This window comes from Xenopus laevis, chromosome 3L (genome assembly GCF_017654675.1).
Source record: "Xenopus laevis strain J_2021 chromosome 3L, Xenopus_laevis_v10.1, whole genome shotgun sequence".
Classification (NCBI taxonomy): Eukaryota; Metazoa; Chordata; class Amphibia; order Anura; family Pipidae; genus Xenopus; species Xenopus laevis.
The window spans coordinates 56,330,973-56,403,061 of record NC_054375.1 but is presented as its reverse complement, the minus strand read 5'-3'; the positions used below and the strand labels follow the sequence as shown (position 1 = coordinate 56,403,061).

The window sequence follows — 72,089 nt, the reverse complement described above, 5'->3', positions numbered from 1 at the left end:
TTTTACTCCTATAGTGTATTCATTGGTGTAATGCAGTGTGTGTAATAGCAGTCACGGACACTGGTGCTTATGCGCAGGGCCCCTGTCCTCTTCACTGACCCGCTGCTGTGCCAAATATATTCTCTTCGATTCCTCGCTAGTACTCTGCTTGTCACTAGCTGACTTTTCATAGTACTTTCTGCTGTTATTTTTGCCATAAATCCGCGGCTCTTTGAAAATTTGAAAATTTGAATTTAAAAATTCAAATTTTCAAATTTGAGCAGAAAAAAAAGGTTTAATAAATAGGCCCCAGAGATAGACTATTCCATATAGGTGGCAAAACAAACAATCCTATTGGGTTTATTGAATGTTTGAGTGTGTTTTTAGTAGATAAGATTACAGAAACCCTTGTATATCAGATCCCATATGTTTACTTATAGAATATTGACTTGTGATTGAGGTTTACAGTTCTACTTCATTGTCCAGCTTGTGAATTCAATCTTAAAGAACAGAAACTCTTATGAACTTTCATCACATTTTTCTGTTAATTTGCTGTTTCAGTATATGGCAAGTTTTAGGATAAAATAGTGGCACAAAAAATTGATTTAGTAAAATAAGCAAGAGCTGTGACTGAATGAAGGGTTAATGATTGAAATGCAGCCGGGAGGGGGAGCATGGTGACACTTTAGCTCCGCTGTACTATACACTGAGTTTCCAGAGAGCAGCAGTGAAACAGTTAATTAGCTGCAGTTGCAGCTCTCCCCTACCTGCTTAGGAGCTACAAACGAAGTGGGAAACATATCTGGCACTGAGGGGGTTGTGTCCGTAAAGGAAGCTCTTTGTTTGGGTCACATGACTGAAGAAAAAGCGCATGATACAGTCACGGAACTGCTAGAGTGATTTTTATTAGAGAGCGAGAGATTGACTGTGCCGCTCTGGCTTCGCTACTATTCTCTATGGTGCGGAAGGAGTCATCACATGACAGGGGAATGCACAACACAAAGTAGTGCGGTGAACAAGTGGAGCAAGGCTGATGGATGAGGACGGGCTGCCTATAGTGGGCTCTGGGATTGACCTCACCAAGGTTTGTGCTTTGTGGGTGCGGTGGAATGGGCATGCGAATAAAAGTGTGTTACTGTAAACCAAGTTCAGTGTTTTTCCAGTGTCAGCTCGCCGCTATAGCCTGTAGTCAGTCAGCTTTTACTCCTATAGTGTATTCATTGGTGTAATGCAGTGTGTGTAATAGCAGTCACGGACACTGGTGCTTATGCGCAGGGCCCCTGTCCTCTTCACTGACCCGCTGCTGTGCCAAATATATTCTCTTCGATTCCTCGCTAGTACTCTGCTTGTCACTAGCTGACTTTTCATAGTACTTTCTGCTGTTATTTTTGCCATAAATCCGCGGCTCTTTGAAAATTTGAAAATTTGAAAATTTGAATTTAAAAATTCAAATTTTCAAATTTGAGCAGAAAAAAAAGGTTTAATAAATAGGCCCCAGAGATAGACTATTCCATACAGGTGGCAAAACAAACAATCCTATTGGGTTTATTGAATGTTTGAGTGTGTTTTTAGTAGATAAGATTACAGAAACCCTTGTATATCAGATCCCATATGTTTACTTATAGAATATTGACTTGTGATTGAGGTTTACAGTTCTACTTCATTGTCCAGCTTGTGAATTCAATCTTAAAGAACAGAAACTCTTATGAACTTTCATCACATTTTTCTGTTAATTTGCTGTTTCAGTATATGGCAAGTTTTAGGATAAAATAGTGGCACAAAAAATTGATTTAGTAAAATAAGCAAGAGCTGTGACTGAATGAAGGGTTAATGATTGAAATGCAGCCGGGAGGGGGAGCATGGTGACACTTTAGCTCCGCTGTACTATACACTGAGTTTCCAGAGAGCAGCAGTGAAACAGTTAATTAGCTGCAGTTGCAGCTCTCCCCTACCTGCTTAGGAGCTACAAACGAAGTGGGAAACATATCTGGCACTGAGGGGGTTGTGTCCGTAAAGGAAGCTCTTTGTTTGGGTCACATGACTGAAGAAAAAGCGCATGATACAGTCACGGAACTGCTAGAGTGATTTTTATTAGAGAGCGAGAGATTGACTGTGCCGCTCTGGCTTCGCTACTATTCTCTATGGTGCGGAAGGAGTCATCACATGACAGGGGAATGCACAACACAAAGTAGTGCGGTGAACAAGTGGAGCAAGGCTGATGGATGAGGACGGGCTGCCTATAGTGGGCTCTGGGATTGACCTCACCAAGGTTTGTGCTTTGTGGGTGCGGTGGAATGGGCATGCGAATAAAAGTGTGTTACTGTAAACCAAGTTCAGTGTTTTTCCAGTGTCAGCTCGCCGCTATAGCCTGTAGTCAGTCAGCTTTTACTCCTATAGTGTATTCATTGGTGTAATGCAGTGTGTGTAATAGCAGTCACGGACACTGGTGCTTATGCGCAGGGCCCCTGTCCTCTTCACTGACCCGCTGCTGTGCCAAATATATTCTCTTCGATTCCTCGCTAGTACTCTGCTTGTCACTAGCTGACTTTTCATAGTACTTTCTGCTGTTATTTTTGCCATAAATCCGCGGCTCTTTGAAAATTTGAAAATTTGAATTTAAAAATTCAAATTTTCAAATTTGAGCAGAAAAAAAGGTTTAATAAATAGGCCCCAGAGATAGACTATTCCATATAGGTGGCAAAACAAACAATCCTATTGGGTTTATTGAATGTTTGAGTGTGTTTTTAGTAGATAAGATTACAGAAACCCTTGTATATCAGATCCCATATGTTTACTTATAGAATATTGACTTGTGATTGAGGTTTACAGTTCTACTTCATTGTCCAGCTTGTGAATTCAATCTTAAAGAACAGAAACTCTTATGAACTTTCATCACATTTTTCTGTTAATTTGCTGTTTCAGTATATGGCAAGTTTTAGGATAAAATAGTGGCACAAAAAATTGATTTAGTAAAATAAGCAAGAGCTGTGACTGAATGAAGGGTTAATGATTGAAATGCAGCCGGGAGGGGGAGCATGGTGACACTTTAGCTCCGCTGTACTATACACTGAGTTTCCAGAGAGCAGCAGTGAAACAGTTAATTAGCTGCAGTTGCAGCTCTCCCCTACCTGCTTAGGAGCTACAAACGAAGTGGGAAACATATCTGGCACTGAGGGGGTTGTGTCCGTAAAGGAAGCTCTTTGTTTGGGTCACATGACTGAAGAAAAAGCGCATGATACAGTCACGGAACTGCTAGAGTGATTTTTATTAGAGAGCGAGAGATTGACTGTGCCGCTCTGGCTTCGCTACTATTCTCTATGGTGCGGAAGGAGTCATCACATGACAGGGGAATGCACAACACAAAGTAGTGCGGTGAACAAGTGGAGCAAGGCTGATGGATGAGGACGGGCTGCCTATAGTGGGCTCTGGGATTGACCTCACCAAGGTTTGTGCTTTGTGGGTGCGGTGGAATGGGCATGCGAATAAAAGTGTGTTACTGTAAACCAAGTTCAGTGTTTTTCCAGTGTCAGCTCGCCGCTATAGCCTGTAGTCAGTCAGCTTTTACTCCTATAGTGTATTCATTGGTGTAATGCAGTGTGTGTAATAGCAGTCACGGACACTGGTGCTTATGCGCAGGGCCCCTGTCCTCTTCACTGACCCGCTGCTGTGCCAAATATATTCTCTTCGATTCCTCGCTAGTACTCTGCTTGTCACTAGCTGACTTTTCATAGTACTTTCTGCTGTTATTTTTGCCATAAATCCGCGGCTCTGTTATTCGGTTGAGGCTATGCTGTTGTTGAACTGCACACGCGTCATTCCCAGACATGCAGTGTCTCATGTACACAGAGCAGCCATACATTCATTAGGATAACAGACTGGATTTGTGTATAGGAGAGGCCTGAACTGAAAGTTGAGTGATAAAAAGTAAGTAGCAATAAAAATACATTTGTAGCCTTACATAATATTTTGTTTTTAGATGGGGTCAGTGACCCCCATTTGAAAGCACTGCAACCATTTTGAGCACAACTGCATAGTCCTGAAGCAGCAGTCATCACTTTTACACAGTACCGTATCTCTTCAGTTCAGCTCAAAACAAGAAGCGTATTTCTCTAAAGGCTTCCCATTTCATAGTACTGCTAAATAATCCCACAGATACAGCATCCCTATTCCTTATTACAGTGAGGGCATCTCCCCTACCCTTTGTACTCACTACTGGTTTATTCTCTGAGGGCCCTAATGCTTCGGTACCTTTTTCCAGATGGCAGGAGTGTGAACAGTGAGTGTGAGGGGTGTGTTGGATCAGCCACAATGCCGGTGGCTTTACGGATGCAGCGAGTGGTGTAAATGTCTGTGATGGAAGGAAGAGAGACACCTATGATCTTCTCTGTTGTCTTCACCAGGCCCGGACTGGCAACCTGTGAACTCGGGCAATTGCCCGTGGGGCCGCTCTATTTCCTGTTCAAGTGGGCCGCTCTTGAACAGAGAGATAAGTTGTGTTTTTCCCCCTCCGTTGCCTTGAATGAAGGCAAGAGTAAAAAAAACGGCAGACCAATAGGGCAGGATAGAGTTAAATGCGGCCCAGCTTGAACCGCTCGGTTGCCTGTATAATTAGGAGAGAGAGAGACTCTGCTGCTCTGCTCTGTGACAGCACGCCCCCCTCCCCCTGGACTGTGTGCTTGGCTGGACTGTGTGCTTGAATAGGAGCGTCACAGCTCGTCATGTGACTCGTCGCCTCTCTGCATTGTAATCCGTCGGCATGTGAGCTCCTGGGAAGAGGTACTGTTCAGTAGGGGAGGTTAAAGCTACAGACAGGGGAAGGGAGCCTGGGAGAGGGATCACTGACTTTATTGCTAAAAATATTTTGTGCTGCGCAGGTACTAGCCACAATCTGATACAATCTTGACTGTTGGGGGGGGGGGTTTGAGGAGTTCTAGTTCAACAAGTGCTTTGTTTTTCAGTTTAACTGTTTATTGCTAATAATGTTTCGTGCAGCGCAGGTACCAGCCACAATCTGGACTGTTGGGGGGGGGGGGAACTTGGTGAGTTCTAGTTCAGCGAGTGCTTTCTTTTTTGGTTTAATAATCATTAAACCAAAAAACAAAGCACTCGTTGAACTAGAACTCCCGAACCCCCCCCCCCCCTCAACAGTCCAGATTGTGGCTGGTACCTGCGCTGCACGAAACATTATTAGCAATAAACAGTTAAACTGAAAAACAAAGCACTTGTTGAACTAGAACTCCCCAAACCCCCCCCCTCAACAGTCCAGATTGTATCACTTGCATATCACGTATCACTTGCATATTATAAGAAGTAATATACCCCATACTATAATGGTGAACTATTGAATCCTTGTAATTTTTAAATAAAATGTTTAAGGCTTATAATAAATGGCAAATCAACAAAGTGGTTAATATAGACACACTAGATTTATGTGGTGCCTTAAATAATGTTTTACTGTACTATAATGTAATAATAATAATTAATTACGGTAATATTTGACATTAATTACAGTTAAGCGAGAAAGGCAGCCCTTTATGCACATCACCTATAACCATTTTTGCAGTTTTACCCCAATATACTGTATGTGTGGATGAGTACAAAACATAGTGTTTTTACATGTGGGCTGCTTTGATTATTTTGCCCGGGCTGCTTTTTACTCCCAGTCCGGCCCTGGTCTTCACTATCCTCTGTAGGGTCTTGTGCTCCATGACAGTGCAGTTCCCAGCCCAGACAGTGATACAGCTGCTCAGCATGCTCTCATCTATAGAAGGTTTTGAGTATGGATGGTGGGAGATGGGATTTCCTCAGCTTGCACAGGAAGTAGAGGCGCTGTTGGGCTTTCTTGGCTAAGTAGCTGGTGTTGTGGGACCAGGCGAGGTTCTCCGCCAGAACCTCACACTTGTAGTTTAGCTACCCTAGCAATAATACTGTTCTTTAAACCAGGGGGCCCCAACCTTTTTTTTACCAATGAGCAACATTCAAATGTGAAAAGAGTTGTGGAGCAGCACACACATGAAAAAGTCCATTGGGTGACAAATAAGGGCTGTAATTGGCTATTTGGTAGCCCCTATGTGGACTGGCAGCCTATAGGAAGCTCTATTTGGCACTATACTTAGTTTATTTGCAATTAAAACTTTCTTCCAAGCCTGGAATTCAAAAATAAGCACCTGCTTTGAAGACACTGGGAGCAACATCCAAGGGATTGGGGGGCAACATGTTGCTCACGAGGTACTGGTTGGGGATCACTGCTTTAAACTACATTATCATTCAGTTCAAGGCGCTTCACCGTCATGTGCATTTAGTAACTGCCCCATTACTTTGGAATGTCTTACCACTGCTTATTAGCCAGCCTCTTCCCATCTCAGTCACAAGACCCCATTCTCAAATGTATTTATTTGTTCATTATATCACCCTCCTCCCTTCCCATCTCTATGCATCCAATTCAGAAACACTTACTGGTGTAAGAGCTATTTTTTTTTCATAAATACAACAGTTGATATTATTTTCAAATCGTTTTTCTCTTTAAAGGGGTGGTTCACGTTTAAGTTAACTTTTAGTATGTTATAGAATGTCCTGTCTCTAGCAACTTTGCAAGTTTTTTCCATAGCTTTTAAATTATTTGCCTCCCTCACCTACATGTTTTCATCTTGCTCTGTGAGGCTACAATTTTAATTCTTTAATTTTCTTTCTATTCATATTCCAGTCTCTCATTCAAGCTGCTGCCTGGTTGCTAAGGTAAGACCTTAGCAACCAGATAGCTACTGAAATTCCATACTTGAGAGCTGCTAAATAATTGAAAAACCATATAAAATTAAAGCAAATTGTCTTAGAATATCAATGTCTGTTACACACTGAAAGTTAATTTAAAGGCAGACAACCCCTTTAAAGTGCTGGTATATTTGTGGCTTTATATAATTGATATGTTATAACTGATATTTATTGGTATCGGTGATTCTGTCGCTCACACTGCCCATTCAGGCAACTATAACACAGAGCTGCAAGTGTCTCTGCTGTCCATCTTGTGCCAGGCCTCATATAGTTCTTCTGATCAGAATTTTGGAAACCTTGCCCCACTCAAAAAAGCTTGTCAATGTGTCACTAGTCTTTCAGGCTAGTACTGCACACGATATCTAGTTAACACAAAAGAGAGTAACCCTTACTTGGCAGGATAGTTTAATTTGGTTTATTGGTTCTGTTTATGCCACTATTGTAAATTCTATAACCGTTTTTACACAGCAGGTACAAGTATAGGATCTGTTATCTGGAAAGGCGTTATCCAGAAAGCTCTGAATTACAGAAAGGCCATCTCTTCGTAGACTCCATTTTATACAAATAATCCTTACAAGCCAAAATTTTAAAAAATATCCTTTTTTCTCTGTAAAAATAATAAAACAGTAGCTTGTACTTGATCCAAACTAATATATAATTAATCCTTATTGGAAGCAAAACCAGGTTATTGGGTTTATTTCATGTTTAAATAATTTTCTAGTAGACTTAAGGTATGAAGATCCAAATTACGGAAATGTCCATTATCTGGAAAACCCCAAGTCCCAAACATTCTGGAGAAAAGGTCCTATACCTGTATAATAGGAAGGTTCTGTATAACTTTATAGTGTTTTTTTAGTGGAGTAGTTAAGCTTGTGGACATTTGAACACAATCAAATAAAATGCAGTTTTTAATTGTACCGTAATTCATGTTCACTCTTTTTTTTTTTTTTTAAGCAGTTTAAACATTAATTTCACCCCATCAGGTTAGGTCAGTGACTCTGATACATATATGAGCACCAACATGTTATAGGGGTAAGGAGAAATGATCTTTGGCAGTAGCTGCAGCGAGTGCTGTCACAAACTTGGCTGCCTTCCTAAGGGGCTCTGTAGGGATGAGCGAAATATTTTGTACATCCATAAACTATAAAGGATAGTTAAAAAAATGTTGTGTGGTTTAAAAAATGTTGCACAGTTTGACATTTTTTACACATGAAAAAACACCCATTGACTTCAATGCGTTTAATTTTTTTGTGGTTTTGTGAATGTATGTTAGCGAAATGGGTCAGGTTCGCCGATCTCAAATGGGACATTACTGTTTGCTTTTGAATCTGACCTACATGCGAAGGATCAATTGCAAACTCACTGAACAGTTATGTCCCATGTGGCTCCCCTTCAAGTCACTGACTAACTTAAGAGTTATAGAGCTGAAAAGCAGGAAGTAGTGTTCTGTTATGTTAGACATCCAGTCACTCCAGCTTTTATACATTACATTTTTGGGTAACTGTACTAGAAACATTTTTTATTTTGCACAGCCTATCTATTTTCCCAGTTTTTATTTTTATACAGAACTGTTCCTTTAAGAAATGTACATCTAGTCTGTTTGAGAAAATACAGCATTGGGCATAGAGCACTAAGTTTGTACAGTGACAAAAGGATAATAGCTTGGGGTAGCTAGGGCTCAATGTGCATGTACAAGTATGGGATCTGTTATCCAGAAACCAGTTATCAAGAAAGCTCTGAATTACGGAAAGGCCATCTCCCATAGACTCCATTTTATCCAAATAATCCAATTTTTTTAAAATGATTTCCTTTTTCTCTTTAATAATAAAACAATAGCTGTACTTGATGCAAACTAAGAAATAATTATTCCTTTTTGGAAGCAAAACCAGCCTTTTGGGTTTATTTAATGTTTACATGTTTTTTTTTTTAGTAGACTTAAGGTATGAATATCCAAATTACGGAAAGTTACATTATCCGGAAATCCCCAGGTCCGAGCATTCTGGATAACAGGTCCCTGTACCAGTGTCCATTTTCTGTCCAGCAAGGCAGCCTGGTTTGTGACTTTCATAGTAATGACTGAGGTTATTGCAGAATACAGTTTTCCATTGCTTCTAGGACTTGTACCTATTTCAAATGGATAAACAGTATCTACTAGTGATGAGGCTAAAACAACTGGACTTGCTGAATATCCCTGAAAACATTTCACCACTCACTGGAGGAGCCTCCAACTCAGCTATGTGCTATTTATTGTGGTCTGGATGAATGAACCCTTTATATATAATATTCAAACTTGTACATTTATCTTGTAATGTGTTCTATACCTTTTGCATATACAGTATACTGACTTTTTTTCTTTTTTCAATTCCTAGGTCCCACCTATTCAGCAGAAAAGAACAGTGGCATTTTTGAACCAGTTTGTTGTTCACTCTGTTCAGTTCCTTAACCGGTTTGCTACAGTTTGTGAAGAGGTATAGTCTTCATGGAATGTGATACCTCTCCCTCATTTCTACACCGTGAATTTGGAAGCAGGGGCATTGCATGTTTATGGTTATCTCTGCATCAGTAATACCTACTAAACCGTAAACAAAAGCGCTACTTAGTTGTTTGCGACTTGTCCTGTTGGGAAAATAATTATTTGAATTCCTAAAGGCCTTGAATGTTATTATTAATAACAATAATGATATTTTTGAAAAATGTAATTTTTTTAATATAATGTGACCCGTTGACATGACATATCTGGCATAAACAGCCCACTGTTCAAGTCGCATATGGCAACAGAGAAATCAGGAACCTGTATAGTGTAGTATATTAAATCACAACACCCTGTGTTGCAGCTGGAGGTATTTAAATTGTGTACTTCCCCTTTAAAATAGATATAAATATCTTGTTTGTGTAAAAAAGAGAGAAATTGATGTATATCCAAGGAGCCTTCACCAATTATCAGAAATTTCTTCTCTCCGACCCATCATTATGATTACTGCAACAATCTTTGTCCTCTTTCCTCCCTTCCAGTGTCTCAGATGCTCCAAATAGGAATTAAAAATAAATAGCCCACTGGGGACAACATACAGTAACTGCAAAGTGCAGCAATCGGATCACAATATTTATTCTGTGTTTTTATCCTATACCTTTTCTCAGAAAGGCTTATCAAGTTTATCAGGATAAAAGCACAATAAATATTGTGATCTGATTGCTGCACTTTGCACTTACTGTATGTTGTCTTTTTTCTCTCCCCCTGTCAGTGGGCTGTTTATTCCAGATATGCCATATCAACAGGTCACATTATAGTAAAATTATTTATTTTTTTTGCAATATGAAGTCCGGTTTGTTTGTTCACTATATATTAATATGTTGACCAGCACCCAGGCATTGTTACAAGTGCACATGTTAAGCAGTGTGAAAAAAAAAAAAGTGTGTGTATGCACTGCTGTGATGTCCCCTGTTACTGCATATTTGTCACAGTTACTACTTTCTGATCTTTAAACAGAATGCAATATATGATATAGGGAACCTCAGTTAACACACAAAATAGTATAAATTAGGGATGCACCGAATCCAGGATTCGGTTCGGGATTCGGCCTTTTTCAGCAGGATTCGGATTCGGCCGAATCCTTCTGCCCGGCCGAACCGAATCCTAATTTGCATATGCAAATTAGGGGCAGGGAGGGAAATTGAGTGACTTTTTGTCAGAAACAAGGAAGTAAAAATGTTTTCCCACCCCTAATTTGCATATGCAAATTAGGGTTCAGATTCGGTTCGGTATTCGGCCGAATCCTTTGTGAAGGATTCGGGGTTCGGCCGAATCCAAAAAAGTGGATTCGCTGCATCCCTAGTATCAATTATTACTGTATTTATTTAAGGAACAAACTTACTCAACACGCTATATTGCTTGTGAAAAACAAACTGGCCCCCATAGTTAGTCCTCAAACAATTGGCCACATTGAATTGATAATTAGATTTATCTGATCTGAATTTACTATAGAGGAGACCTTATCATGAGAATGAAATAGTCCCAATCGGCACCCAAATCCCAGGTGTGGCCCAGACAGAATTACTCCAAGGATACACTGACTCATCCAAGGAGTTATTAATCATTGCAGAAGAACATTCAAATAACTAAAGGCATCCCAAGCCTCCACAAAGGCCAGTGTTCTTGACTCTACTATAAAAAAGAGATTGAGCAAAATGGTGTTCATGGGGGATTGGAAAGGCAGGTAAACTGCTATCAGTTCTCACACATTTGCAAAAAAAGCATTTTGATTATCTCCTTTTGGGGTTCACATGTTTGCCCCCCCCCCAGTGACTTCATTGCCGGTGCGAAAACATTTCAAGGAGATTAATTGCAGGCAACTAAAAACCCCTCGTCTGTCAGCAGCCTTAGCTGTACGGTCTACATTCATGAACTAGGTGTCCATTATTTATCGTTTCCATTGTTATACTTTTTTCTCGTTGATTTAGAAACTGTCTGCCTTGTCCCTGCGAATTCAACAGATTGAGACAACCCTTAATATTTTGGAAGCAAAGGTATGTACCTGAGTGTGGTATGTTTCAATGTAGTGCATGTCTCACAGTATAGGACAATTCAGCAAATAAAGCATATACTCAGAGTTTCAAGGCAAAGTATCAGCACTTTGTGAGTGGGGTTAAGTACAGCTGTCCAAACAGGAGCCACATACACAGATGAAATACTATAGTATATTAAGGGGATAAACACAATTATTTTACTAGATTTACATTAATAACTACAAAAGTATTTTTAGGCTGCAGTTTTAAACAAATTTACATACATCCACTCTCTTTCCCAAAAAATATTACTAGAACATGTAACTTGTATAAAAAAAAAAAAAAAAAAAAAAGATCCCAAGAAATAATAAGCACAGGACAGTGTACAAGTCTGGGATGGTAAGTATGAGTAAGCTTCAGTGGCTGCAGTAAGGAGAGGGACTGCTAATTATTTGGCCATTTTGTCCGATGTGTTTGCTACCCACCCTACTGCCTTTTATTGCCTGTGAAGCAAATTGATTGAAAGCATGCCAGATTTTCTTTTTTTTTTCTAAGGGAGACTGCAAAGTCTGGTTTAGCAAGTTTAAAGATCTGACATCTAAGGTATGCATTTGAAGCTGTTCTTTACCTTGTTGTTCACCTTTGAGTTAACTTTTAGTATGACGGTGAGATAAATATTCTGAGAGAATTTGCAATTGGTTTTTATTATATGTGGTTTTTGAGTTAGTTAGCTTTTTATTCAGAAGCTCTCCAGTTTGCAGTTTTGCTAGTGTCCAAATGACCCTAGCAACCATGCATTGATTTGAATAAGAGACTGGAATATCAGTAGGGGAGGGCCTGAATAGAAAGACAAGTAATAAAAAGTAGCAATATCAATAAATTAATATACATACAGAGCATTTATTTGTGCCCCCCCATTTGAAAGCTGGAAAGGCACTAAAAAAAATTATATAATGAAGACCAATTAAAAAAGTTACTTGGAATTGGGCATTCTGTAACATACTAAACGTTAAGTTAAAGGTGAAGCACCACTTTAAAGGCTTATACCCAAAAGCTGTTTCCTCAAGCAGTTGCCGTGTGTCCCAGTGCATTCCATAGTACATTGCTGGATGTGTTCATTAGTCTCCTGGCCGTTTGAACCAATGAGAATGGAGACAATATCAATAAACATAGGCCTTGATCCTTATTGTGCTCCACACTGGTCAGCAGCACATTGGAAAAAGAATGTGGGCAAATGCCCTAAAACATATTGATAACAGAATTGCACTAAACACAAATGAAAACTTTTTCTAAAACAGATATATATAAAGTATATGATGGTAATAACTACACATAGTTTCTACTTTTAATATGAACCAGTAATATTGAAGACAGAGAAGATGACATTAGTTCCTCTTATGCAAAAATGACTTTGTTACAGCTCTCCTCCATTCCTGGCCTAGAAGATGTTAAAGTTGAAGCACAACATATTTCTGAGAGTAACATTTCCAATGGTCATCTGCCAAGTCAGCCTGATGCACAGTCCGTTGTCGTGTCTCCTCAGTCTGATGTAAGTTCACATTCTGTTGTCACTTTTAGAGAGTGCTTAGAAAAAAATGCATTTATTAGTAACACAGCAGATCCCAGCAGAAGTGACCAGTGCTCTACAAACTCTGATTTCTCTGGGACGGGACTTCCAACTTGTCGGCTGCTAAAAATTAATGCTGTGACAAAAATGATCTGGACACCCATTATAATTATTGGAACTGGCTTTATAAGCTATACCCATCATTGTCATCCTATATCCTTCCACATCATACAATGACGTTATTGATAATTCAATTACTCCTACTTTGTGGTGACCGTTTGGAGAAGACAAGAATTCCCTACACTGTTCACAAATCCCAACACCTAGCAGATGCCTTTAAAGAATATCATATAATAAAGGCTGTCCTTGCAGTGAAGAGAGTCAACTTCAGATTAACACCCTTCATTTGGCATTTAAATGTTGGACAGACAGACAGTCTTGGCTATACAGTGTACTGTAATTGGGGGGTAAAAAAACGTTGTGTGCATTTTATGTAAACCACTACAGACTGATATATTTTAATAATTAATACATCTGCTAATTTTTGGACACTTAGAACAATTCCATGAATGATGGCATCCTTCAAAAGGAGGAAGCGAAATCAGAAAATATCACAACTGTTTCAAAAGACCCTAGATATGCCCGATATTTAAAGATGGTCCAAGTGGTAAGTCATTCTAATAAATGTTTTGCTTTTTTTAACCACTTATTCTGTAGATCAGTGTAGTTTAAAAAAATATTGTTGCATTGGCAAAATATAGAATATAATAATGGCCTCTAAATATTAAGGTTATTAAAGGGCATTGATAGGTTCTGTGACTAAAATAGTTTGTAAATTTCATAATAAATCAGCCTATTATATCAGACTTCCTAGCTGATGCCTAATTCGATTTAATTTCCAGCTGGTATATAATGTAATAAATACTATCATTCACCAGGATCATTTGATGGCTAGATATCAATGTCTTGTGTCCTTATACATCTTAGTTATGGATTAATACTTCTAACAGGTGAAATATATATTAGGGATGCACCGAATCCAGAATTTGGTTCGGTATTTGGCCTTTTTCAGCAGGATTCCTGTTGTTACTTCTGCCTGCCTGAACCGAATCCTAATTTGCATATGCAAATTAGGGGCGGGAGGGAAATCGTTTGACTTTTTGTTACAAACCAAACCAAATCACTTATATACATTATGCATTTTAAAAATGTTTTCTGTACTCTAAATTCTTATATATGTTTACTTTTAATTACCAGGGTGTCCCAGTGATGGCTATCAAGAATAAAATGATTGCAGAAGGACTAAATCCAGACCTTTTAGAGTAAGTGAAGGATCCATATGTTTATGTGAAATGATTCTAGAGTAAAGACAAGTGATAAATACTGTCTAGTTATAATTCAAATGGCTAAATCACCTGGACTTCCAGTTTTCTTTTAGGTGAGAAGATTCGCTTGCTTGTATTTCTTATTATGGTTCAAAACTAATTTAACATGGGATATTCTATAAAGATACAGATTATTCTTAATAATGTCAGGATATATGCTTGGTTTTACCAAGCACTAACTATGGAACCAGGCATCTCTTTAAAAGAGGAGTATTCTTGTTTTATACACACAACAATTTTAACAATTGGTCTCGGGCAACCATAATAAGCCAGTATAATGTGCCTTTTTAAACGTCAATAAGCAAATATTGCATTCTCTTCTAGTTGGTCTGAAAATAAAAAATGAAACAACTATGAAACAAGAAGTAGGGAACTGGGGTTTTAATAAGCAAAATCAATATGATTTTACATAGAGAGCAATCTTGTGCAGAGAACATATGATATTTAATGCAACAGGAGACAATGACTTACCACTCCATGAATGTGTTTGCAGATGTAACAGAAATGTTAGGTTTAAATAAATAGTTCAGCGTGAAAATAAAAAATGTTTCTAATATAGTTAGTTAGCCAAAAATGTAATGTATAAAGGCTGGAGTGAACAGATGTCTAATAAAACAGCCAGAATCCAACTTCCTGCTTTTCAGCTCTATAACTCTGAGTTAGTCAGCGACTTGAAGGGGGGCCACATGGTACATTTCTGTTCAGTGAGTTTGTAACTGATCCTCAGCATTCAGCTCAGATTCAAAAGCAACAGATATGACCCATGTGCCCCACTCAAGTCTTTTATTGGTTACTGCCTGGTTGCCAGGGTAACCAGTCAGTGTAAACCAAGAGAGCTGAAAAGCAGGAAGTAGTGTTTAGACTGACTTGTTATACATATAATCACTCCAGCCTTTATACATTACATTTTTGGCTAACTAACTATATTAGAAACAGTTTTTATTTTGCACAGCCTATCTATTTACCCAGTTTTTATTTTTACACTGGACAATTCCTTTAAGAGCTCACAACTAATACAATATCTAAAAAACCATCATCAGACATTTCACCTTTAACTTTGTCCTAGTAATGAAACTATAGATTTGTGCAATTTTATTAACAGACACAAGGTGGCAATGTTTATGCAGCACCTTTTTCGTCGGTCAGTTGGAAAGCTCTTGTTTAGTGTAATAAGCACTCATTTGTATTTAAATAGAGAAGAAAATCATTAAATATCTGAATTGCCCAAATATGGCAGCAATCGAATACAATATAAAGTACAGCCAGATAAAAGAGACAATGAAGTCCTCAGTAGTTTCTTTCCAGTACAAATATAACTTGTCTGACCATGAGTATAATCTGCTGGCTCGGTGTCCTGCTCCAAAGGGAACTTTTTATTGTGGCTAATATTATTAGAGCAATACATGAACATGGCTACACTAATATTTTATGTCACTGCCTCCCAAACTCCAGCATTTTAAGCTGTTGTTCTAGGAATGTAGTTAACTAACGCTTAAAGGAATTATGTCATCATTTTTATGGTGTAGTTTTCATTTCTAAATTACATTGTTTACACTGCAAATTCACTCTACCATATAACATGTTATTCCTGAACCAAGAAGTATATATATTTTTTTGTAGTTATAATATTGGTGTGCTGGCAGCCATCTCAGGCCATGTTGCCTGATCCTGAGTTTTCAGAAAGAGCCAGCACTTCATGATGGAACTGCTTTCAGGCAGGCTATTGTTCCTTCTACTCAATGTAACTGGAGGAGTTGCAGTTGGACTTGGATTTTTATTATTGCATTCTATTTTTAGATCTAACAGGGATCTGTTATCTTGTGTCAGGGAGCTGTTAACTGGTCACTTTTCAGTTGTTAGGCTGCTGAGAGGGAGAGGGATGATATCACTCCAACATGCAGTGCAGCAGTAAAAAGTGACTTGAAGTTTATAATAGCACAAGTCACATGACTGGGGATTCATGGGAACCTGACATGTCGCGACCCATTTCAGATTTTTAAATTTAAATATTAAAAAAAATCTTTTGCTCTGTTGAAAACCAGATTTCAGTGCAGAATGCTGCTGGTACAGCACCATTAACTGATGCATTTTGAAAAAAAACATGTTTTCCCGTATCCCTTTAAGAGGCTAATAGCTGCTAATATGAATAACTGGGCCAGTGCCAAATCTGTAAGTTGCAACGAAAATTTGACCTTGAAGGCACTTCTGCACCAGCCAAAGAGAATAAACTTCTGGAATGTTTAATAATGAGTTGTACTTAATAATATGTTTTCTTTATTTTCTCCACCTTCCAAACTATTTAACTGTGTATTTGCATTAACTTGCACTTTAGTCTGTCAGTAGGAATCCTGACTGTTCAGCGATTCTTTTATAGAGATAAGAATATTAATGCAGTTTCTAACCTTTATTTACCCAGAACCCCTGATGCTCCAGTGCCAGACGGAGAACCTGAAGCTGAAGAAAGTTCTGACAGTGAGTCTTCCTTCAGTGACTGAAAGCATTTAGACACTATGTTCTCCTGGGTAGATTTATTCCTGCTTATTGCACTTATCTGATCTGTGCGGATCTCATTACTGCTCACAAATCTCTTTGTTTAAAGATCAATGAAGAAATACACAAATAAACATGCTTGACGTGGTAGTATTTTAGGGGGAAATGTGCCTTAGTGTTAAACCTATTGATGCCACAAATGCAGGCAGCTCATGGCAGAACAATAAGGAATTCTGAAATACAGTTATATAACATATATGTACCCCATCAGGATTAACCCATTTGTATGCTTATCATTCAGGCTTAATGCACAAGTGGTATTAGTTAAGTAAAAATGCCCCTAGTATGGGCACACACTCCCACGATATCTTCGGATTATTGCACGAAACCCAGCGCAAATCAAGATATCCTTGGAACTTGTCCCATTGAGTTATGCAGTTCTGAGATGCCAGATTTTCAGATTCTGACTTTTTCCATCCTTGGGGTATAATAAATCCTGAAAAATTTGGGGGGGTTTCACTTAAAAATTCCGATTTCATAGTAAAAAAAACACACATTTGGAGCTAAATAAATAACCCTCTAGACTGCAGCTGACTCAATTCCCATTTTAAAAATCTGCAAGGTCATTCTTTTTTTCATTCTTTTATGGTGTGATCAGTCATGTGACCCAGCTTAGTTTTACTTTAATGTCAAACAGCCATACCTTAAAGCCAGTTTTCCCAGGTTTCTGTAGCATTTCATGCTTGGCAAGAACATTTTTGCTTCACCTTTACCTCATTGCAGTTTGAGGGGAGCCCACCCATTTCTTTGGGTACAGGCTGGACTTTAAGCCATAAGTGTGTAGCGTCTGGCATCCCTGGCATGCATTCGTCACATTTCTAGCTGAAGTTAGTTAGCCTCTTCATTACAGTTATAATAGAAAATTAATTGAACATGGACATTGATACAGGATAGATTAAAAATCCTTATACAACACGTCATTTTGTTTTCCTTCACTGAGAAGACCAGTTCAACTTACTGCATGTGTCTGAATGTACTAATAAAGGCTGTATAGTATGCTTTATACCAAGATTTCATGTAAATACAATATGGCTACCACAAAACCATGTTTTTTACCTTTTGTCATTGATCCAGTCTTGGAAGGCAAAATATGAATGCAGAAGCAGTTGTGGAACAGGGACATTGATAGTAATCCCAAAATTGGGATAACTGAGTTGTACAGGCCTCGCTGAATGTCCTATCCAATTATCCAGCAAGCTAAACACCTTTGCATAATAACTCTCAAACCACAAAGTGATGTTGAAAGTGTTTACTCCTACAAATGGTGTGAAACTGTAAATACAAATACATTAGAAGATACAAATCAGCATTTGATTTGAAATGACAGCTGTCTTATGAACATGGCTAGCTACTGTATGCAGCATCTCACTAGCTGGATGTGCAATAAACCCTTAAGAACTAACAAAGATAGGGTAGCATTATCAGTCCCTAGACAAGAATTACAGATGTGTAACTACAAAACAACATTACTTACAGGGAATGCCTTCAATGGGGTCATGTAGGAAGCCTCAAGACTGGAAAGGTCTGCAGATTAAGCCCTGATTAATCCCTTAAAAGGTAACTATCGCGAAATTAAAAATTTGCAAAAGAATCATTGCATCAAGTTATTAAAATGTCTAAATATAATGTATTAAAAAATGTAAATTTTTTAAAATACTGACATCATTATAGTGAATACATGCCTAGCAGCTTCTCTTACCTGCCTCTGACCAGCTCTGAGGTCAGGTCGGGTTTCTCTGCATAACAGCACTATCCTCTCTCTCATTGGCTGTCCCTGCTGTCAGTCAGTGCTGTGTAAGCCACATTGGTAGCTCAGGGGCTTCAAAGCTCCTTCGTTGTGTTTCCTTAAAGGAAAACTATACCCCCAAAATGAACACTTAAGCAACAGATAGTTCATATCATATTATGTGGCATATTAAAGAATCTTACCAAACTGGAATATATATTTAAGTAAATCTTGCCCTTTTACATCTCTTGCCTTGAGCCACCATTTCATGATGGTCTGTGTGCTGCCTCAGAGATCACCTGACCAGAAATACTACAACTCTAACTGTAACAGGAAGAAGTGTGGAAGCAAAATACACAACTCTGTCTGTTAATTGGCTCATGTGACCTAACATGTATGGTCTGTTGGTTTGTTTGTGAGTACAGTGAATCCTACGATCCCAGGGGGCGGCCCTTATTTTTTTTAAATGGCAATTTTCTATTTATGATTACCCAATGTCACATACTACTAGAAAAGTATATTATTATGAAAATGGTTTATTTACATGAAGCAGGATTTTACATATGAGCTGTTTTATGCAATATCTTTTTATAGAGACCTACATTGTTTGGGGGGTATAGTTTTCCTTTAATAGATTTGTGAAGAAACGCCTTCTCTCTCCTGAGCCAGTCCCCCCAGGCAGCCAACACCCCCCTTGCAGCCAGCATCGGAGTTTGGTAAGTTTATAAGCTCCGTGCTACGATGCTGGCTGCAGAGGGTGGGTGCTGGCTGCAGAGGGGGTGCCGGCTCCAGGGGAGGGTTTGCTGGCTGCAGAGGGGGGGTATGCTGGCTCTAGGGGGGGTGCTGGCTGCAGAGGGGGGGGTTGCTGGCTCCAAGGGGGATGCTGGCTCAGGGGAGAGAAGGATTTTCTTCATAAAGCTAAGGGAAAGCATCGAAGGAGCTTTGAAGCCACTGAGCAACCGATGCTTAATGGTCTCTCGTCCGTCACCCACAGATCCACCTGGTTGCACCCTACATTGTGCTGTGTAACTGGGGCAATGACACACTGGGCATTTTATAACCTACATCATAATGAACATTTGAACAAGCCCTTTATACCCATATCAGATTCCCATGGTTTAGTTTCCCTTTAATTTTCAATATGCCAGTGACACTGATGGTTCTGCGTGTGTTCTAGTTGTACTGTGTATTCTGTACTCCTGGCCTCCAGATCAGTTTTCCCTCCCATAGCAAAGCTCATAAACTGCTGATTAACCCCTGATCTCTTGGCATCATTAACCATTCACTTGCTGAAAACACTTTCCCTGGAGAGTTGGTCTGTGTGTCCATTGTGCAATTTGACACAAAATTACATTTTTTAATTGGTTAATTTTTATTTCTGCCTCTTCCCTTAACCCTCTGCCTGCCAAGAACGTACACCGTACAGGCAGGCAAGGGCTTTAACTGCCAAGCACGTACCCCGTACATGCTTGCAGTTATAACTGCTGTAGTCTGCATCCGCGGATTTAGCCGCCTCTGCAGAACTTTAGCAGCATTGACAGCCGCCTGGGCAACGACGCTGGGGGGCTGTCATGTCGGTCCTGCGACAGGATTGTCGCAGGCCAGACCTTAAAGAGGCAGACGCATTGGATTGTGTGTTTCGAGTTTTGATTATAAAAATACCCTAGAAAACTTGAATTTTTCGGGTAAAAATCAACTCGACTGTTGATAAATATCACCCTAAATGTTGGAGGGGGTCATGAATTCTTTTCTACTTCCATACTAATAATCTCTCATAAATAAGGATTTATGGATTAAAAAGAAATGTACCCCCTACTTGCTAAAATGCAAGGGTTCCATTCATCTCAGGGTTCTGTGTGATTTTTATTGCCACTTCAAATAGCCTTATAAATTGCAGCAGGGGCTCCATTATCACTCTTGCTGTTTAGTGAACTACATGCATATAGATATATCTGACTCACCCTGTCACCTTTCATGAAGTGAAACAAAGGCTTAATGCAGTGTCTGTTGCGCATTTTTAGTATCAGACTCCACTTTCATGTCTAACAGTTGGTCAGGTCCTACCTTGGCTCATAACAAAGTGATGGTCTATATATAATTAAATTTACTATTTCAGCCATAGAATATAATTAAATAGATAATAATAAATAATTACAATCTTACCACAATTCACATTTAAGTTAATTGTCCAGAGATAAGTAGCTATTAATGTGAAATCTCAGCCTAATTGGCTTTCAGTCTGGACCCGCCCACTGTCCTGGGTCCCTCTAGGGCAGGGATCCCCAACCTTTTGAACCTGTGAGCAACATTAAGAAGTAAAAGGAGTTGGGGAGCAAAGCTAGCATGAAAAATGTTCTTGGGGTGCTGTGATTGGCCATTTGGTAGCCCCTATGTGGATTGTAAACCTACATTGAGACTCTGTTTGGCAGTGCACCTGGTTTTTATGCAACTAAAGCGTGCCATTAAGCCAGGAATTCAAAAATAAGCACCTGCTTTGAGGCCACTGGGAGCAACAACAAGGGGTTGGAGAGCAACATGTTGCTCATGAGCTACTGGTTGGGGATCACTGCTCTATGGAATACAGCTCCACAGTTTGGAATCTACTGATTTGCTGTATTTTGGCTGGATGAAGACCATTATCAGAGATGGATTCCTAAAATAAAACCTGCTTGAAAAAGCTTTGAGAATGTTGCCTGCTGTGTAGATACAGGGCTGTTTTATTGGAACAGTAACCCTTTACTGGCAGCAGGTGGCCTGACAAGATCAATGTGCTTTGGCACAAAAAGGGTTATACATTGCTAAATAGTAGAAGCCACAAAACCATAGCCCAAATGGAAGCATAGTTATAAGCACTTAAGGGTGCAGAGCCTTTGGCTTTGTAAGAATTCAGAACTCCTTGAGGAGACTATTGTGAAAGTGCTTACTAGAATAAGCATCTTAAGGGTTTTCACGTGTCCGGCATGGAATCATTTGATATCAGCGTGCCAACAGTCTCCCGTAAGGTGGCAGCAACATTTGGCTGTGTCAATAACATTCTCTAAAGAGTAACAACAATAAGTAAGGCATCTTCTGTGCCATAAAGTCTTATTTGAAGTTATAAATATATTGCTTATAATATGGTGGCTGTTAGTAGATATTATTTGAGATACTGTAGTTTACTCTAAATACTAAAGATAAATGCCTGAGCTAAGCAGCTGTAACTAAAGATTGTTTTAGTGTGAAGCTTAAGAAGCACACGCTCCTAAATATTCACTCTTCTGCACAATTCAACTCATCCCAAATACTACACAGCCTGTCACTCATATCCCCCACCTACACACAGTCCAGCAGGGGGACAAGAACGGTATCCTCCCTCCCACAGCAAATTACCATATGAAGAATACAGAATAATCCAGGATAGGGTAGGTGTTGGGGCAGGGAATTCTTCCTGCTACTAGAGGGGGAGCCAAATAAAAGAGTAAAAAACAGACCATAAGAGAAAGGGGGGAATTGACAAAACATAAGAGAATGGAATTGAGTAGAGTTGCATAAGTGGAGAAAACCATGGAATAGAATAGAAGACAGAGAAGAAAGGGGAGGGGAAAAAAGGACAAAAATAGAGCAATGAGTGGAAACTATAAAACATAGGGGAAATGAGTGGAAGCAGAATGGGAAAGGAGATAATAGAAATACAGTAAGGACTCTATCACTATTGTTGGTTCATTGTACAGTGTATTAGAAGAACCAGTAACTGCGCTGGAATGATTTAATATTAACATAGGTCAAAGAAAAGTTGAATTGCAGGACAAATCCGAGGCAGTAAACTTGGACTGCAAATTGTTTTAATTGGAGAAGTGAATGCCACATTAGATGTTTCGGGCTAGGCCCTTTATCAAAGTCCTCCAGTACTAAGGATTGACAGTCCATTAATTGCTTTCTTTTGTTCTTTTTCCTTTGAATGTGATATACTTCACATATGAATCACATGACACGTACAACTGCCAGTAACATGCCAACATTAGAACATACACAACACTGCATTTCAGTGCCCGGTGCTGCTCCTGCACTTAATATATAAAAACGAACAACAAAAATACATTTTCTTTTCTTTTTTTTTTTAATAAAATGGAATGCAAGCTCCAAATGTTTTGTTTGCATCTTTAAAAATCAACGTTCTATTATTTTTGATTCCTAACAATTCCAGCAGACTGAATGTGTGTGCACAGCACTGAGACCAAGTCATGTCATCTGACCTTTTATAAAGGGTAAGTGAACTTAAGAAAATATGCTGAAGATGTGCATCGTGATGGTCCAGCCATCTTTGCTCTGGGAGATTGAAATGTGCCATTGAGTGTAACCCCCAGAATATAAAAATCACAGGCCACCAACTTATAGTTTTGTTATGAACTCAACAGAATTCCATGCCTTGGTTAGATGCAATTGTCACAGCCATGGAGTGACAGCGAGTAGTGTGTGAGCAGCTGCCATGTTCTGTGTAACATAATAAGCACCTCAGTGGTCTGCCCCTATAGCACCAGCACTTTTAGTATGATGTAGAGAGTGATATTCTGAGACAATTTGCAATTGGTTTTCATTTTTTACTATTTGTGGTTTTTGTGTTATTTAGCTTTTTATTCAGCAGCTTTCCAGTTAGCAATCTGGTTGCTAGAGTCCAAATTACCCTAGCAACCATGCATTGATTTGAATAAGAGACGAATATAAATATGAGAGGCCTGATTAGAAAGATGAGTAATAAAAAGTAGCAATAACAATACATTTTTAGCCGTACAGAGCTTTTTTTTTTTTGGACGGGGTCAGTGACCCCTATTTTAAAGCTGGAAAGAGTCCAAAGAAGACGGCAAATTAATAAAAATGAAGAAGTTGCTTAGAATTGGCCAATCTACAACATACTAAAAGTTAACATAAAGGTGAACACCCCTTTAAGGCTACAGTAAATGACATGACAATGGGACAGTATGAGGAAATACAGCATGGAGCAATACAGTACAATATGAAATATGTATTTCTATACAATATTAATTTAGTATGCGGAAAGAGTTCAAAGTTATTTTGCTGCATGTGAAGAAATGGCAAACATATACAGTGCAACACATAAAATATCCAAATACTACAAAATAAAACAAATGTAGAATAGACATTATATATATCTATAAATGGGACTAATATATTAAAAAATACTGAGATATATATATATATATATATGTTAAAAAGGCTCTAAAGTCAACATTTTGCCACCATTGTGCAACTTAGTAGCTTTTACTGGCAGTTATATGCAGTTCTACCCTAGGTACCAGTCCTCAGCCTTCAATCAGCACATGCACAGACAGTCCTGCTGTATTGCGTATACACTGACTGCAGAGGCTCCAGGAACTCCCCACCCTCGGCTCCACCACTGGATTTAGCCCACAAGTATCTTGCAGCAGGATGGAGAGTTTACTCCCTCGATTTTTATTTACCATATAGGAACCTGCTGGGTGCCCTCATAAAGCTGCTGCCTTAGGTACAGGCCCTCAAGTGCCTATATGGTAAAGATGGAGCTGGTTATAACAACATTTCCCAATTTGTGGGGCTGCCTCCGAATATGGTTGGCCCAACCAAAAGGCTCAAATGGTCCCTTCTATTAAAGGGGTTGTTCACCTTTAAGGAACAGTTTGGTGTAAAAATAAAAACTAGGTAAATAGATAGGCTGTGCAAAATAAAAAATTTTCTAATATAGTTAGTTAGCCAAAAATGTAATATATAAAGGCTGGAGTGACTGGATGTGTAACATAATAGCCAGAACACTACTTCAGTGATCAATTACAAACTCACTGAACAGAAATGTCTCATGTGGCTCCCCTTCAAGTCGCTGACTAACTCAGAGTTATAGAGCTGAAAAGCAGGAAGTTGGATTCTGGCTGTTTTATTAGACATCTGTTCACTCCAGCCTTTATACATTACATTTTTGCCTTACTAACTATATTAGATACATTATTTATTTTGCACAGACTATCTATTTACCTCGTTTTTATTTTTACACCAAACTGTTCCTTAAAGGTGTAACATGTCAGTCAGAACACTACTTCCTGCTTTTCAGCTCTATAACTCTGAGTTAGTCAGCGACTTGAAGGGGGGCCACATGGTACATTTCTGTTCAGTGAGTTTGCAATTGATCCTCAGCATTCAGCTCAGATTCAAAAACAACAGATATGACCCATGTGGCCCCCCCTCAAGTCACTGATTGGTTACTGCCTGGTAACCAATCAGTGGAAACCAAGAGAGCTGCAAAGCAGGAAGTAGTGTTCTGGCTATTATGTTAGACATCCAGTCACTTCAGCCTTTATACATTACATCTATTTTGCACAGACTATCTATTTACCCAGTTTTTAGTTTTATACTGAACTGTTCCTTTAAATCAACATTTTAGTATAATGTGTTCCGACACAATCTGCAAATGGTTTTAATTTTTTATTATATGTGTTTTTTAAATTATTTAGCTTCTTATTCAGCAGCTCTCCAGTTTGCAATTCCAGCAATCTGGTCAGTAGGAACCAAATTACCCTAGCAACTATGCATTGATTCAAATAAGAAACTGGAATATAAATAGGAGAGGGCCTGACTAGAAAGAGGAGTAATAAAAATGAAGGCCAATTGAAAAGTTGCTTCAAATTATCATTTCTATAACATACTAAAAGTTAACTTAAAGGTGAACCACCCCTTTAACTTTTTAATATATAGCAATAAAAGTAGATTTTTATATTCATTGTTATTTTATAACATATCTACCATATTTTTTTTTTTTTGGTTTTATGTTCTACAATTTAGTATTTTATAGACGTAAAGGGACATTTAAAGATGGTGTGCAAAGTGCAAAAATGGCTTCTGAGAACAGAGGAAAAGTTTTTGGATGCACTCGGACACCCTGGCCTTCCCAGAAAACTACTCCCTGGTGCACAGTGATGGAGGTATCGGCCACCTCACTTCCAATATGGCACAAAGAAAATCACTGGCACACAATTTAGAGTCCTGCAGTGGGTTGGGTACCTGCAAATAAGCGGGAACCATGCGGAATGAGGGGAGGATTTTCAGGTGTGGGATGAGACCCGCGGGTCGCGGGTCTCATCTAAATGCCTTATCTTATGTAATATTGTCTATATTTTACTCCTTTTAAAATTTTACGAAACATGTTTCTGTCCCGCCCACTTTTTATGATGTAATTTCCGGTTTGATTGTGTTCGGCGGGTTGCGGATAAGGCAGTTGTGGGTCCGGGTCGGGTAGCGGATCAAAGTGGCTAAATATGTGGGTTGCGGTTCAGGTCGCGGGTTACGGGTCCGGGTCTTAGAAAATGGTTCCGCGCAGGACTCTAACACAAGGTAATGCTGGCAGGGTGAACCCTTGCTTTAAGTTTATTGCAGCATGCAACATTTCAGGGTGAACCCCTTTATCAACCATGCTTGATAAAAGGGTTTAGCCCAAAACGTTGCATGCTGCAATAAACTTAAAGCAAGGGTTCACCCTGCCAGCATTTTTCTTTGTGCCATTCTGAGAACAGAGACCCGCAGCTATGCAATTGGATAGATACTGTCTGGGGTTCAGCAGCGCTCTATTCAAGAATGGTATGCGGGCAGTGAAATGTCGGCACAATTTAGGGAGTGGGAGAGGCTGCAGGCCTGCAATGGCCCTTAATCTTCCCTTTTACCCCATGGCAGGTATTAAGGTCTGGCCTGTAGCCCTGATGCTGTGAACCTTCAGTTGGATCTTGTATCTGTATGAAATGCTGCCTGAATGAGCAAAGGGGCCAAGTACTCTTGTACTTCTGCTCACAGAAAATATAAATGACCCCTATAACCTGCAATGAATGTTGAGACAGTTAAAGTACTTGGTACATTGAGTTAGTGGTTTGAAATATCCCTAAGGTGTTGCATTCATGTCCTTTTAGCCTTGAAATACAGAAATGATCACATTGTCCTCCTGGCTTGATAAAATCTTCAGAAAAATCTTCCCTATATCCAGCCTGTTGTCAAAAGTCTTCATGTATTTCTGTTGAAATCTGTATACTTACACCCTGCAGTCAAAAAAATAAACGTAAGAATTATCCAGAAGCATGTTATTGGTGCGTAATTAGCATTGACTTTATCCTGAGAAGCTGATTTCTCAATATTTGTGAGATTAAACTCAATGTTTTCTCCATTGCTATCATATTTCTAAAATACTTATGATTGGAGAATCTTGATCGCCATGAAAATCACATTGTTCCATTCAATTTCACAAAATTACATTTTATCAGCTCAAAACTTGATTTAAAAAATAAAACTAGGCCTCGTTTATAAACATTGGGCAAACTTGCACCTGGGCAGTAACTCATAGCAACCAATCAGTGATTAGCTTTTTTCAGCCAGCTGCAGGTTGAACAGTGAAAGCAAACATCTGATTGGTTGCCATGGGTTACTGCCTAGGTGCAAATTTGATTAGTGTTTATAACTGACCCCCACTGACTGCTATAAAAGTGCGCCAGGTTTTAGTTGCTGAATCTTTTCATTCAAATTTTTACAGATATTTTCAAATTGCTAAATCCCAAAGGTTCGAGTTGGGAAAACTCAGCTTTTAAATATTTAAGATTGTAGGTTTTTTTTTTTATAAGATTTATGCAAACTATGGGAAAAAAATTGCAGATGATAATAATTTTGCCCTTATTCTACCTCTACTTTTGGGGGCCCATTTACTAAGGGTCAAAGTGAATTTTCGAATTCAAAAACTTCGAATTTCAAAGTAATTTTTGGGTACTTCGACCATCAAATAGACCAAATTCGACTTGATTCAAATTGAAAATACTTTGAATATTCGACCATTCGAAAATCGAAGTACTGTCTCTTTAAAAAACTTCAACACTTCGCCACCTTAAACCTGCCGAATTGCTATGTTAGCCTATGGGGACCTCCTAGAACCTATAGCCAAAATTTGGTTAAGTTTTAAAAAGTCAAAGTATTTTTTTGAAAATCGCTTGATCGATTAAATCGGTCGAATCATTTGATTTAAATTAGACTGAAAACGGCCCAAGAAATTCAAAAAGTAAAGTTCGACTATCGAATTTGGCCAATTCGATGGTCGAATTTCGACGTTTTTTAACTTCGAAATTCGACCCTTGATAAATGTGCCACTTGGTACTGCAAGGTCTGCACACATCAGAAATGTGTGGTTTGCAATTCTATTTGCTGCTTATAAATAAATCAAGTATTAATCACAGCAATAGCTGGTCTCTTGTGCCCCAGTATGTTTCTAGCAGAGAGGCTATACAGGAGAAGGAAGGGTAATTATAACCTAGGGAGTAGTCTGTGTTATAGACAATACAGTGTATGACCCAGGTTCACAGGACACAAGAGATTCTTTATGTGTGACAGGTCATTTCTAACTTCTTCTAGTGGGGTCTACAAACACAACTGAAACACTAAAGAAGGTAATAAGGAGCTTAAAGGAGAAGGGAAGGTATAATAACTGAGGGGGGTGCCAAAGTATTAGGTGATTCTAATCACTTACCTGTCCCTCGGTTGGTGCTCCTGGTCACTGAAAACTGCACTGACCCAGGGGAATTAGGCTAGGAGTGCCACCTACAAAAGTACCCAGGCCAGTGAAGTTTTCTCCTAACTAGAGCACTGGCCCACAGACTCAGGTAAGTGATTATAATTACTGGGGGGGGTAATATTTTACATCCCCTCAATGATATCTTTCCTTCTCCTTTAAAGGACAAGGACAGTTAAACTAGAAATGTTGTAGATTATGTTTTGTGCTTCTGTACCAGCCCAAGTCAACCACAGCCCTTTAGCAGTAAAGACCTGTGTCTCCAAAGATGCCACAGTAGCTCCCCATCTTCTTGTCTGCAGATTCACTGCATATGCTCTGTTCTGCTGTCACTTACTGAGCTTAGGGAACGACTCACAATATACAGTACACAACTGTCACATTATAAAGCTGATTAGTAATTAATACAGATAATGACTACATGGCAGCGCAGAAACAAGTGCAACTAGCATCAGAATTTAATAATCAGCCCTGTAGCATCAATTTATATTACAGGCCAACCTTATTTTCTGCTGGATAACCCCTTAAAGGACCAGTAACATCAAATTTATTTTTTCAAAAATTCGTTAGTACATAACGAAAAAATAACACCAACACAAATTAAAATTTAAAATAGCAAAGCCTTTATTAAGAAATAACTTACAGAAACTCCACTTCCTGTCCTCTTCAGAAAAGGCGACCATCCTTCCTGCAGCGCTCGATTTGTCCTCCCTGGCTAGCTCCAATATTCTACTGACAGCGTGTGAAGTGAGGTGAAGAGAGTTGAAGCTGCGGATCAAGACCCTGCGGGACCAACACATGAAGACCTTTCTGCTGTGACACGACTGGGAACTTGAAGAGGAGATGCGCGTAGAGCCAGTCGAAGTGTTTTTGTAGCGGCGGTGAACCTGCAGCCCCGTGTGACTGGGGAGGAGTCGGTACGAGATGTAACTCTTTATGCCCTTGAACTTGGTCTGCTTCGTGGGCTCGTCTATGCTACAGCGGAACGGGTAGGGATTCTCCTGCCACTCAGGCCCGTCCGGCCCCTGCACCAGACACAGCTTGTCCCCGTCACGCACGAACCCCGCCGCCTCCCCCACGAAAGCCTCCCCGCCGCTCTTCACGAAGGGCGAGAAGCGGTTGGGCTTGTGAGGAGGCGATGGAGGCGGAAGTGGAGTAAGGGCTGGGCGGCAGGTCGGAGCGGGTGTATAAGCGGAATCTGCTGCTGCCGGAGCCTTCGTAGTCATGGTAACCGCCCGAGTAACTGCCACACGTCGGACCAGCTGGTTCCTCGGCCGCAGTGGAGCTACTGTCGTCCCATTCGTCGTCCCATACTGGGATCAACTGTGTGCAACCGGGAGGGTCGGTCCCGCAGGGTCTTGATCCGCAGCTTCAACTCTCTTTACCTCACTTCACACGCTGTCAGTAGAATATTGGAGCTAGCCAGGGAGGACAAATTGAGCGCTGCAGGAAGGATGGTCGCCTTTCGCCGTTTCTGAAGAGGACAGGAAGTGGAGTTTCTGTAAGTTATTTCTTAATAAAGGCTTTGCTATTTTAAATTTTAATTTGTGTTGGTGTTATTTTTTCGTTATGTACTAACGAATTTTTGAAAAAAAAAATTTGATGTTACTGGTCCTTTAACTACATTGCTCGGAGCCCACTGAGCATATGAGTGTCGCAATCACTTTCCTGGATCATTGCTGCTATTGAGAAGCTGAAACTTTAGGCTGGTGCAATAAGTTCAGTATATAAAACATGGCGTTTTAAGCCCTATTCATTTTTAGAGTTTAGTTCTTCTTTAACCTTAGTGCTCCTATTGTGTCCAAACGTCTTGTCCTCACTGGAGACGTGGCCTATCAACTGTACAGTCAATAACACAGACTACTCCCATGGTTTTCATACAATCTGTTGCGTCTCAACCTGCGGGCGGCGCCTACATGCACCTGTGTGAGTACGGCCCCATTGAAAAAAACTGAATGCGTCTACTCCTGCGCTCCCCTGCGGCTGAATGCATAAAAATGGAACGCAGGTGAGCGCAGCTTCAAGCGCTCGTCTTTAAGAGCCCTAAAGGTTCCCACTACAAACATAGTCATGCACAATTCCATATATACTTATATATATAAGTATATATGGAATATACTTTTAATACAAATAATAATAAAAAAGATAAATGGATACTAACCTGAAAGTCTCTGATGAATGTAAGGAAATACATATTAAATCCAAATGCCACAGTCCATTCACAGATTGCACTTGTTAGGTGATAGGGATATCCCTGCAATAAAAGAAAACTTCTAAATCTTGATTTGCCACTAATCCTCCTAGTACCCACCAGTTATTTATGCTTAATTGGACATTCTGCTACTAAAGAGTTCATTATTCCCCCCCATTGTGCATCTCCGCATGTATTTGGTTTCAGTTTTATAGCTTATAGGGCACAGGTATGCCAGGCAAGCATAGAAATATCAATGAATGTGTTTCATCTGAAATACTCTCCTGTAATCTGCTGAGCAGGGAGGATAGTGCACATGGAATATACTGTATGTGCCAAGCTAGTGAATAATATTGGTTTGAGCTTTTGTGCTGGGGTGTGTATTGGTACATTCCATCCCCCTGGTCAGTAGCACTCCGACATACCTCATCACTTGGTTTCCAATCAAGCCTTTTTCTCCCACTTAATATGGAAAAAACACTCACTGGAAATGTATGAGTAAAGGAATCAGACAAATCAATAGTTTTTTTAGCCTGAAATATGTGAAAACAGGTCGATACACATCACATCTATAAACTAAAGCTGCTGACATCACCTGTTGTAACAAGCAGGTTCCAGCATTAGTAAGCAAATGAGAAAGCCTAAATCACAACATGGTTGGGTTGTTCGCAGCAGGAAAAAATTGTTTCAAGAAAGGCAGTAACTTACCAATTGTATTTAAAAAAACTTTAAAACATAAAAATATTTTTTTTTAACATAAGCCAAATAAATAAAACTTATGACTATTCTTTTAATTAAAGCATATTTCTCACTTATTCTTACCATAAAGCAGTAACTGAGCATTATTTTCATTTCATTTACTATCTTACTAGTTTAACTTGCTATAATAACTTCTCCCTTCACGTCTTCCCTTCTCCTGTGACTATTTTGGCTTAGAGATAAGCAGAGATCCATTATGCAGGTAGATAATCTGTGCCCTGGTAATGACTAATTATATACCTGGCAAGAACAGAACATGGAGTAACTTCGGTTTCCTTTTGTTGCCCTGTTTACCTCAAGAAATAAAAAATGGTTTTATGTGATTTACAGTATAGGCAAAAAGCATGTTTAGCACAACCTCTAGTCATTGCTCTGACGAGGGAGCCCCCTTTTTACAGGAAAGTTAAATCAAAGTAGTAGGTAGAAACGTTGTACATTATATTTTGGGCTTCTGTACAAACCCAAGGCAACCACAGCCCTTTAGCAGTAAAGATCTGTGTCTCCAAAGATGCCCCAGTAGCTCCCCATCTTCTTTTCTGCTGATTCACTGCACATGCTCTGTGCTGCTGTCACTTACTGAGCTTAGGGACCCACTCACAATATACAGTAACCATTGAATAGAAATGTCACAATATAAGGCTGATTAGTAATTAACACAGATAATTACTACATGGCAGCACAGAAACCAGTGCAACTAGTATCTGAATTTAATAATCAGACCTGTAGCATCAGCTTATATTACAGACCAACCTCATTTTCTGCTTGATAATTTGTGATAACCCCTAAGCTTAGCTTCTCAACAGCTGCTCAGAGCCCACTGATCATGTGGGTGTCACAGACACTTTCCAAGATGGTGACCCCCTGTGACAAGTTTGAAATCCTGGATCATTGCTGCTATTGACAAGCTGAAACTTTAGGCTGGTGCAAAAGGTTTAGTATATAAAACATGGCATTTTTAGCCCTATTAATTTTTAGGGTTTAGTTCTCCTATTATTATTTTTTTAAGGCAACGGCACCAACAAGGAGCTTATTCTCATTATGGCTTGGATGTTACAAATTTGACACTGATTCTTCTGTCTTCCTGCTTGCCACAAATAGCTTTACTCCTCTTCTGCTATTTGCCTGGAGGAGGTTAGGTTGTTTCCTTCTGGCAGTTTTTGTAATTAATTAATTTTGATAGCAGTGACACAGATCCTTTGTTCACTGGCAGATAAGTAAATGTGCTTTTACAATTATGTACTGACGTCTTTCCACAGGAAATATTCACTACAACGTTGCATGCAAATGAAATGACTACACATTGTACATAAAGGAACAGTAACACCAAAAGATGGAAGTGTTTTAAAGTAATGAAAATATCATGTACTGTTGTCCTGCACTGGTAAAACTGATGTATTTGATTCAGAAACACTACTATAGTTCATATAAACAAGCTGCTGTGTAGCAATGGTGGAAATTGAAAAAAGGCTATATGGCACAGGTTAAATAGTGGATAACAGATAACACCATTATGTTCTACAGAGCTTATCTGCTGTGTAACTGGAGCCTTTTCTCCTTTGAATAACTGCCCCCATTGTTACACAGCAGCTTATTTATACTAACAATAGTAATGTTTCCGAACAAACACACCAGTTTTACCAGTGCAGGGCAACACTGCATTATAATTTTATTACTTTAAAACACTTTCATTTTTTGATGTTACTGTTCCTTTAATGATAATATAGGGCAGCCCAGGCGGGGAAATGGAAAGGACGATTTGCAAAGTTGAGGGTAGGAAATTCATTAGGGATATACAATAGCAAAGTTCAAAATATTTTGAGGGGGGAAGAATGCAGATGCAAACTACTCTAGCAAACGTGTTGATATCAATAAGAGACTGGAAAATGAATAGGAGAGAACCTGAATAGAAAGATGAGTAATAAAAAGTAGCAATACCAATAAATGTGTAGTCTTACAGAGCATTTGATTTTAGATTGGCTAAGTGACCCCCATTTGAAAGCTGGAAAGAGTCAGAAGAAGACAGCAAATAGTTCAAAAACTAAAAAATAACTAATGAAAACCAATTGAAAAGTTGCTTAGAATTGATAATTCTATAACATACTAACATTTAACTTAAAGGAAAATGAAAGCTACTGAAACAGTTTTTTTTGTCATAGATAAACCACAATAGTGCAAGCTATAACGCTATATTTATTCTACAGAATGCTTTACCATACCTGAGTATACAGGTCTAGAAGCTCTTTCTGTTTGTTTAGGATAGCAGCTGCCATAATAGCTTGGTGTGACATCACTTTCTGCCTGAGTCTCTCCCTGCTCACTCAGCTCTGGGCTCAGATAACAGCAGGGAGGGGGAGAAAGGAGCAAACTGAGCATGCTCAAGATGATACAGAAGTCCATGTGTACACAATAGAAGGAAAGAAATGCTGTGTTTCTTTTGACAGAGGACTCAGAGTAGCATTACTGTGAGGGTTCACTGGTGTATTTATATAGACCTTTCTGATAAATGTGAACCACCCCTTTAAGGTGGGTCGATAAAATTTACTGACTGTGACCTTCAGTCCAAGTCTGCAGGTTATTAGCCTATGTATGAAAACTTGCTGACAGTCTGCCCAACCAATATGTTTTAAAAAAAAAAACAGTCAGCGGCCAAATAAATAAATTGGCTGAATCTGGTCCAGGTCTTGGGGTGCCAAATCAGACAAAATCGTGCTCATTTGAGGATCTCAGCTTTCACTGCAGTTGCAGTCACCTTTAAGAACTATGTTTTAAGTGGAGCAAAAAACAAACTACTTAAGGAATGGGAGCATTTTTCTGCAGCATTGGCTAATACTCAACATACCTCATCGCTTGGTTTCCAGTAAAGTTTGGTTGTGCCAGTGAGAATGGAGCAGACAATCACTGAGAATATATGTGTAAAGGAACACAACAATGCAATGAAACAGCACATGTGAGTTTTTTGAAGCAGTTGGAGAAATTCAAACAGATGGGACAAGAAGGAGAAATGTAGGCTCTTATATACAGAGAGGGATGTAAAGAATATAGAGCAAATGTGGGTAGAATGGAGAGTAGACCCAAATAATGGGATGTGGGTAAATGCCTGGGGTGAGACCTTTTAGCAGGCAAGGTCACAAGATATGTAGAAGGGATGGGGAAAGTGGTAGAGAGAAGCAAATAATGAAGAATGAGGAAGCAGAAATGAGAAAATGTAAAATACACATGGAGAACAGACACACATACAAATACATAAAGCTAGAAAGAATTGCAAGTTTACTGTGGGTTGTGTGCTAATGTAAGTGCAAGAGTAGTAGACATATGTGGGGTGTCGGTTAAAGGGCTTGTTCACCCTTCAGTTAACTTTTAGTATCATGTAGAGAGTGATATTCTGAGATTATTTGCCATTGGTTTTCATTTTTTATTATTTGTGGTTTTTGAGTTATTTCGCCTTTTTATTCAGCAGCTCTCCAGTTTGCAATTTCATTAATCTGGTTGCTAGTGTCCAAATTACCTTAGCAACCATGCTCTGATTTGATGATTCTGGAATATGAAAAGGAGAGGCCTGAATAGAACGATGAGTAGTAAAAAGTAGCAATAACAATTCATGTGTAGCCTTACAGAGTATTTGTTTATAGATGTTTATAGATGTCTATATACAGTGACCCTCATTTAAAAGCTGGAAAGAATAAGAAAAAGGCAAATAATTCAAACATAAATAATGAAGAATAATTGAAGTCGGCCATTTTATTTTAACATTACTTGTTACTTATATTTAACGTATTAAATGCTAGACCAACCCATTTTTATATTCTGACTGCAGTTGAGTATGAGATATATATATTCATGATTGATCAAGTCCAGTCACAAATTGCAACTTACACTACTGTAAAATATTTACACCCGATGTGACTTTTTAATTTAAATAAAATATTAACATACAAAAAAACAGGTAAAATTAGATTTAGAAACGTTATTTTACATCAAAGCTGAAAAGGATACTGGGTACCACAGCAATAAATGCTATCAGAGAAACGGTCATTCTTATATGACATGTGGCCCTTGTGTTCCAAGTAGGGCAGGACTTGTAAGAGATATAAGACTGTAATAAAATGTACATGACTCCGCAGATGAATGTTATAAGTGCTCCAGCATCATGCACGGCAGGGACAGCCATTTCCTGGAAAGTAAAACACACGATCAGACTTTTTGTACACTAAGGGGCACATTTACTTAGCTCGAGTGAATGAATAGAATAAAAAATACTTTCGAATGTTTTTTTTTGGCTACTTCGACCATTGAATTGGCTACTTCGACCTTCGGCTACGACTTCGAATCGAACGATTCAAACTAAAAATCGTTCGACCATTCGATAGTCGAAGTACTGTCTCTTTAAAAAAAACTTCGACCCCCTACTTCGCCAACTAAAACCTACCGAGCATCTAAGGTCCCCATAGGCATTCCTAGGTTTTTTGATCAAAGGGAAATCGTTCGATCGATGAATTAAAATCCTTCAAATCGTTTGATTTGAAGGATTTAATCGTTCGATCGGACGATTTTCCTTCGATCGTACGAATGAAGGAAATGTCGAAGGATTTTACTTCGACGGTTGAATATCGAGGGTTAATTAACCCTCGCTATTCGACCCTAAGTAAATGTGCCTCATAGAGTACAGCTAATTCATACTTTATGGGGCACATTTACTTTACATAAATATCTCTTTTTCCTACATTTGCTGGTATTATGCATATCATTTCTACAAGGAAAAATTATTTTTCATGTAAACGTTGCCCTTTTTCGACAACTTCAACATGAAAATGTAAATTCTCTCGGCACATTTCATGTTTGTCATCAAACATTTTTTCCATGCATTGCACAAAGTCACCTCGGAGAGCACAGAAATATTTCATTCTGATTGTGACTTTATAAATAGAATTAGATTTGAACTTATTCCCGTAGAAATAATCATTGGAATGTTAGTAAGGCTGCTCCTGTATGTAATCCACTCACTGCTGTGCCTAATGTGGGAAATTTTATGCACGCTGTGATCAAAGCTTTATACATGTGTGTGATCTGTTATCTGTAAACCCGTTATCCAGAAAGTAATTTCCTTTTTCTACGTGAAGTTATGGGACCTGTTATCCAGAATGTCCGGGACCTGTGGTTTTCTGGATAATGGATCTTTCTTTACAAGGTGCAGAAGTAGGGGGAACATAAGCCTCTAGCTTGTGGCCATTCACAATGTAGAAGCCATGGGGTATATTTGATAGTGAAGATGCGCTACCATTCATTTCTGCCTAGCAAAACTTCGCTAGGGATCTTGCATATACTTACAAATCACACTTTTAAAAACACATTTCCAGGAACCGAAATAAAGACAATAAAGTTATTCTAATTCCCTACACATGTGGCCACTGTAAAATTAATGTTCCAAATGTTAGCAAATGTATGGGGAAAACTGGTTACCCGAAAAAAAGGAAAAGACGCCAGTGTTTTTTGGACTTTGATGCATATTTGGCTCACAGAATATAATGTAAGCGACAGAAGATTGAGGAAGATCTAGCTACTTTAATGCACTTTGTCTGGTCTGAGGTGGCGAAGGCAACTCTGGCGAAAGAGGTAATGTTCAGTAAAATCTGCATTTTAGTGAATTTGTGGAGTAGCGTCCATTAGATAGATAGATACAGTCTGAATAGATAGAATAAGGGGCTGATTCATCAATAGTCGAATATCGAGGGTTAATTAACCCTCGATATTCGACTGTGAACTAAAATCGTTCGACTTCGAATATCGAAGTCGAACGATTTTGCGCAAATCCTGCGATCGAACGATCGAAGGATTTTAATCCAACGATCGAAGGAAAATCCTTCGATCAAAAAATCACAGGCAAGCCTATGGGGACCTTCCCCATAGGCTAACATTGAGTTCGGTAGCTTTTAGCTGCCGAACTAGGGGGTCGAAGTTTTTTTTAAAGGGAAAGTACTTAGACTATCGAATGGTCGAATAGTCGAACGATTTATACTTCGAATCGTTCGAATTCGATCGAATTCGAACGAATTTAACCAATTCGATGGTCGAAGTACCCAAAAAATACTTCGAAATTCGAATTTTTTTTTTTTATTCGAATCCTTCACTCGAAGTTAGTGAATCTGCCCCTTAGTGTGGGTAATTTCATGACAGTTTTTTTTTTTTACTTCCCCTTTTTTAATATAGTGGAGTTAAAAAGGGGAAGCAGAAACAGTATATATGGCCAGCCAACAAAGCAAATATGACTAAATATTATGAGAAGAACAGATATCTTTAGCTTCCAGCCACAGTATGAGAAATGGAGCATGAGTAGAAATCAGGAAAAGTCAGGAATTTCTTAGAAAATAAAAGCAGAACCAACGGAGATTACGCAAAAGGAAACTGCTTTGCTTTACTGGTATGATGCTGATTCATTATATGGGCAGGTATTTATTCATTATAGCAGTATCTTTTAGGCAGTGTTGGTTCCAGGGTCACTTTTTTGGTCAAACATTTGGTTTGAGCGCTTGTATAAATATAAATTATGTATGAAAAGTAACAACAGCAAACCTGGCTGCAGAGTCATGAATATCTAGGAGAGCGAATAAATACCTGGCCATACCTCACCCTAAGGACCTTCAGGCTGGCCTTGCAGAAATATCTAGGAGAGCAAATAAATGCCTGCCCATGCCTTGCAGAAATATCTAGGAGAGCAAATAAATGCCTACCCATGCCTTGCAGAAATATCTAGGAGAGCAAGTGAGAATTCAACCTGAGGCTGAGCCTCACACAATGTCACTTCCAGGCTGGGCCCCTGAGCTAATGAATTTGCCGTCCCAGAGACTGGGAACCTCTGCTCCACGGATAGTACTGTACATTTAACAGTGTTGTGTAATTTTGTGTCACATTTTCAATGGTTTTGTATTCTCAACCTTAGCTAAGCATGACTATCACTGTAGTCATGTGAGACTATTGCACTTATTATGCGTGTAGAGACGGTCACATGAGCATCAGAAAATTCCCTTCCCCATGAAGGGAGAAAAAATGGTGGCTTATTTACTAACATAGATGCCAAAATGCACAGTTGCAGCTACCAAATGAACAGTGTGTAATTTTGATCAATCAGCTGCATATTATCAGTATCAGCAACAGTAACTAGGCTGCACAGGGGAACATTTCGTACATTTTAAGTTATGACTTTCTCCAATGGAAATTGTTTTTAGAATATTTTTAGATTTTAGATGGTGAAATCCACCCACAGTAAGAACATGAACAAGGTTTTGCCACAATTCATGTGAATCACAGATACATTGTAACTCAAGCATTCATAAATTTGCCCTAAATGTCTTCAGAATATATTATAAAACATTATCTAAAATTTTATTTTGACACCACATTGTCTCTCCTATGTACACCTTGAAGATCGATCTGCTCTGTACAGGGTGAAAGTTCTGATTCTTATGGATGTGCTATGCAACCCCCTCTACAAAAATGAATTCAAAGAATTAATTAAGTTCAAATGGCTTCCAATCAAGACATGTCAGAGGATAGGGTATTTCACCTGGTAAAAAAAAAAATTATATATATATATATATATATATATATATATATATATATATATATATATCCTTCAAAGTGGACCAGCATATACATATATATATATACAGCCTTGATAAAGGGCCTAATGTGGGCCAAAACGTTGGATGCACAGCGATGTTACAATAAAACACTATATATATCTATATATATATATATATATATATATATATATATATATATATATATATATATATATATATATATATAAGAAGCAAACTGGAGCACTCACATGAAAAACAGTCATCTGCCTGGGTGCTGGTTATATAATAATACAGATAGCAACCAAAAAAACGCACTCACAGGGCTTGATTTGTGCAAACAAAAGTGGTTTTTATTCCGACGTTTCGGCTCTAACACTCGAGCCTTCTTCAGGAAGTGAACTGAAGAAGGCTCGAGTGTTAGAGCCAAAACGTCGGAATAAAAACCACTTTTGTTTGCACGAATCAAGCCCTGTGAGTGCGGTTTTTTGGTTGCTATATATATATATATATATTTATATATATATAGATATATATAGTGAATAAAGTACCCCCTCTTGTAAAATATAAGGATATTATAAGTTACCGAGGAGTTTCATGACCATATAAAAACACGAGGCCGAAGGCCGAGTGTTTTTATACAGGTCATGGAACTCCGAGGTAATTTATAATATCCTCATATTTTGCAACTGGGGGTACTTTATTAATTATAATACACAAATTTCAATGAGTCATGTGACAGAAATGACATCAGAACTCACCGTTTATAACTGATGACATCAGAACTCACCGTTTATAAGGATATAATTTACAGGATATTCATGGCTTTTGTGTATTATATATATATATATTGTCTCTAATGAAACATACCTGAAAAGTAGCCACAATCCCCATGCCGATGCAGCCAAACAATCCAATGGCTAATGAAATCTTATTGAAGTAAATAGGCAGAAAATCAATGGAAAGGTTTTGCCTCTCTAATATCATATATCTGGTATACATTGTGGCTGCCCCTGTTGCAAGCATAAAAAAGAAAAGAAAACATTTTACGCAAATGAAATCTAGCAATTTACAGGGCATGAATAAAGTATTGAATTGTCTTAAAGGGTTCCTGCACTGAAGAACTGTCTTTGCACAATGAGATAAAATGTAAATCTAAGCACCCAATAAACATAAAAATAAAACATAAAAATATTTCCAGTTACATTGCTATTTAAAGTAGCATTTGTTTATCCCCTTTTTCTCTAAGTCTGACTCTTGAAACAGTATAGTAGAAGTCAGTTCTCCTCCAGGTCTTTTAATCAGTTGCTTCTGCTTCGTTGTTTTAGTAGTCAGAACCAGCAGTGCAGAGAGCATAGGCAAATACCTCTTTCTTTTGAAATTCTATTTAAAAAATGAATGTAAAACTACTGAAAACTGAATGTATATTGGAACACTGCTTAGCATTTCATTTTATTTCGTATGCAAAAACAGAGGGCTCCTTATTTCCTAACCTCGTGTTGTTTTACTAGAACTTCCAGCATTCTTCAACATACAGCAAAGCATAATAGTTACCCAGCAGCAAGCTGATCATACTGGGTCAGATAATGTTGGCCAATTCCAACCACACTATCCTCGTAACTACCCATGTGTGCCTCTGAACTAGTTGGTAAATCAGTTGGCCAATGCTTGCACTGGCATGTGTAAGTTGTGAGTGGACATGAAAATCCATAGGAATGCTTCCTATGGATGATTGTGTTAGTCTGGAAATTGTTGGACTAGATCTGGATTTGTACTGACCAGTTTCCCATAGCACATATCAATACCAGCAGGCAGCTTGCTGAGCATCAAGCAACAACAGGTAATAAAGGAATTAGCACAGCATGAGTTTTTGCCCAGGCTTCAGACAGGAACATTGTAAAGGGAGAGCATTTTCCATAAAGAATATTTGTTTCAGGGATATAGCTGCAATAAAAAAGCACCTTTGGCCAAACTATGACATGGTGGAAGGCCAAATTCTCATATTTATTTCATGTTACTTAATTCTTCCACCATTGTTCCATGCTGGGCAATCATCATCCACTTTAGTAATGAGAAAAGTGATCAGCATGCTCCAAAAATCCTCAGCACCAGAGTCTGACTGGAACAGTGATGCTGAACGGCTACTGATATAGTACCCACTGGAGACCCAAAACACCAGGTGCTGCTCATACTGAACAATCACCAAAATGTACCCCACTTTCCTCTTACTTATACCTACCTCCCCTCACTGTTTGCACATACCTCGAATGGCCTTACAAGTCTGATCCAGTACAGAGTAGTTCAACTTGCAGTTACATATCACACATTATTGCATTTTCTTTACATTTTTTAGTTGTATACTAGTGTCCTGTACTGGTAAAACTGGTGTGTTTGCTACAGAAACTCTACAATAGTTTATATAAACAAGCTGCTTTGTAGCCATGGGGGCAGCCATTCAAGCACAAGAATCCCATTTTATATTACAAAGCTTATCTGTTATCTGTTGAGTATCCTGTGTCTTTTCTCCTTTTTCAGCCTTGAATGGCTGCCCCCATGGCTACACATCAGCTTGTTTATATAAACTATTGTAGAGTTTCTGAAGCAAACACACCAGTTGCACCAGTGCAGCGCAATCAGTACATTATATTTTCATTACTTTAATACCCTTTCATTTTTTTGTGTTACTGTCCTTTTAACCTAGACCCACGTATTGCTATGTTTATTTAATAATACACTCTGCCTCCCCTTATTGGGCAGATCACCACCTGCCTGCCTTGTTTATCATTACATGTGCTGTGAGTGGCAGGCCCCTCCATTCACTGTGGCATCCTCTGCTCACAAGTAGCCTTGTGCCATGATAGATTGTTAGCCCTTAGATGCTGGGGTTAAATGGGTTGTTCAGCTTTAAATTAAATTTAAGTGTGATAAAGAGTGATATTCTGAAACAGTTTGCCATTGGTTTTTACTATTTGTTGTTTTTGAGTTATTTAGCTTTTTATTCAGCAGCTCTTCAGTTTGTAATTTCAGCAATCTACTTGCTACGGTCCAAATAACCCTAGCAACCATACACTGATTTGAATAAGGGACTGTAATATGAACAGGAGAGGAGGTAAATAAAAAGGTAGAAAGAGGAGTAATAAAAAGTAGCAATTGCAATAGCTTTGTATCTTTACAGAGCTTTTGTTTTGAAAGATGGAAAGAGTCACAAGAAACAGGCAAATAATTTAAAAAAAAACTATACAAAATAAATAATGAAGACCAATTAAAAAGTTCCTTAGAACTTGCCATTCTATAATATACTAAACATATAGGCACTAATGTCCTGTCACAGGACAGCATAACTCTCCTTGAAGACTGTGCCACACTATGAGTAAAGTAAAATGTATACTGTAAAACAAGGTTATTAACTTTTTTTCCTCAAACTTAAAAGTCCACGAATAAACTTTTCCACCCAAATATTGCTTTAGAACCAGCCATGTAAATTATCGTAATACCTATTAAGAAACTTCCCATCGTCATTATAAGTACCCAGCATGGGGACCAATTTATGGGTCCTGATCCATAGATTATCAATCTCTGGTCTATAATAACAAGTCTGACAGGGTCTGGGCTCATTAAATGTATAGAAAAGACAGGAGAGGATTATAAAAGGCCAGTTACACTTGTTAACATATTCAGTAGCATAGATCTGAACTTTTCATTTCCAATGTATCTCAACTTACCCAACATGGCAGACACACTGATCATAAAACCAAAAACTCCACTTTCAGGAGGCGAAGTACCTGTGTCACTAAAAGGTAAAGAAAAACATCATTTATTTAAGCAGAGGCATTGCAGTTGCACTTCAGATTTGACAAAATATAATATTAGCTAATGGGCTAGGTTCAATTCAGTGAGAAAAAGGTTTATCACGTGAAAACTCCTGGACAAGATTCAATTTGAGATGCAATTTAATTCAGAAAAACTTTTATCACTCTATTGGGGAAAAAACTGGAACTGAATTTGTAGAAAAGTCAATTCTCCTCGAATTGAATCTCGTCCATGACTTTTCACATGATAAACCAGGAGATAACTTTTTTTCACTGAATTGAATCTGGCCCATAATAGCAGTATTATCAGTAAATCTAATTCTAATTCAGCAGTACCAGAGAGATTGCTAACCCACTCACATACCTGCTACATTATTTCAACAGTCAGAATCAGAAGTACAGAGGACAGCATGGGTCAGGCAAATGCCGTTTCTTTTTAACTTTAAAACCAATTAAATGTTATAATAGATTCATACTGGAAAATAGCTTAGAATTATACTTTTTTTTACTATAAGCAACAACCCCTATTAGTAGAACAAGTTGTTGCTTAAACTCATTCTATAAGTTCATAGACTTGTAAATCACTATTCCGTAAAGTAGTACAGAGCTGAAACAAAAAACGATAAGGCACTATATTTGTTTTTTCTTCAAATTATACTGTTATGGGCTCATAAACATTGACTGGTACATTTCCAAATGAAAATGCACGAAAAGCTTCTGCATTCTTTCCCGAGTGCTGTTTTATCTCACTGATAACTGAACCACAGTCTTATCTCCTCACCACAGATTTATTTCCACACTGCTTTCCTCTTAAAGGGATCCTGTCATCGGAAAACATGTTTTTTTTTTTTTAAAACACATCAGTTAATAGTGCTACTCCAGCAGAATTCTGCACTGAAATCCATTCCTCAAAAGAGGAATTTTGAAATCTGACATGGGGCTAGACATTTTGTCAATTTCCCAGCTGCCCCTAGTCATGTGACTTGTGCCTGCACTTTAGGAGAGAAATGCTTTCTGTCAGGCAGCTGTTTTTCCTTCTCAATGTTACTGAATGTGTCTCAGTGAGACATGGGTTTTTACTATTGAGTGCTGTTTTTAGATCTACCAGGCAGCTATTATCTTGTGTTAGGGAGCTGCTATCTGGTTACCTTCCCATTGTTCTTTTGTTTGGCTGCTGGGGGAAAAGGGAGGGGGGTGATATCACTGCAACTTGCAGTACAGCAGTAAAGAGTGATTGAAGTTTATCAGAGCACAAGTCACATGACTTGGGGCAGCTGGGAAATTGACAATATGTCTAGCCCCATGTCAGATTTCAAAATTGAATATAAAAAAATATGTTTGTATAAATGGATTTCAGTGCAGAATTCTGCTGGAGCAGCACTATTAACTGATTCACATGACAGTATCCCTTTAAATCTGAACAGTAAAACTTGACAAGTTCTCAGTTCTCAAGGAAATGGTAAATAATGGAAATAAATAATATGCCAAATATAATCTATGTTTATTTATCATGCCAGGAGGTAAAATGGTGCCATGATAGATCAGCCCTGAATGTAACAGGAACGCGCTTGTTTGCTCCTCTCAGTAAATGTTACTTGCTATAGGTGACATGAAATGGAGCAAACCTTTTATTACATAACTGAGGTTATTACATTACTTAACTATGATCCATGCGTTGATGTCATGGGGGATTGCTTCCCTTGTCTGCACCTGGCGCTGTACCCAACTGGAGCTACGTAGATCCAATAGAAAGATCCATGCTGGTTCATCAGTTAGCTGATGCAGCCCTAGCCTTATTCAAACCTGAACAATATCATTTTGATTGCTTTATTTATTCTAGACCCAAATGCATTCATTTTATTCCATCACACTCACTTTCAGTGACCTTATTCGATCGTTTACAGACCTAGCACAATCCAACCTTTCCATCACCACTAAATCCACAACCATCTGCTCCTTCATCATGCCAGCCTATAAGGAAAGTTCAGTTTACTGTTATAATAAGACTGTGTTTTCAGTGTACAATTTGTTGTGCAGAGCAGGCCCAGACTGGCAATCTGTGGGTTCTGGCAAATGCCAGAGGGGCTGCTATAAGGTCCCATATAAAGTCAGTATTTAGTGGGCTGGTGTGGGCTGTTTGGGCCTCTGTGTGGGCTGATTTGGGCCTCTGTGTACCTGAAATGCCAGGGCCTATTTTAATTCTCAGTCCAGCCCTGGTGCAGAGGACATACTGTACATCATTGGGGCATGCCTCTGGTTGGTTTTATACTTCTAGCAGCTATGTAGGGCTCTAGAATCATTATTTGCATTAACTAAATAAAAACTCAGCATCCCACCACTCCTGTAATCCTGCTACGTTTGGCAGTCCATTCATGTGAAATGTTTCCAGTGCCCATGTCAAATCTAAAGGTGGCCATACATAGAGATCCACTCATTTGGTGACCTTGCCAAACGGGTGGAGGCCACCTTGAGGTGGGGGATATCGGCTAATATGATCTTGGGCCCAAGAATCAGATCACAACATTGAGCGTACAGGCAGTCGGATCGGGGACCGCATCAACAATTTGATGCTGTCCTTGATCCAACGGGATTTTTAACTCAGCCATCTGGCCAAATTTTGAGGACTTTGATACCCATCTGAGGGCCCCTACAATGCCCAATAAGCTGAACCAACCCTTTAAGAAACTTGTAGCAACTTCAGGGCCCAAGGGTCTCTTGTTAGACAGCAGGTGCTGGAAGTTTAAACACCGTTTCTCAAAGTTTACAGATGAGGTGGAGGAGTACAGTTGTATATGGTGCACAGCTGGGTGCAGTAGTACAGCTGTATATGGTGCACAACTGGGTGAAGGAGTACAGCTGTATAGGGTGCACTACAGGGCTGCATATGGAGATCTAGGCTAATACTTAGCATTGCTAACCTGAATCAGAGCAGCACATTAAATTAGAACAGCCCATTGAATCAGAGCATCATACTGGATCAGAGCAACAATATTACATTAAGGCTTATCGCAGCTCCAGTGGGCCCCTAGGGACGGGAGGGCAGGCCCAGGTGTGATTGCACCCCCAGTAGTCATGCCACTGAATTCCAGTATCTCTGAACTGCATGCACAGTGTATGGAAATAAATTGCAATTTCCTTGTTCATGTAACAAATCCTGTTGAAAAACGCCAAATCCCAAATCTTGCTTTCAATACATAATCAATACTTCATGTTCAAAAGTATGTGAACACATCACTGCCCTATTGGTAAGGCACATGACCTTGTCAATGTCCTGATGTTTACTGAAAAAACAGATAGGCAGCTACATTTTTTGAAGAAAAGCCTGGAGAAGCACATAAGCACCTAGAATGACTGATTGGCACCCCCTCCATTTATTTTACCAATTCTTCTCCTTCAGTTACCAATGAGCTTAATTTTCCTTGTGCAATAAAAATGAGCACTTTTGATCTTGCAGACAATCACGAGTTCTGGCGACTTCCCTTGCAGCTCTACAGATTTATACTATTGCGCCACCAATGTAAACAACTATTTTACTGTAACATCTCAAGGTTACTGTCTGCAACATTTTAACTGCATTTAAATTCTTGATGCGCTAACAAGGGTGGTGCCTGGAGATCACTGCTCTGGTACATATGCGGATATGTTTTATATTGTACATAAATATGATCTTTTTTTTTTTGGATTCTAAGGGTAATATCACACTGGCCTTGTGGACACACCCCTGTCCTCCTACCACTGCTGCTACAACTAATGAATATAAAGCCCATTATCTGACAATGTCCACCTTTCTAAATGTCACAACTCTGTGTGCATGAAATAAGGCGCTTGCATTATTTCTTATAACATATAGGTTTCAATGATTCATGTAACACAAATGACACCAGTAATTATAATTCATAACGGGCAATATCAATTAACACTGCTTACATAAAGTATATGTTTTAAAAGCTATTCAAAGACTTTGTGTTTGTTATATTCATTTCATTTTTATAATAGAGATATTAGGGCTGTTATAAGGATATTAGCAGTACTAAGTACTTTATATTAGGACTGTTTTTAGGATATTAGCAGTACCCTGTAGTTTATAAGGTCACAGCATCTGTATGCAATTTTTCCTACCTGTGTAAATGATAGCAGCTTATGCATCTTCTTATACACCGCAATATGATCCTATTCCTTTCCATGGCACCAAGACCTCGGTCTGTACAGTAATATTAATGCTAGGGATGCACCAAATCCACTATTTTGGATTCGGTCGAACCCCCAAATCCTTCGCGAAAGATTCGGCCAAATACCGAACGGAATCCAAATTTGCATATGCAAATTAGGGGTGGGAAGGGTTAAAAAATTGTTCTTCCTTGTTTTGTGTAAAAAGTCACGCAGGTCCCTCTACTCCCCTAATTTGTGTATGCAAATTACGATTCAGATTCGGTTCGGCCAGGCAGAAGGATTTGGCCGAATCCGAATCCTGCTGAAAAGCGCCGAATCCTGGCCGAATACCAAATCCTGGATTCGGTGCATCCCTAATTAATGCCACTTTATTTCTCAAACAACCTACTACACTATAGAGGCAATAGGACACAGGGAGATTTTGGACACTTTGGCACCCATGACTTTAAAGAGCACCTGAAATAGTTTCCCCCACTAGAGGTGGGATAATAGAGCACTCTGGTTGGGGGAAACTATATCTTTTCTTTAAAAAAAATTGTCCCTGCGAGTTTTAGGCCACACACACTGGGACTAAACTTAATTTTCCTTGTGCAATAAAAATGCACTTTTGCTCTTGCAGATAATCACAGGTTCTGGTGACTTCCCTAGCAGCTCTACAGATTTATATTATTGCACCACCAATATAAACTGTTTTACTGTTTCTTGCGCATTATCTCAGTTACCATTTAAAACATAGTAACAATAGTAATAGTAACAATAGTAACTCGCTCATGTGCAAGTTTGTGAGGCGCCTAAGTCACATACTAATTACACGCATACATGCTACAGAACATGGACACTCACACGGAAAATCCCTCCTGATGTGGGTGGCCTAGCACTGTCGAGGGGAATTGAAAAAAAATAACTACTATTTCCCTCAACCGGAGTGCAGGCACTATTTAGCTCGAACCACTGGTGGAGGGAAATATTTTAGGGTGACAGGTGCCCTTTAACTAGCTTGGGAGGGGAAGAAAAAAGCCCAAATTTGCCCCCATTAGTAACGTGCCATGTACTTCCCAACAATCATCTGTAATGCAGACTGACATGTTTCCAAGGGTTAAATGAAAATGTGATAAAAACATCATCTCACTGAAATAAGACACTTACATAAATGTAATTCATTAAACATTCTGTACAGTTTCTGAAATAATCTAGTTACTCTTCACTATCTCCCTCTCAGCAACCTCTCGGTGTTCATGCAGAAGTCATGACTTTGATTGACAGGTAGGTCTAATATATTTTGCTATCAGACGTATTAAAAATCACTCAAATAACCAACTCCAGCACAAACAATAGGCAAAAAATAACTGACTGGGACACACACCCTCCATGCAGAGAAACAGGATTTCCATCACAGCCGGTTATTTTGAAAGAATGAGCTCTAATCAGTGTCGGACTGGGCCGGCGGGACACCGGGAAAAACCCCGGTGGGCCCCGGGCTCTTGTGGGCCCCGCCGGCCCAGATCCGCTACTTAGTGGGGCGGCGCGACCCCACTTTGTTTGGGGTCGCGGTAGAATAGAAGGGCTGCGCATGCGCACAAACGCGGCGCCGCGCGCATGCGCACAAACGCGGCGCCGCGCGCATGCGCACTAGCCGCCTGCAGCACTCCGGAGCGGCAGTGGCGGCTGGAGGGGGCCCTGGGGCAGTAGCCCCGGTGGGCCCCATGCCTCCCAGTCCGACCCTGGCTCTAATACATCTTCTATCTAGGAACATAATGCAACCCCCCCCACCCAAAGGATGTATTAGACCTTATTCTCAATCAGAGTTTGTCTCTGACTCCTGCATGAAGAGAGACTGATGCTGAGAGGAAAACAGTGAAGAGTAACTTGGTTATTACAGAAACGGCACCAAATTTTTTATTGACTGCATTTAGAAAGAGTCTTATATCCATTATGAGAATGGAAGAATTGTTAAGCCACACACAGGGAAAGCAAGATTTATTTGTCAAAACCTGGTCCCCTTGGGTCATTCTAATGGAATCCGAGTCTCACTCACACCATTAATTGGACTAGGAGCATTATATAGCTTTTCTCAGACATAATTTCTTATTTAATAAGCAGATTCTTTATGGTATTTCAACTGTAAACATCTTAGGTGGTATAATAGGGCATACAGGAACAACTGAGCACTGCTTTTTCTTCTTCTTTTTCCTTATTGATTTATTTGTCTAATTTTTTTTAAATGTAATCTTTTATTCCTTTTATTCTTTTTCTACTTACCTTATAAAGCTTACTCAAAGACAGCAAAAGGCATTCATCCTAACATATTTTAATACTCAATTGTTATAATGGTTACCATTCTGAGTCAAGATTGCACAGGTATCCTCCGATAACTGTGACACTCAATTTTGATTGTATATATTTGTAACTTGGCAATAGCTGGATCCGATGATAGCCATGTTGTTTATGTGAATAATAATCCGTACAACTCATGTATCATGATTTTATTATCTTTCTGCTTATCATTGGACTCCCTTTCGTGCTTTTTGTTGGTCTAATGTCTTATTTCAGTGAGATGAAGCTTATATTAAATTCCCCTTTAATTACCTGAGAACATAATAATAAAAAAGCTATTGTAATCGCTTGAATAAAAAGGACGTAACTTATAAAAAAGATAAAGAAAATAAAAAGGTCCACGGGACAGATGTGGTCCTCCAATAGATTTTTATGGCCCCAGCAGACCCAATATCTACAAAGACTTCTCTGCGTGCCAATTTGTTTTATAATTATATAGTGAATAAAGTACCCCCTCTTGTAAAATATAAGGATATTATAAGTTACCGAGGAGTTTCATGACCATATAAAAACACGAGGCCGGAACAGGTCATGGAACTCCGAGGTAACTTATAATATCCTCATATTTTGCAACAGGGGGTACTTTATTTATTATAATACACAAGTTTTAGTGAGTCATGTGACAGAAATGACATCAGAACTCACCGTTTATAACTGATGACATCAGAACTCACCGTTTATAAGGATATAATTTACAGGATATTCATGGCTTTTGTGTATTATAAATGAATAGTAGATATTTGGCTATGTATGGACAGCACAGGTTTATAGTACAGTTTGCTGTTACTCAGTCATGAGAGCTGCTACTATGCCCTCAGGTCAACCCTCTGTATAATGTGTGTGGAATACAATGTATTTAAACCAATTTCCTCTTTCTTTTCGTGGGTAAAGTCACCACACAGTAGAAGGAAGGAAGGCTCAACCTGAACAAAGTGGTTTTGTTGGACTATAAGTCCCATGGAGCTGGAGTAAGTGAGAGTCAAGTTTTCTCATCCCTGTCCGGGCACTGAGCCCTCACACTTACCTTATATAGGGCACAAAGGGGGGCACGTGTCCAATCAGCACCGAGATGATATAGGAGAAGAGAAAGCCAGCAGAGGACCAGATGACTAATATAGAGGGCAGGAATGCCGCCCCTTGCAGGCACCAGCAATGCATTTGGGCTTCCCTAACGATGCTCTTTATGTTGTCAGGAGAAGCCCCTTCTTGGGTACAGCGCAAACACTCACACAAATGATCTGCCGCCGGCAGTTTATAAAGGGGCGCTAGTGGAGTGGATGCAGCACGGTGTGAGGAAAACCTCGCGTTGCACGTCACCCGGCCACACACCGACTTTCACACTTCTCATCCCAGCGATTACAGTACAGCATCACGGTTCACTTCCTCTTTCTGTCCCATCTCATAGCGCCCTGTGACTGTGAGGTGGAAACCATGGTCCCTCATAAGTTACTTTCACTTCTCCTCTCCTCCCGCCCCCTGCAGGAATGACTGGGCACTGCCCGAGAATGGGAGGGAGGGAGGCGAAGTGAACTTTTGGCAGAACCTTTTTTGTGTAGCATACTGACTGGAAGAGGTGCGATTGGGGAACTTCCATCATGCGTCACATAACAGTGTGGCTCACTACAACTCCCAGAAGCCCCAGCCAAGTGAGCTGCGGTCCAAGCCCAGAACAGAGCCTGTTGCTTTTACACAGATATTTTCTAGACAGTAAAAAGTCACGTTAGCTGGGAATCCCCATAGAATTGGCGATTTTCCCTGCAGTTCTCAGAAGATATAGTGTTGAGCCATAGCATTTCACTGACACATGGTGATTGTGCAATAGTGATATTTCTGATAAATCTGACACTCCCGAGAAGGACACTTTCAGCACACTCCCAGGAGCATTGTCTGTGGGCCTGTCTGACTATTTTCCACCATTTTTCTGTGTAAAACCCAATATACAAAACTGAAATATAGAATTCATTTTGGGTCCCCTGAAAAAATGGTTTAGAAACCCTGACCTATCCAGTTGGAGAGCAGTTTGCTCTGGCATAAAGGGGAAGTACAGTGGCGAGTAATCTGTGATTACATCTCTTGGGCTGGTTCGGCTGAAATTTGGCCAACCATTGCCAGTTTGGCTTGGGTGCAAATAAACATAAAAGAAGGGGCGTTCTCTTGGGTGCAAGTCAGATGACACGGGTCCTACAATGTGTACATTTGGCAGGTTAGGACTGGGTGAAGGTTGAGCTTCTCCTGACCCACACATAGGGTTGCCACCTTTCCTGGAAAAAAATACCGGCCTTCCTATATATTTATAATTTTTCCCTATTAAGAACATTGGGATCAACCATCATTTTTATTGGCCAGGCTGGTAAAATATCAGCCAGGTGGCAACCCTACCCACACATCCCTTGACAGGACCCATAGATGAAAGGTTTAATAACATCACCCAGTGAAAAAGTATCTTAATATTACATTCACTAAGGCTGTGCCTTACTAATTCAGCACTATTTTTGAAAATAATATTTTTATAGGGGTGTTGGGGCCAGTTCATAAGGCTATTTCCAGAAAAAGTTTTTGAACTCAAGTCATGAAACTTACAAAACTACCTATGACTCATGAGGCTCCCATTTGAGTATGATGTAAAACAATTGTTGCTGGTGGTACAGGTATGGGACCTGTTAACCAGAATGCTCAGGACCTGGGGTTTTCCAGATAAGGGATCTTTCTGTAATATGGATCTTCATACCTTAACTCTGCTAGAAAATAATATAAACATTAAATAAACCCAATAGACTGGTTTTGCCTCCAATAAGGATTAATTATATCTTAGCTTGGATCATGTGCAAGGTACTGTTTTATTATTACAGAGAAAAATGAAATCATTTTTAAAAAATTTGGCTTATTTGTATAAAATGGAGTCTATGGGAGACGGCCATCCAGCTAACGGATCCCATACATGTACTGGCGTTTTAGGGCCAAAAACTGCAAGTGCCAATATTGCCATACTCTTTGGAGGGGGAAAGGACAGTTTAAGGCATTTCTACAAGCAGAGAAATCACGCCAGGAGTTTGTCTATCACTATTCATGTTGCCTGCCATTGACCTGAATGGGGAGAGACAGTTTCTAACCAGCAGGCAGCGACAGGTGATCCACATGCAGAGAAACTGCTACATGTGCCATTATTAGCCTAAGGCTCCTGTAAACATAATAGTCCAGGTGCTGCTTCAATTTTTAAAAGGTGAAGAGCCCCAATGATAGTGAGTTGAAAAACTCACAGGTTACCAAGGGTGGCAAAAAGCAGCTCCTGGTAACTTTAACAGCCAATAGTGTCATTTGTTTCATGTAATTTTATCACTGTGATCCTTAAATCAGCATTCACCTGATGCCACAGATATTGTACAGAAATTGCACTGTAATATGGTAATACATTTATTAGACCCTAAACCTCACCTATGATTTTGGAAACAAATCTACAATATTTATTTCTTAGTTAAAGGGGTGGTTAACCTTTAAGTTTATGTTATAGAATGGTTCATTCTAAGTAACTTTTCAATTGATCTTCATTATTTATTTTATATCGTTTTTTAATTCTGTGCTTTTTTCTTCTGACTCAGGGGTCACTGACCCCATCTAAAAACAAATGCTCTTTAACGCTTCACATTTATTGTTATTGCTACTTTTTATTGCTCATCTTTCCATTTGAGCCCTCTCTTATTCATATTTCAGTCTCTTATTCAATTCAGTGCATGGTTGCTAGGCTAATTTGGACCTTAGCAAACAGATCACAAGTCTCAGAATCTCAGAATACAACTTTCTACATCATATTAAAAGTTATATAGTTGAACAACCCCTTTAATATTTTGAAGACTGCTTTGTTTGTTCCTTTAACTGTGACATTTTGTCTGTTTAACTTTGATATGACATTCATCTCTGGACCAACTTCCCCTATAAAGTCTTTGTTGGTTTCCCTGATTTGCAAAGATTAGTCATGCTCTATAAAAAAAAATATCCTGAAATACCTTTTTACAAGCATGAGTCGATCAAAGTCTAACTTTCAGCTAACTATAAAATCTCACTTGAAATAAAAAATACGAAACAAAACCTATGAAGCATAGTGGTGCTGAAAACAGGTTTCTCCAAACGTGCGTTAACCTCAAGTTTTTATCCTTTGGTGAAAAAAAGACAGTTTACAGACCATGTTGTTAATAATGACAAAAATGGAGAGTAAAAAACTATTTCCCTGACATTGCTTGCTGTAACTCTTTCCCTGTCTTCAACTCTGCATTGCTTCCTCCAATCAAAACTTAAAAATTGCCAAATTACTTCCCTCTGTGACACCTAACAGATATAATTTCTGTGGTACTGAACTGCATTCATCAATTAAGAGGTGATACATTTTAGGTGATAAAGCATGTGTGCTCCCATATTGGCGTTTAAAAGAAGTGGGGGATCTATTCTCTGAAACACAACAATCATTATTAAAAGGTACAGGTACAGCTGAGAGTCGGAAGAGCTAAAGGCAAATCCAGAAATAAAATGTAGTTAAATCTCCATTTAAATGTCATGTGCAAGACAAAAATCTGTCAACAAATTGACAGAAGTAGAGATTGAATAAGTTCAGCAGTATTTGGGGAATGTAAAAATTCACAACGACCATTGCTAATGTTAGCAACCATGTTTGCATCCTTTTTAACCGATTACAGACCTCAAAGACTTTGTAGCAAAGTATGTAATAAAGTTTCGCAATCGCAAAGCATATTTTATGGCGAAATATGTAATGAAGCTCCAGAGCAGGCGTTAAAGCTAACCTTTTCATAGTTATAATGAGCAAGCAGTGAAAAACATTCGCAAAAACACTATTTTAAACATTGCTTGTGATTTTTAATTACATTCCCTGTTTTGGTCTGCATTTTAGCATTTGCAGCTCCTGCTCCTTTATTTTTTTACAGGCAATATGGTTGATCCCATGCCAGAAATCCAGAGAACCAGTTCTTACCATTACACCCTAGACTGCCAAATACATTTTTTCATGTAAGGGGGATAGAAGATTGATTTTAAAGTGGTTGCAAACCCTGCTGTGAAAATGATCTACATGTGTATGAATGCTCAATAAATACAACTTATTAGTACTTAAAAAAAATAAGGGAATAATTATAAAACTGTGCAAAAACTGGTGCAGAAATATACCTATATAATATACATTTTGATGTAACTGTTATAAGTGCACCCAAAGCCTTTACATAGGAATTTACTGCAAAGAGCATTAAAGAGGCAATGACTATTACACCTTTCTTTGGCATAAAATTAAATGCAAACTCTCAGAATATACCCCACAGTATCTTTGTAACTAAATGTACAAGGAGGCAAGTCTGCTTCACATTTTTTATGATGTTTCCTGTTCCCTAAATATTTGCCTCTGTGAAAATAGAACCCACAGTAAGAGAAATACAATATCTGTTGTGTAGGAAACGAAACTTAAGAACCTGTTGCCTGTTGACATGAATCAGTGTAGCACTATTGTTATTAACATTTATTTATATAGCACCAGCATATTTCACAGTGCTGTAAAGTAAATGTGTTTATACAACTAAATCACATAAATTACATACATAGAAAATATGGAGTTACATACATCATAACCAATACCGGTACAAAAGGCAATTATGCAAAAGAGCTTACAATCTAAAGGGAAGGGAATAAGACACAATGTGTGGGAGTGGGCATGATCAGAATTAAGTGTGAATTAAGAGTGAGAGATGTAGTACTGTATGTGGTATTGCATTTGGTAGTTGACTAATTTAATAATAAATGTGCATCCAGTTGGCACACACATTGTTTGTATCCAAATCAAATTGTAATCTGAAGGGGGCCCTGGCCGTGTAGCACAACATTACGTAAATTGTGTAACTTACATGTAAACTAGCATTAACCAGGTAATTTATGTAACGAATGTTAAATAAATACGAATACAAATGCAAAAAACTCAAAAAATATTTTAACCATAAAATCCGAATTTTTTGTGGGAAAAAAACCCTCTAATTTTTCAGGATTTATTAAAGCCCAATACTGCAAAAAATCTGAATCTGAAAATCCGGCATCTCAGACCTGCTGAAGTTGTATATAAAAAAAGCTTTACTACTCAACTGCTGCAGTCTATATAGGCCTGTCAAAAAGGGCCAAGTGCTGGAATATAGCCCCCAACTCCAAAGGGCACTCAATTCAAAAATTCAAAGATATATTTCCAGTCAATTCTCAAAGTTAAAAAATCACTTTTTATTCATCATAAATATTAAAAAAGTAGGCATACAGACCAACCGATACTCCGCCCTACGCGTTTCGCACCCACAGGCACTTATTCATAGGCATTCATGAATAAGTGCCTGTGGGTGCGAAACGCGTAGGGCGGAGTATCGGTTGGTCTGTATGCCTACTTTTTTAATATTTATGATGAATAAAAAGTGATTTTTTAACTTTGAGAATTGACTGGAAATATATCTTTGAATTTTTGAGGTTGTATATAAGTCAATGGGAGAGGTCACTGTGCTACTGTAGTCTGCGCTGGAATTAGCCCGAAAATCCAACTATTTCTGTCTTTTCAGGCAAAAATCCTAAAAATTCAGACTTTTCGGGGAAAAAGCCCGAAAAAAAAATCAAGCAATTTTATTGAGTTTTTCCCCAATCCGATTAAATCATGCTTTTTTAATAACAAATACGGTCAAATTGTGGATTCTAGTTTGGTCGGACGTTGTTTAATAAAATACTTAGAAAATTCAGATTTTGATAAATAAGGCCTTACACAGTTTACGTACCTTCAGCAAAACTTCTGTGACTTGCCTAGAAACTTACATAGAAGCTTAGGTAACTTGTGTAGAAAGCAATGACAGTGCAGAGCAGCATGTCGGGGTAGTGTTTAAATGTAGGACAAACTCAACTGACATCCAATGAACTGACTGATTAATTAAAAATAATCAAATAATCAAAATAATCAAATCAAATTCAATTTGAGAAAGCTATATTACCACCTCCAAATTTACCATATTGAAACCGGCTACAGAAATCTTGAACCCAACCAAAGCATTTGATTCTGTGGAGTGGAAGATACTAGAGAAATTTAGGATAGGGCATAATTTTAAAACATGGATCCAATCTATCAAGCCCTAGTTGCTTGGATACAGGTTAACAATGTTCTCTCCTAAGGCTTTCCACCTCTCCCCTGGGACCAGGCATGGAGTTATTGGGCTCAAATGTGGGAGGCTGAAAGAAAAAATATCGCTACACAGATGATGTTCTCTTGTTCCTGGCAGATCTGACTGCCTCTCTGCATCATGCCCTAAACCTGGCAGACTGTTTTGGTTTATTTAGCAGCCTTACAATAAATAAATTGAAAATCCAGTCTTTTATATTGAGGCATCCCTGTAGGAAGGAGATATCCAGGGGATAAGATAGGTCACTAAGTTTAAATACCTAGGTAACACTATATCACATAATGACTGTGTTGCAGATTATGGGCCAGATTCAATTCAGTGAAAAAAGTTATTTCCTGGTTTATCACATGAAAACTCATGGACGAGATTCGCTTCAAGGAGGAAAAGCTTTCTTCAAATTCAGTTCCAGTTTTTTCCCATAGACTTCAATGGAGTTTTCACGTGATAAACTGTGAGATAAGGTTTTCTAAACTGAATTGCATCCATGACTTTTCACATGATAAACTTTTTTCTCGCTGAATTGAATCTGGTCCAATATCGGACCAGTGATACAAACCTTTAAAGCTAGAACTAGCCAATAGGTGCATCTTCTGCTTGCTATATGGGGCAGGGTTAACCTGTTTAAAGTGATTTTTCTATCATTATTTTTATATGTAATGCAACATGCCCCTATGTGGCTCACCCCCTCATTTATTCAAGTTGACTCAATAGTATTTCCCTTTGTTTTGCCTCATAAACCTCCTAGGGTAAACAAACAGATGCGAATGTCTCCCCAAGATATAGGGGGATTGGCCCATCCACACCTGCAGTACTATTATTATGCTGCACAATTAACGTATATACATAACTGGCTCAACCCTGGCTCTGACAGTGTTCTTACTGCACTCCATGCTACTATAGCAGGCTCTCTGATAGCACCATACAGGAAAGCAAAATACACCCCCTGAGTTACCTCCTGGCAATCTCACAGAAAGTATGGGCACTGCTCTCCAAGGTGGTTGTGAAAATGAATTCCCAACCCTCACCCCTTGCTCCTCTGTGGAGGAACACCAGTTTTCAGCTTTTTTTTTTAAATTTGTTGGACTTTCACTATTGGGCCAGACTAGAGATCCAGCACCTACAAAACTTGGTAGTTAGGGACACATCTCCTACTCTGGATCAACCTATGATCCACTTATATCACTATCACCAATTGCGCCATGCCTTCACAGCCCAATTTGGCTCCCAGATGGTCACTACCAAGGTCTCATCTTACCAAAATAGGCCGTGGGACTCAAATCCCCAAAAAAACTAGTGTCTCACCTCTACAAAATCTTGCTCTCCAGCCTAGCTACTCCTTTTGAGATGGCAAAGAGTAGGTGGGTTGGTGATATACCTCACCTTGACGTTGCTATGCGGGAAGAGGTAACAAGCAACAAATATAAATCCCTAATGCCATATGCCCTAAATGTCGATTCCCATTTTCACTTGCTATGGATATGTCCCATAGTATACAACTACAGGTCTAAAGTAGTGAAGTACCTTAATGACCAAATTTTGTTGCCTGGAATGTTAACCCCAGAAGTATGCTTGCTAGGTCTAGTAGATGACATAGTCCCTTTGAACAAAACTAGAACCCTATATTTTTCTGCTAAGAAGCTAGTTGCAATGAAGTGGATGAACCCTCAGCCCTCAGTTGACAATGGGTGCAACTAGTAAACAGTAAACTGCCCGATATCAAATTAACTTATACAATGTTCCCAAAAGTTTGAGAAGGTATGGGACCCATGGCTAGAGGCCTGCCCATGTCTGAGTAATAATTGTGCACTAGAATGTTAACCCTGACACTTTCCCAATGCAACCTGCTGGATCTCTACTATATGCCTTAACTGTTTTTTGTTTACCCTGTTTTTTGTTTGTGTTGTTGAGAAAATGCATAAATAAAACTTTTTAAAAAAATAATTCATCAATAACTATTTATATGAAATGCTTTTTATAGAGTAACATCAGCTGTTTATATTGGGGTCTATTTACTGAATTATATAGCACAGCAGGATACCTGGGCTACCCCTGCATTTCACTAAAATGATTTGTAAGTTCGTATCATAATGGCTGTGGTTGAAAAAAAAACCATAACCAACAAGTTCGACCTTTTGTCCTAGCAAACTTACCTGCCTGCTAGTTGATCGTTTGTGCAGTGCCCACAAGGGACATGGCCAAAAATTTGGCACTACGTACTTGTTTTCTTGGGTGGGGGCAGATAACTTGTATGGGGCCAGTTGGAAGCTAGTATACATGGCACCCAAAAGTGACACTCTTAGGATCAATATGTATGATGATTGCAGAGAGAGACACTGCAGCTATAGACCAATTAGATTTTTGCAGCATTAGAGCCAAATTAATGGCTCTGTCATTGAAAATAATTTGTAAAGTGACCTCATCCATGGCTGATGTATAATATAGAGCAGGGGTCCCCAACCATTTAAACCGATGAACAACATTCAGATGTAAAAAGGAGTTGGGGAGCAACACTAGCATGAAAAATGTTCTTGGAGTGCCAAATATGTGTTGCGATTGTCCATTCGGTAGCCCCTGTGTGGATTGTCACCTACAGGAGACTGTTTGGCAATACATGTGGTTTATTTGCAACCAAAACTTGCCTGGAATTCAAAAATAAGCAGCTATTTTGAGGCCACTGGGAGCAACATCCAAGTTCTTGGTGAACAACATGCTTCTCATGAGCCACTGGTTGGGGATCACTGATATAGAGGGATATTTTATTTTGGAGAATCTGCCAACCGTTGATTTTGTCTTACTACACAGCATGCAAACTAAATTCTGGATAACCTTTTAAATGCACAAATATAAAGTTCATGAACATGTAGTCAAGCTTAAATTAACTTCTGGTTAAACAAATCATAAACTATGTGTATTTGTAAAACTGTATTGTACAGTACCAGTGCAGTTTTGTACTCATTTCTTTATGTACTCTGTCACTTCATCCTTTGTAGCATTTAAACTTTATTGCCCTGAGTTATTTGTTCTTGATACTAAATGTGAGACTAATTTGGACACACAGCAAGTCTGTGCAAATTTCAATGAGATTCATTTATTCCACAGAACAAGGGTATAGTAAAACATATGCAGATCTACTGTAATAATCAGTCTGGACTGGACTGTTGGTCTTGGTGCATGCATGGCAGCATGAGTGCCTTGTGTCAGTCGCACCAATTAGGACACACCCACATACACAGTGCCCTCATGCATGCATTTTGGTGATTGGCCTCGGCCTGACTTCGGAAAAGCCTTCTGTGTGTGCGGGGGGGTCAAGATTTTATATATTTCATAAGAATGTATGTACTTGTAATGAGCAGGACAGGGCTTTGTACAACACTGGCATGAGCTTCTTCTAACAGTTGGCACTGGTGCAGAGTATCATAGACTGCTAATGGCTGCATCCTGGTTCCACAGTGTGACTGAAGAAGCAACTAGTTACTTCTAAAATCTAAAAGTCAAATAGTGTTTTTATCATATCCATCAGTTACATGGTTTACAGAGTTTGAGAAAACGATGCTACTGACTAATAAGTATTGGATTGGCAGACACCAGGTTGCCTTACAAATGAAGTTTCATGACATTCTGTTCTTCAAACGTGAGATCTCTTGTGTACAGATCACAAGCATGGTTGTCACACTACTTGCTGCATGTATCTGATTTAGTACCTAACATGATATATAAAGTGATACTGGTATAGCTAGATAAGACTTTAACGTTAATTGAACAGAGTTACAGTCTTATAGTTACAGAGTTAAGGTGGTCATACATGGGCCGATAAAAGCTGCAGACAGACCGAGTCAGCAGCTTATTGGCCCATGTATGGTGCCCTCCGACGGGCTTCCCCAATCGATATCTGGCCGAAAGCCGGCCAGATGTCGATCGGACACGTCTAAAAATCCCGTTGAATCGCGGCCACATCTGTTCGTTGATGCGGTCCCACGATCCGACCGCCCGTTACCCATCGTTAGGATCTGATCATTGGGCCCTAGGGCCCACGATAGGATCAGCCCAATATTGCCCACCTCAAGGTGGGCATATCGGGGAGAGATCCGCTTGTTTGGCGACATCACGGATCTCTCCATGTATGGCCACCTTTACACTGGTATATCTTTAACAGCTAACTACTCGCTATGTTCAGTGTACAGTTTTATACTACACATCCTACTAGAAAGCAGTTTGTTTTGAAGCTCACTTCTTTTAGACATACTATGCACAGCTATCTATGGAAAACTTGGTATAAGGGGTTACAGCAATAATTTTGGCCAGTATTATAATTTATAGCTCATACACTAGCACTAGTGCTGTTGCTAGTTACCACAGTTTTGGCATAACTGTGTAAAGCTGCCCATTAACGCAAAGATAAAGTCATACAAATCTTTGTTTTTTGTATGATTTCCGGACCGTGTGTGGATTTTTCATCCCATGGCGATCTGTCATTGGACAGGTTAGAAGATTTCTGTTGGCAACAATAATATCTCTGCATTGTCTGACGATATCAATGGGTGACTGTCACTACTATTTGTCGTACATAACTTTTGTATGATTGCTGTCTTTGAATTAATGGCCAGAACATAGTCTGATTTGTTCTTTTTACTACTTTATTTAATCTGAATGGTTAGTGGTATGTCGGGAGATTGCAACAACCACTTGTTCATCGGACATAAAGAAATATCTGCACGTCTATGGCCAACTTAAGTCACAAGCCAATGCATGTCAATGCAGGCCTGAGAATGTGAGCGTTGAGTGCTCCTGCAAGTATTGTGACAAAGGGAACCTACAACAAGATTGTTTCAGTTTGATAACCAGCAGGATACATTAGCTGAAAATGTTTAATAAATGTATATTGGAAAGTCGTATAGAATTAAAACAGTTTTTTAAACTTTTATATTGGTCTTTATAATCTCCATTGACACTTTCTTTGACCGAACAGTAAGTACAAGGCTCTTTGGTTTGACCTATGAATGTATCTAAAGCATATTTCCAGAATTCAGTTCCTCTTTATAAAGAATCTAAACTAACTACACATAAGCAATTACAAAAATGTTTAGGTCATATGAGTGCAGCCACTTTACCTTGGTAAGCAAAATACTGTTCTCTTTTGCAGTGCTTCAAATCCTTCAGCACTGCAAATAGAACAAGAGGCCTACTCGATACATCCGTATGAAATGAGAATGTTATTAAAGGTACAAGTTTTTCTTTAATTATGATTGCCATTTAAAGGAGAGTAAAAGCCCAATGGTAACGCCCCTCCCAAACTACACCACCAGTCTCTCAACTACACCTACACCTGTACCTTGCTAAATAAATGCAATCATAATTCCCGCCATGTACAGAGATAGGCACAGTTGTTTTACACTGCTAAATGGCTATGGTTGCCTTCGGCTGGTACAGAAGCCCAAAACATGTAAAACATTTCTGCCCTATGTCTTTTGTTCAGCTTTAGTTCTCCTTTAAGATGACCACACATAAGGCAGTCCGTCAATTTAGTCAGTTTCAGTTGCAACTATTTAGACAAACTGTTACTACAGGTATAGGATATATAATCCAGAAATAAGGGATCTTTCTGTAATTTAGATCACCATGCCTTCAGTGTAAAACTAAAACTGGGTAAATAGGCTGTCCGAAAAATGTTTTCAATATAGTTAGCCAAAAATTTAGTTAGAGATTATCCCTGAAAAATGGCATATTTGAGCCTTTTCTGCTCTGCGCACCTGCACTCACACGGAAGCCATTGCTGGAATTGGGGAGGGATGCCATCATAGATATTTGTTCACTAAGGCCATTATAGTTTTTATTGTAGAAATCTAATTTTCTTCCATATACAGCAATAGAACAGCACTAGCAAATTCAGATAAGCTACAGACAGTGTGGAATAAGTTCTAACTGGGTACCTTTTTGGACTACACACAGGTAAAAGCATGTTAGGTGCGTCAATTTTTTCAGTGCTCGGGCCAGAATATTTAAGAATGTAAACATTAACCCGTACAAGATTTGAAAAAATAGTAGATATTGATTTTAGAGACACTTGAAATACAGCACTCAGCAGGCTGCTGTTTGAATTGGTTCAAGCGACCTCAGATGCCAGAGGACAACTTGGCACTATTCACTGAATATGGCTACAAATGCCATACGTTGAACTTTAATACTAATAAAGTTATTCGTTTTATTACTATATTAATACTAAACTTACTGCAGTAGCCTAAAGGTTCACCACCTCTATAACAGCAACGATTCAGGCCTACAAAGTTGTGCAAAGGGTGTCAGCATCTTAGATTATGATTTCATGCTCAGTGAGCCCCCTCTTAGGGGTCATCAACAAAGTATGCTATTAGAGTCAAAGTTGTGCAAAGGGTGTCAGCATCTTAGATTATGATTTCATGCTCAGTGAGCCCCCTCTTAGGGGTCATCAACAAAGTATGCTATTAGAGTCAAATTGGGAGCAGAATCAGTAAACATTACTGGTATGCATGCCGGAGACCTCTAGTGACCAAACAGAGGTATAACCAAATACTCAATAATTTTTCCAAGGCATGCTAGTAAGTAAAAAAATATACTTTATTTACATCAATAGTTAAAAAACATGAAAAATATCCCCTCGAACGCCTAACGTGTTTCATGCTTACCCAGCACTTAGTCATAGGCAGAATCCCAATGATTCAGGCCTACAAAGTTGTGCAAAGGGTGTCAGCATCTTAGATTATGATTACATGCTCAGTGAGCTCTGAGCTAAGCTTAGGGGTCATCAACAAAGTATGGCTGCATGTCACTGCAAAAGTACCTTGGAGTAAGTTACTAGAATCACTATAAGGTTGAATAAAGTCTTGGCACCCACTTGTCTTTTAAGTTCCCTAACAGCCAGATATCCAATGATAACCAGTTTATTAATGCCTCACCCCTTATTTACCCATACACTTCAATGTCAGCAAACTGCAGCTTTTTTCTTCTCTGGTGAAAGCTATATTTATTTGTGCCCTGATACCTGGTTTTGGTCATAACAGCTGTTAGCCACACCACTGCTAGTAGCAACCAATACCATTGAAACCAAAAATGCACAGGCTACAGGGCTGATCAGCAATTTGTGTCCAAGTACATAGCTACATATGGGTCTTGGTGATAAAGCTATATAGCTACACCAAATAATGCTGTCTGGATGCCAGGTACTGGCAAATAAAATGAAGTGTATATATAAATCTTGTTCCATTGACGGGTTACATAATGTCTGAGATGGCGTAAATGTCACTGTTTGGGAGGAATAAGATAAAATGTTAACACATAAATAAATATGCAGTATTAAACAATGTAATGTATTCTGGAGTAAAAATGAAGATTATGCATGGCACTCACATATATCATTTAGGCTCCTTGCTCTTTTTTTCAAGCCACAGTTTCAACCATCCTTTTATTCCCCCTCCCTCATCCCTGAAACATTGAAGACAATACGCTATGTACTCTGGCTTAAAATGTCTAATACAGCTTGATAAAGATACCATATCCAGTGCAGCCTCAATGAGCATGGTGTACATTAGGAGGGTTATTTATCAAAATCTATATTTATTTATAAAAATTTATTTAATTATTTTCTGAAATATACTCCGACCAATATTGACCGATAGCACACCCAGTTAAATATAAAATAATATATTACAAAAAAGGAAAAAATAACAAAAATTTTTATTTGGTGAGCACTGTAGGGAAAATAATCATAATGTAGCATCGATACCGCTAATGGGAATTGATCAGTAACCCCATTGGGACTAAATGATATGCTAAATTTCTCTTGCTTCCTACATAGCCTCCTATGGATTAGCACCCCCTATTTTTATTTCTGAGGTTGTGCGCCTTCTATCTTAATTCTGTATATACTCTGATCAAATCCGCACGGGTTATTTCCCCTTATATATCAATACATTTTCCTGAAAAATTCCAGTGCAGGAAAAAATCTTGAAAATCATACGAAAATTTTGATTTTCCATCCAAAACCATGAAATCTTCGGATTTTTGCATGAAACCCAGCACAGATCAAGATATCTTCAGGACTTCTCCCATTGACTTACTGTATATATAACTTCGGCAGGTCTGAGATGCCAGATTTTTGGATTCGGCCTCTTTCCATCCTCGGGGTATGATAAATCATATTTTTTTTCACTAAAAATGTGTATTTTATAGTCAAAATAACTCGAATTTTTTGATTTTTTGGCATTCGGGCTCTAATAAATAACCTCCTAGGTGTGGCTCAATAAAAATGCACTGCTCCTTGGGCAGAAAGTAGGACACAGGCCACACAGAAAGCACCTGAAATGTAAGAGAGATTCTGTGAGCCTGCATGTGTATGTGAATAGTAAAAATGTAGCCTTTATTATGTGGGTTTATATGCCCGATTAAATTATGTCTGCCAAGATAAAGAAGATACACAAATGTAATTCAAAGGGATCAGGAGATCATTACAAGTCCTGGACTAGAAATGTTTTCAGTTTAAATAAATACATCAAGCCCTCAATTTTAAATACCCTTATTTTACATTGTTTTTGTGGTGCCACCAATTTATAATGCATTTCACTGATTTTACATAATGTTTTACTGGATTTTATACCAAAATATGGTCCTGATGTTCCCAAAAACTGCTGTTTGTCCTCTGAGAAAGTTATTAGTGAAATTAAGAGGTTTAAAATAGTAGCCAGATATTTCATGGCTCTGTGTGTAGATAGTCAAGTTAAAGAATCTGCGCCTCATACAGTCATGCACTACTTATCGCTTTAGGTTGTGCATGTGACTAGCAGAGTGGTCTTGCACATACCACTCCATAGTGTAACAATATTATAATGCTGCAATGCTTAACCCTTGTCATTAACACAGTAAGAGGCACATTTATAAAAGGTCGAATTTTTCAATTTTAGAAATTCATGTGGGTTTTTAAAAACTCCCATAAACTCGAAATTCGACCGATTAAAAAAAAAAACGAATTTGCTAAACTTGGGTGAATAGGATCGACCCAAAAACTCAAAACGAATTCGATTCGAGTTTTAAAAAGTCTGTAAATAACTCCAAATTGATCCCAGGACATCTCCCATTGACTAAAACAGCAATTTGGCAGGTTTTAGGTGGCAAATAGTCAAATTCTAATTCTTAAAGGGCCAGAATATGATAAACCTCAAAATTAGAATTTTTAAAAAAACTCGAATCGAATTTGAACAATTCCCTAGTCGAATTTGACAGTTTTGGCCATAAAAAACTCGAAAATTCGATTTTCTATTCGACCCTTGATAAATCTGCCCCTAAGTATTCTATTTCAAATAAAACTGACTCCTGTGCTTATATCCTTTGAGTACTATAAGAATAATTTTGCTTTAACACTTTCCCTATTTTTCTCGGTCCCCAAAATATGTAAAATGGGGTTCTACTGTAATTTCTATTTTGTGTTTTTTCTGGCCCTTTAATAAAACTGTATAATAGCCGGATCTGAATGTGGTAAACCAGCCGTAACGCTACTTGCTAAGTAAACACTGTCAGACAGTGTGAACCTGTAACTGTCAACATAACCAAAGAAGGCAATAAAACCGAAGCTGAAACAAGTGGTTCTTAAATGAATCAAACACTCCCTTGTCTGATAAGGCGTAGTTAGGGACTTTTATGTGCCAGAAAGTTGGAGGTGAGCAAATCCTCAGCTGTTCCAAGAGTGCTTCCATCCAGCACCAACGTGAATAAACACGATAACATAGTTACAGCAGTTGTGAAAAAAACAAACATGTGCATGAAGTTACGTCTTTAGTTCTGGTGAATCCTGCCTTACTGTCTGATGCAGAGAAAGAGGAAAACGAATAAAGCAGCAAACATTTTATCATTTTATAGAATTATTGTGGTGCTGCGTAAAGTACAGGTATGGGATTAACTATCCCCTTGTACAGAAAGTTCTCAATTACAGAAAAACCATATCCTATAGACTCCAGTGTAATCAAATAATTAATATATTTAAAAATGATTTCCATTTTCCTTGCAATAATAAACAGTACCTTCCCATATTTAATACTTATTGGAGGTTAAACAATCCTTTTGGGTTTATTTAATGTTTAAATTATTTTTCAAGACGAAGTATGGTGATCCAAATTACAGAAAGATCCCTTATCCACATGTCCTGAACATTCTGGATAACAGGTTCTATACATGTATCAGACAAAATAAAAAATTCAAAAACGAAGGTGTCTATAAGTCCCAAGTTTCTCACATGGCCAGATAACCTTAAAGGGGTGGTTCACCTTTAATTTAACTTTTAGGGGCAGATTTCTCAAGGGTCGAAGTGAAAATTCGAAGTAAAAAAATTCTAATTTCAAGTTATTTTTGTGTACTCCGACTAGGGAATCTTCCAAATTTGAAAACAAAATCGAAAAATTCGAATATTGAAATTTATCATCTACTGTCTCTTTAAAACTTCGACTTCGCCAATTCAACTTCTAAAACCTGCTGAAATTGCTGTTTTAGCCTATTGGGGACCTCTTCAAACCTATATGGAGTCAATTAGTGGACTTTGAATCGAATTCGATCTTACTTCAATTCGAACGACTGAATACAGCCTTCGATTGTTTGAATACTTTTCGGTTGGTCTTTTTTTATTCAAATTTCGACGTTATGGGAGTTCAAAAAAACTCTCATTACTTTGAAATTTGACCCTTGATAAATCTGCCCCTATGTATGCTGTAGAATAGCTAATTCTAAACAACTTTTCTTTTCTTTTTTATAGTTTTTTAAAATTATTTCACTTCTTCTGACCCTTTCCACCTTTCAAATGGGGGTTACTGACCCCCATCTAATAAACAAAAGCTCTGTAAGGCTACAAATGTATTTTTATTACTACTTTTTATTACTCATCTTTCTATTCAGTTCCTCTCCTATTCATATTCCAGTCTCTTATTCAAATCAATGCATGGTTGCTAGGCTAATTTGTAGCCTAATAACCAGATTACTGAAGTTGCAAACTTGAATAAAAAGCTAAATAACTCAAAAGCCACAAATAATAAAAAATGAAAACCATTTGGAAATTGTCTCAGAATATCACTCTCTACAATACATCATACTAAAAGTTAACGCAACAGTAAATAGTCCCTTTAAACAGGGTTTGCAGCACACAGCTGCACTAAAAACATGAAATGTATTACGTAGAGCTACCCACCAGATGGCAATATTATATTAGCAAGTATAATGCATTTAAGTTTTCAAAAGCTCACATTATTTAAATCCAGGGACATAAAGATGAAAGGTTATAAATATGTAAAAAGCAGAAAAATGTCCCTAGTAAATATTTATTGAATAAAGTAATATCCCACCATACACATCAGCCAAGAAAATATAGTAAATATATTTTGTATAGTATATATTTTTCTATATATAGTATATATATTTTTATTGGTGCTCTCCTGGGGAAATTGAGACACAAAATAGAGAAAAAATGTCCAAAGTAAGAGCAGGAATTGAGACTCGGCTCCAGAATATTGGTAAATTGCCATCTCATCAGCCCTGATGCAACTTGAAATGGATTAGTTCTACCTTGTTTGATTTATTATGCATAACTGATCTGTGTGTGAGTGCCCAAGTACGAAGCTCCTGAGTGTCACTGCACATGGAGTGTTATTTATTTCATATTCACTGTGATTGAACTTGAAGATATCAAGACAGCATTCTTTTCCCTGTGCCAGACCAGCAGCCATAGGTGGAACATAATGTAGAGTTCAGGAGGTCTTCCTAAAAAGAGTTCACCCGCTATATATTCATTAATAATACACAAGAGCCATGAATATCCTGTAAATAATATCCTTATAAACAGTGCTTAGTGATGTCATCAGTTATAATTAGTGCTTGGTGATGTGAAATATGAGGATATTAAAGTAACCTCGGAGTTCCATGACCTGTATAAAAAGCAAGGACTCATGGAACTCCTTGTTTATTTATAATATACAGGTATGGGACCTGTTATCCAGAATGCTGGGGACCTGGGGTTTTCCGGATAACGGATCTTTCTGTAATTTGGGTCTCCATGCCTTAAATTTACTAGAAATTCATTTAAACATTAAATAAATCCAATAAGCTGGTTTTGCTTCCAATAAGGATTACTTATACCTTAAGCTCCCCATAGACGCGACGATTCTTCTTGCCGAACGACCGATCTTAGGGAAGTCCAACCAATGCTTCGAAATTATCGTGCGGTTAGTGGGATTCGAACGATCGTACATTTTAGGATTTTTCGGCCGACATCTGTCAGGAAATTGATCGGCCAGGCCAAAAAATCGGTCCCAGTGCAATCTATCTATGTTTGCAGGACTAAGCAGGCAGCTCCCCTTTGTTTTCCTGGCAAATTGGTCTTTTTAGTTGATGGTCAATTCGTTAGGGATGCACCGAATCCACTATTTTGGATTCGGCCAAACCCCCGAATCCTTTGCGAAAGATTCGGCCGAATACCGAACCGAATCTGAACCCTAATTGCATATGCAAATTAGGGATGGGAAGGGGAACACATCTTTTACTTCCTTGTTTTCTGACAAAAAGTCACGCAATTTCTCTCCCCGCCCCTAATTTGCATATGCAAGTTAGGATTCGGTTCGGCCTGGCAGAAGGATTCGGCCGAATCCGAATCCTGCTGAAAAAGGCCGAATCCCGACCGAATCCCGACCGAATCCTGGATTCGGTGCATCCCTACAATTCGTACGAACGTTCTGAGAAAATCGTGGTCTCACGATGAGGATCGGATCTTTTAAAATCTCAGCCAGCTGAAGTTGGAATCAAGCACAAACTACTGTTTTATTATTACAGAGAAAAGGGAAATAATTTTTAAAAATTTGGATGATTTGGATAAAATGGAGTCTATGAGAGACAGCCATTCCGTAATTCGGAGCTTTCTGGATATCAGGTTTCCGGATAATGGATCCTATACCTGTACTTATATTTTACAAAAGGAGGTACATTATTCACTATATAATTATAAGTGGAAAGCCATCTATTGGTAGCCACCCGAAACAAAAGATGGGATAGTAAGAAGCACTATATATAGGGAATAATCTAGATAAATATAAGGATTAGTCCCATGACCAAACAATAACACTAGTGTGTAAGCCACGTGCTTCAATATCTGGGTGATGTAACTTCAAGGTTAATTCTCTAATGCCATATTTTACAACAGGGCTAGCTAGCTTTGTTGTGAAACAAACTAACCGATTATGACATCAGTAATCACCATTTTCTACAGGTTTCTCTTACAGGTTACTTATGGTTCAAGTGTATTCTAACTACAGTACAACAGAGGGACACTGTTTCTTCTCTCAAGGGCCCCTATAAAGCTAAGGGAAGCAGGAAAAAGCCAACCTAAAACCTATCCTGTATCCCTGCCTTAAACAGCTATCGTTATCAAACAGATGAACGCAGCCGCACAACTGGAAATGATAAAAAGTAAAAAGAACAGCTTTCTCTGACAAGTCTCAAGTATCGATTAGGATTGTCTTGGAATCGGCGCTCTATTGCCATTGCCTAGACTCAATGACGCCAGCGCGAGGTAGACGATCTCCTACTCGAGTCTGGTTCCGGGATCCCCCAATGGCCCGCCTATTGCTGACGGCTACACGTGACAGCGAAGCCGGTGCAGGAGCTGGATTCCAGGGTGGCATGTTGCCCGCCGTGCCATGCTGCTGAACTCCCTGCTGAAGTTGGTGCAGAGGCAGACTTACACCTGCCTGTCCCACAGGTATGGGCTGTATCTGTGTTTCGGCGGGCTGCTACTTCTCATCGTCTCCGCCCTGCAGTTTGGAGAGGTCTGTACCCTTTTATCACTGTGCCTTCCTTGTGTCTGTCTATGAATGAAGTATATAGTATAGAGAGGGGCTGTCACTGCTGTGATACCCAAGTGCAGTGCTACAATATCCTCCTGTGACAAAGACTGCCCCATTCCCACTGCAAGTTGGTAGAATGGAAGCATAGGTTTAGTTAATGTGGCTATTAACCTTTTATCTGCTGCTTCTTTGTGTGAGATAAATGCCACTGCCTCACTGAGACCCCTATACCTGCTGGATCCCCCATCAGTTGCATTGTCTGCCTTCTCTTTAGGTATCCTCTACAGATTGCCATCCACCCTGTGCCTTCCAGTTATTACTGAACAACATTTCACATCACTGCCAAGTCAAGTGCCAACTGTAGTTCAGCAACATCTGAAGGATCATATAGCATTAACGTTTCTTCCATTTTGCTGTGTATTGTCTTCATTTTGTGGACAGCACCTTAACACTAAAATGTCTATATTAGGTTAGTATATATATATCTACAGTTACTGGGTACTTCCCCTTTACATTCTAAACTTTATCTCTCATACAATCTTGTCTTTTCCTGTGGTTGTGGTCAGGCAAACTGTAAAATAAATCACTTGCTTGTTTTAGATATATTAACATAACTTGAATATTAATCAATGGCAATTCCAGCCAAGAGACATGTTCTGCAATAACTGTACCTCTGCCATGAGGATCCTTTTACAGGATTTTTGATAAGAAATACCCTCCTTTTCTGGTACATACTCTGCATCTGTCTAGTTTATCAGAGCAGCCTAACCCTGTTTTATAAACATGCAGGCAGGTCCAGACTGAGAATTAAAATAGGCCCTGGCATTTCATGTACACAGAGGCCCAATCAGCCCATATAGATGCCCAAACAGCCCTGACCAGCCCACTAAATACTGACTTTCTATGGGACCTTATAGCAGCCCCTCTGGCATTTGCCAGAACCCACAGATTGCCAGTCTGGGCCTGCATGCAGGGAGGTTTAGCCAGAAGGGGTAATTTACTACAATCTGGGACAGAAAAGCAAGAGTATTAAGGGATGCAAATGCCTGTCCCTAAGTGTTCATTCACTCCAAGTGCAGATGGCAGCATTCAACATTGTCCTTACAGTCTGCTATAGGGCAAGTGGTAAGTACAGGGCTTCTCCTCTGACATGGCTCCCTAACTTGTACAGCTGAATGATGAACAAGTTAGGTGGTGCGAGGGGTATACATAGGGTTGCCACCTTTTCTAAAATTCTTTACCGGCTGGTGGGGGGCGGGGACACAAAGGGGCCCCGGACTTGGCAGGTATTTTACCGACTAGGCTGGTAAAATACCGGCCAGATAGCAACCCTACATATGTGCCTCTCCATTCATATCCCTCACAAATGCAAGCAGCTCTGTGTTCAGTGTGCATATGGAAGTCTTATGTGCTTAAAACTGTTGCATTTCTTGTGTTGTGCAGGGAGCAAAGTGCAAAAGAAAATCACTGTTTGTGCCCATCTTTTGCACTTTGCTCCCTGCCTTGCACATAATAAATTATCTAAAATATTTGAGGTTCAACATTTTATACTGCTGTTATATCACTGTGCTCATACAGTCGTCATGAGACAGACTCCTTCAGTGTTGCAAAAAATGTATTAAAAAACTAAGTGTCCTTTAACTATTGCTGCATATTGACTTCCTTGATTCCTGGAGAATTGGCCAGACAGGATGCCAGAATTGTAGTAGAAAAAAAAATGCTGCAGCACTTCCTTGTTGGAAACGTGGAAAAAAACAGCCGTGCAAATAGTATTCTTTCAAATTTTCAACAAGGAAGTGCTTCAGCATTTTCCTACTGGGTCTCAGGACTGCATGTGCACCCATTTCAAAGGATTCACAGTGGTTGATGCATACCCAATTTTGTTGAGGATGCCATAAATGTGGCTGTATAGTATCAGTCTCTTGCTTCTGAGATATTAATAAAGTCAGTCTTAAAGGAAAAATAAACCCTCTTTACTTACCTGCACTCATTCCTTTGGAATTATGTAAAAAATGTGCAGGAACAACATGAATAAATATAATTTTTTTTTTTTTACACCGACCTTCCAGATTAAATCTGGCCATAGACGCAAAGATCTGATTGCTCGAATTCCCCATCTCCTGACCTGCCACTAACCTTCAGTTTAAATAAAGTAGTAAAAGAACATGTTCTAGCCCTAACAGCAATCGT

The 72,089-nt window shown here is 38.9% G+C and overlaps 3 protein-coding genes across 5 annotated transcripts in view; 2 read left to right on the top strand and 1 right to left on the bottom strand.

Moving 5' to 3' along the window:
• The first annotated feature begins 2,707 nt into the window (after positions 1-2,707).
• On the top strand, positions 2,708-17,795 carry washc3.L (WASH complex subunit 3 L homeolog). Of its 2 annotated transcripts, XM_041585103.1 has the most exons (8): positions 2,708-3,424; positions 9,117-9,215; positions 11,206-11,271; positions 11,806-11,853; positions 12,671-12,799; positions 13,374-13,484; positions 14,075-14,139; positions 16,619-17,795. In XM_041585103.1, exons 1-8 carry the CDS (start codon positions 3,374-3,376, stop codon positions 16,695-16,697), a joined length of 648 nt encoding a protein of 215 aa, XP_041441037.1. In that variant the 5' UTR covers positions 2,708-3,373; the 3' UTR covers positions 16,698-17,795. The 2 variants fall into 2 exon arrangements, with proteins under 2 accessions (XP_041441037.1, NP_001086321.1); NM_001092852.1 differs by lacking the exon at positions 11,806-11,853 and having other exon boundaries at positions 3,360-3,424.
• Positions 17,796-25,217: 7,422 nt separating this feature from the next.
• dram1.L (DNA damage regulated autophagy modulator 1 L homeolog) lies at positions 25,218-50,350 on the bottom strand. Of its 2 annotated transcripts, none has more exons than XM_041586273.1 (7): positions 49,896-50,350; positions 42,281-42,348; positions 39,429-39,571; positions 34,978-35,155; positions 30,651-30,709; positions 30,196-30,288; positions 25,218-26,523 (listed from the first exon to the last, which is right to left on the bottom strand). In XM_041586273.1, exons 1-7 carry the CDS (start codon positions 50,027-50,029, stop codon positions 26,479-26,481), a joined length of 720 nt encoding a protein of 239 aa, XP_041442207.1. In that variant the 5' UTR covers positions 50,030-50,350; the 3' UTR covers positions 25,218-26,478. The 2 variants fall into 2 exon arrangements, with proteins under 2 accessions (XP_041442207.1, XP_018107806.1); XM_018252317.2 differs by lacking the exon at positions 30,651-30,709 and adding an exon at positions 33,824-33,882 and having other exon boundaries at positions 25,908-26,523; positions 49,896-50,346.
• Positions 50,351-69,584: 19,234 nt separating this feature from the next.
• The window catches only part of gnptab.L (N-acetylglucosamine-1-phosphate transferase subunits alpha and beta L homeolog), a 37,256-nt gene continuing 34,751 nt past the window's right edge, over positions 69,585-72,089 (top strand). Inside the window, exon 1 of the mRNA XM_018252316.2 lies at positions 69,585-69,881. Within this exon, the coding sequence (XP_018107805.1) occupies positions 69,753-69,881 (129 nt within the window). The 5' untranslated portion in view covers positions 69,585-69,752. The remainder of the gene's footprint in view (positions 69,882-72,089) is intronic.

Bases quoted from the DNA above. Each gene is read 5' to 3' on its own strand.
- washc3.L (XM_041585103.1), top strand. From the start codon at position 3,374: ATGGATGAGGACGGGCTGCCTATAGTGGGCTCTGGGATTGACCTCACC. The intron at 3,425-9,116 runs GTTTGTGCTTTG...TTCAATTCCTAG, and splicing joins CTGGGATTGACCTCACCAAG to GTCCCACCTATTCAGCAGAA. The intron at 14,140-16,618 runs GTAAGTGAAGGA...TTATTTACCCAG, and splicing joins CTAAATCCAGACCTTTTAGA to AACCCCTGATGCTCCAGTGC.
- dram1.L (XM_041586273.1), bottom strand. From the start codon at position 50,029: ATGCATTGCTGGTGCCTGCAAGGGGCGGCATTCCTGCCCTCTATATTA. The intron at 35,156-39,428 runs GTATGTTTCATT...TTTACTTTCCAG, and splicing joins GGATTGTGGCTACTTTTCAG to GAAATGGCTGTCCCTGCCGT. The intron at 30,710-34,977 runs GTATCCTTTTCA...ATACATTTCCAG, and splicing joins ATTTATTGCTGTGGTACCCA to TGAGTGTTTTTTCCATATTA.